General features: G+C 37.8%; 1 pseudogene; it reads left to right on the top strand.

The window, feature by feature from the left end:
* The first annotated feature begins 58311 nt into the window (after positions 1 to 58311).
* Positions 58312 to 58444, top strand: LOC129065296 (uncharacterized; annotated as a pseudogene).
* The last annotated feature ends 13645 nt before the right edge of the window (positions 58445 to 72089 follow it).

Genomic DNA, 72089 nt, shown 5'->3' with positions numbered 1-72089 from the left:
GTCGCAACACCATCAAAATCCTAGAGGAGAACATTGGCAGGAAACTCTCAGATATCCCACGCAGCAATTTTTTCACTGATATGTCTCCTAAAGCAAGGGACATAAAGGAAAGAATAAACAAGTGGGACCTCATCAAAATAAGAAGCTTCTGCACGGCTAAAGAAAACATCAGCAAAATGAAAAGGGAGCCAACCCTATGGGAAAATATATTCGCTAATGATACATCAGATAGAGGTTTGATCTCCAAGATATATAAAGAACTCACTCGACTCCACTCCAAGAAGACAAACGATCCAATCAAAATATGGGCAAAGGACCTGAGTAGACGCTTTTCCAAGGAAGAGATACAGAGGGCCCAGAGACATTTGAAAGGATGCTCAGCATCACTAGCCATCAGAGAAATGCAGATCAAAACCACCATGAGGTACCACCTCACACCGGTCAGAATGGCCATCATAAACAAATCAACAAACAACAGGTGCTGGCGAGGCTGTGGAGCAAAGGGAACCCTAGTCCACTGTTGGTGGGAATGTAGACTGGTGCAGCCACTGTGGAAAGCAGTGTGGAATTTCCTCTAAAAGCTGAAAATGGAACTGCCTTTTGATCCAGTGATTCCCCTGCTGGGAATCTACCCTAAGAACACCAAAACGCCAATACAAAAGAACCTATGCACCCCAATATTGACAGCAGCACAATTTACAATAGCCAAGTCTTGGAAGCAACCTAAATGCCCATTAGTAGATGATTGGATCCAAAAACTATGGTACATATACAGAATGGAATATTATGCAGCAGAAAGAAAAAAAGAACTACTGAAGTTCGCGACAGCATGGATGGAACTGGAGAGCATTATGCTAAGTGAAATAAGCCAGGGGGTGAAAGACAAATACCATATGATCTCACCTAGAAGCGGAACCTAACCAACAATACAAAGATGCAAGGAAAAGAAGACCAGCAACACTGTAAGGAAAAGAAACCAACAGAGACAAGAGGGAAGGAGGGAGGGGGGCGGGCTAAAGGAAGGGAAGGGGAAAGTCAAGGAACATGTAGCAAGGACTCATGGACAAAACCAAAGGGGAAGAGCTGAGGGAGGGAAGGAGGGAGGGGCAAGGGAAAGTGGCGGGTGGGAGTCAGAGACAAATGTATTTGAAAAAATAAATTAAAATAAAATTTTTTTAAAATACCCTAAATAAATAAATAAATAACTCAAAAAAGAAAAAAAAAATGACCTTAGCTTTTTTCTTCCTAAATCCAAGCCCTATATCAATAATTAACTGTATTTTTTTTATTTTCAGATCCTTTGTTTTTTTCTCTTTCCTTCTCCATCTTCCTCCCTTTCTGTACCCTCAGATCACCATTCTTTGACCATCCCACTAATGTTTAAACCTGAGAAAGAATGAAGTTGACTCCCTCAGTGGAGAATTGAGAGATTGAGAGGTGTCAGTGGTACTTGAACATCTTGTTAGATGCTCTTGCAGAAAGTTTGGTGAAAAAATTAGTTGGCTAGAATTAGTCTTGGGTTTGGTACATTTCCAACATCTGTGCTTTTCCTGGTTGTCACTAGCATAAGTATTTGAGAATCAACAACTAAAAGAATTTGAAAAAGGTATTGACTGAAGATTTTTGTCACAGACACTCCATTTCAATTGGCATCTTTCACTCTTTATAAGGTCTTATTTTAAATAGCACTTTTTCTTCTTTTATCCTATTGAATTTCAGTTATGTGCAAGGCCTATTGAGACACAAAGACAGATAGGGCACAGTTCCTACCCTTATAACTGAAAACCATGCAAGGAGATAAGATTCAGATTGGCCAAAAGCTAAATAAGAATACAGGGCTAAAGAATAGTAAAAGAAAACATTAAACAAGAAAGGACCCACACATACCCAGTTTAATTTTTAGGTTACCATGACATAACAGAGTATGCCAAAAGAAGTCTGAGGAAAAAAGAATGCCTTGGGGGATGTAGTCAGGGGAGGATGCAAGGTTGGAGAAAGGAGTTCAGATCAGAGATGCTTCTGGAAGGAGTTGGAAGGCAGAATTGCAGGGGAAGGCATTTTAGGTGGAGTATATATGAACAAATAGGGCCACCATGTGAGGTTGTGCAATGCACAACTCAAGGGATTGCCATTCACATCAGATTCTCTGTTCAGAACACAATCTGTGTGGTTATTGGTGGCAGTCATGGGGCAAAAGTCTAAGAGATATTCAGTAAAGAACCTCCTATTGGGATAAGAAGTAGACTTGCTATCATGATGTAAGTCCTCAGATCGCTGGAGCTGAATCTTTTGTTTTTAAACCTCAGAGCTTTGCACAGTTTCTGGCACATATTAGGTACTTGTTACATGTTTCCCAAATGAATGAACTATAACTCAGTCTTGTCCAAACCCTACCAGTTTGTACAAATGACAGTGAGGTCACAGGCTGGGGATACCTTATATTTCTTTGATAACTCTGGATAATATTGGGCCTTAGCCCCAGAAATGTTCCCCTTCCAAGTCATTTCAAGTTACTTCTAGGGCCTTAAGGGGTGTTTTACATGTGCTGTACACTGTCTTCTGATATTCTTACATTCAGGTCTTTTTCCATTGTCTTCAAAGGGGAAACACCACAGTCATGCCCATTCTGCAGAGCTACCATCTCCTCTGTGAATATGGTGTATCTGCCCAGGTATTTATCTCTAGTACACCCAAAGCTGTTATAGTGTAAGTCATGATGGTGTCATGGTCCCTTCTGACTCCTGGGTTAAAGCCTTGTTAATTCTATGGAGAAATGGGAAGAATGGCCTTAAGCCCTCCAGGGCCATACACACACTCACTCACACACATACACATGCGAAGCTACATTGTGCATCTCAAGTCTGACAAAGCCCTCCTTAAAACAATGTCTTCAGCTTCTGCCTGTTCCAACACTAAGCAGAAGATGGTCACCATGCAGCTCTTTCTACCCACCATCCCCATCTTTCTGCTCTTGCAAAAGAATACACATTGTAAAATATGGGGGTGGTATGTCAGAACATGAAATATTTTCATTTGGCTGGAACAAAATGTATATCCAGATGAACAAGGTCAAAAGTTGGCTCCATGGGAAACTAAATTAAGCAATGAGAATAGACAAGTATGAACCCATAAACACTAGTGAAAAACCATTTAAAAGTTTTTTGAGGAAGATCCTCAAATATGGAATTTTATCCTTAATTATGGAGAAAAACATCATTATGACTAGTTAAAGATGAAATAATAGTCTAGGTAGAATAGGACAATGGAGTTACACAGACCTAGGTTTTAGTCTCAGTGACCTTGTTAAGTAACTTAACCTCAGGGACTCTTATTTTTCTTATCTGTAAACTACTCATTTTACAGGATCCTTTTACTCATTTCTCAGGATCTTTTATAAGAATCTTCTTCATAATGCTTAGCATAAAACCTGGCACATAGTAAAAACTTAATAAAATAGCCACAATAAGTAGTACATTATAAGGTATTCACACTTCTTAGGTAATCTCTCATCAGGTATTCTCAAAGATAGCCATCTAAGAAAGAAAAACTACAGAGGAAGCAGAGTGTATTTGGGACTCCTTATCTTCTCCTTTCCCAACCAGTGGCCCAGATATTAACTAGGGAACCAGTTTGGTTAATTAATTCACATCTTGGTGGTAGCTCTTGTATTTCTTCCATAAATCCCAAAAGGAGGGAGGGTGGGGAGTGACTAGTGCTAAACCTTCAAGGATTGGTAGTAGTATGGGACAAGGGTTGTGGTCTTTTGAGTGTGAAATCCTCATCCCTAACTTTTGTAACCACATCCTTAAGGCAACACTTCATTACCCAGGGTTTATTTTGGACACAAATGACTCAATGCTTTTACTCCATTGAGTATTCTGTGCATTTTAGTAAAAGAATTCATTGTGGAAGACTTGCACTGGACACATATAGGTGTGGCCTACAGCTACCTATCTACCATCATTTTTAAGCATTCTTTTCCCAGAAGCCAGAAATCCCTGGATTTCAGGATAGGATTCTGTTACCAAGAACTTCTAAGCAATTTGAAGGTCAACTTTTACCTTATCAAATAACTTCTAATTATTCTGGAATGGGTGACAACACTATCTCCTCTCAGGATTCTGTTTGCCAATCTAGAGGCTCCTGAAGAGAGTTTACTATTACATATTTTATTTCTGCTGATATAACTTCCACTAATATAAAGAAGAATAATTTAAAGTGTGTGATTGCAAACCCTGGTCACTTTGTAATCTATGATGTATTTAAAAATCATTTATACTAGGTGGCACTAGAGCAAGAAGTTTATTGATGTTGTCTACTTCTCTGAAAGACACAAAAACCACCAAATCCTGTCTCAGTTTGAAAACGGTCTGACTCTGGAACAGAGGAATAGGACAATCCCATGTTTGAGGACTGGATTAGGATTCAGGAAACATGTGCTCCTCATTCTCTCTGCCCACATCTTGTACCCTTGGAGAAGGGAGTTTCCAGGAGCCTCTTCATAATATATAACACTGACTACTCATTTTGGACCATTAGAGTTCAGGAAGGAAAGAACTCAGTAAGAGCTTTGGGCTAACTGGCACTAACAAAGTTGTCTACCAATAATACTCAGATGTGTAGTTCTTATGAATACAAATGTTGTAGCCAATATTTCTGACATTTCAGGAGCCTGGGAAATGCCAGTGGGTTTCTAGTGTCTGAGGCAAAGCTTTCTCTGAGGAAGTCCTCCTAAAATGGCAAGTGTTTTCTTTTCCACTGCTTGAAGGTCAAACCAAATCAGTTCTTCCTCAAATAGATCTCACTTTCGATGGCCAAGTTAGAATATGTCCTTATTAATGAAATCAGTTGAGGGTGTGAGGCTGATTCAGGCTTACCCAAGTTCCCCTGTTTATTTAGTGCCAGGAATATTTAAATCAGAGCTGACCTTAAAATAGCAACTTTTAAAAAATGGCTCAGCAATGACTGACTCCAGAGTACCTCCTGTAGCCAACCCTCTTACTTTTTTGTTCCTCTGGTATTGCTTAGAAAGTCTACAGCAATATATGCCTCATGTCTGATATTTTCATTTTCACTGATGAACATTATTACACCACATAAAATTCTAGAATACATAGGGGCTCATGAGAATACTTTAAATTCCTAACCTCACTGAAAGAATATATGTCAGAATTTTATCTCCTGCATTGGAATGCTTAGAAATTGGCCTGCACTAAAGTCTTTGCTTAAGAGATATTTGAAGTACAAAATTGTTCATAAAAGTTCTTCAGATAATAAGAATGTCATATTATTTTCTTCTCATTTCATGTACTATGATCAAGCTAATTTGACAGTATACCTATGACAGTATACCCTTTACTCTCAAACCTCTCTCCTTGAGGTCCAGTTGGCTGCTATAACTCTCTTCCTGGATGGTTCTTGAAAACCCCCAAACCCAGTGGGACTAAAAGATAATTCAAACTTATTTTGCCTGCCATCTCCATCTTAGTTAATTTTTTCAAATTGGAAAACCAAGAGGCATTTATCCTCAAGTCTCCCTTTCATTCATTCTTAAGTATGCAATTGGCCACTGTACACTGCAGATTCTCCTGAAGAAATGTTTCTTGGATTAGTCCACATACTCCCTGCCTATGTTCAGGGACTCATATCCTTTTTTTTTTTTTTTTGATGGCTTCAGCAGCCTCCTCCAGAGCCCTCTTGCAACCTCCCTCTCCAAGAGAGAGTCCAGGACCCACACCTGATCATGTCACTTCTCTGTTCTGAAATTGAGGCTGTTGGAAGATTAAAATCTAGATTCCTTGGCTTGGCACTTAACAGCTCTTTTTAGCCTGGCCCAATCACCTCTGCAACCTAATTTCCTGACAAGTCACCGCCCCTCACATCCCATTCCCCTCAACTCCAGCCATGGTCAGCTTTTCACCATTCTAGAAATAAGACTGACTGTTTTTTCCACACTCACTTTGGCCTAGCTCATTCCTTATCTCTCAAATGCCTCCTCTTTCCCATCTCTGCTGAAACAAATGCTGCTCATTCTTCAATACCCAGTATAAATGTATCCTTCCAGGAGAGGCCTTCAATGATCTGTTCTCCAGCCCCATCCCAAGGTGATGACTCCACCCTCCAGGTTGCCTTAGCATTTTATTCACACCTCTATGACAACAGAACTCTCACCCATCATATGTGAACACTTTACAGGTTTCCTGTCTTATAATTCATTTTATCCCTGGCACTCAGTAGCATTTGATAATTGATTAGTGGATGGATGAATGGATTGGTAAAGTTTAAATTTAGGAGAGCAGGCAGACATTGGAGAGAAAGTAAAGTAAGAAAATGGAGGAAAAAATCAGAAATTACACCTCCACGTTCCTTCATTTCTAATCCCATATTCAATTCCTCCATTTTGCTTCAAACACAGTTACAATGGAATTGATCTTCTTAATAGTCTCATGCCTTTGTATTTAAGAAGTTGTGAAATAAAATCAATCTTCCAAATCTGCTTACTAAATTTATGAAAAATATTTCCCTATAGCTTATTAGAGAAAATTTTATTTCCCTTTAAAAATTTTATAGCAAACAACAGTGCTTTGAGCAACCTCCTCTTCTAACTAAGATGGAATAACAAGGAGAAGATTTATCCCCCTATCTTAAAAAGCTAAAGAATTGGACAAAATATATGAAGCAATGGTTTTCAAAACATTGGACAGCAGTCAAATAAAGACAGTGACCTTTGAGAGATAGGAAACAAAGGTGAGATCTATGATTACCCTTACTTACTGCCTGAAGAAGGAGTCCAGGTCACAGTGCAGGGAGGGGAAATTCAAGGAGGGGCCAGAAAACTCACTGAGTTGAAGAAATGGAGCTTAGAGACAAGGATGATCAAGGCAACTAAAGGCAGAGAGAAGAGAGATATATAGAGAAAAAATTCAGAACTGTAGAGAGTCCCTCTTGAGTATAGAGTCCCCCTTATCCATGGTTTTATATTCTATGGTTTCAGTTACCTGCAGTCAACCACAATCCAAAAATATTAAATGGAAAATTCCAGAAATATACAATTCATAAATTTTAAATTGCATGCCCTTCTGAGCAGCATGATGAAATTTGGAGCTGTCCTGCTCTATCCTGCCTGGGAAATGAATTGTACCTTTGTCTAACACATCCATGCTTCCCACTCATTAGTCACTTAGTAGTTGTCTGAGTTTTTAGTATGACTGTCGCAGTATCACAGTGCTTATGTTCAAGCAACCTTTATTTTACTTCATAATGCCCCCAAAGCACAAGCATAGTGATGTTAGCAATTTAGACATGCCAAAGAGAAGCCATAAGTTATTCCCTTTAAGTAAAACGATGAATATAGTACAATAAGATATTGAGATTGAGAGAGAAAATACCATTAGTATCAGTACAATAAGATATTTTGAGAGACCACATTCACATATTTACTGTATATTGTTATAATTGTCCTATTTTACTATTGTTTTTAATCTGTCACTAATTTATAAATTAAACTTTATCATAGGTATCAGTGTATAGGAAAACCATAGAATATATATGGTTCAGTACTATGCACAGTTTCAAGCATCTACTATAGGGACTGGAACATATTCCCCAAGAATAAAGGAGGACTATTGTATTCAGGAAAGTACTGATTAGCATGTGAATGTGAGGAAACTATGTGAATGTGGGGAAAGGACCATCCAATAGGTTTAGATAGAAAAAACAGTGTCCAGTGCCAGGAATAATGAATAGAACCTGTTCCTACCAGTCTGGGATTAGGAGATGCAGGGTTACAAGGAATATGAGGGAGAGATTACATAAAAGGTCATGAGGAAACTTCGGGAAGTGATCAATATGTTCACTATCTTGATTGTAAAGATGGTTTCACAGGTATACATATATGTGAAAACATCAAATTTATGTGCTGTACTTTATGTGCAGCATATTTTATGTGAATTATTCTTCAATAAAGCTATTAAAATACAGAAATTATACAGTAGAAGTCTGTAGTTTCTATAGATAATTCTTTTCTGTTTTGCTTTGCGTTCATGATTTGTGATTAATAGTTAAATAGATGGCCACTCATTAATTGATTAGATGCGGTAGAGGGAGGTGGAGGAGGGTATAGAGGAATAAATGGTGATAGACAAACACATGACTTGGGTTGGTGAATCCACAACACAGTGCACAGATAAAGTGTTGTAGAATTGTGCACCTTAAACCTATATAAATTTGTTAACCAGTGTCACCCCCAATAAATTCAATAAAAAGGGAAAAAGGGCCCTGGCCGGTGTGGCTCAGTGGGCTGAGTGCAAGCCTGCAAACCAAGAAGTAGCCAGTTCAGTTCCCAATCCGGGCATACGCCTGGGTTGCGGGCTGGATCCCTAGTGAGGGGCACATGAGGGGCAACTGCACATTGATGTTTCTCTCCCACTCTTTCTCCCTCTTTTCCCCTCTGTCTAAAAATAAATAAATAAAATTTTTTTAAAAAGGAAAGTTTTTAACTCAAATACAAGTAACTCACTACATTTAAAATAAACATCCAAATGCTAACCAAAAAAAAAAAAAGACCAAAAAACACAAAAAATTGCATGGTAAAGTAAAACATGGGCAGTGAGACAAGGTTCTGTACTAGAGAGATCCTTAGGATGGAAAGAACTACTCTTCAATCAGCATCTCTCAACTCATGGGAAAAGGGGAGGACTAAAATCTGATACAAGTTGGGTCATCTTTGAAAAAAATTCTGTTTTTCACAGATTTTCTCTTTTATGTGAATGGATAACTCTATTTTATAGACAAGCACATTGAGACACCTGGCAAATTCCCCAAATCAAAAGTAGGGTTGGAAAAGGGAGAAACTGATACTGCATGAGTATCCAACTTAATTTGATGGGTAAAGTACCTGACTTCATCTTAAAAGGCCTTGGAATGAGCAGGTGCTCACCAGGGTGGAGGGGGATGTATGAAAACATCTAAAGAAACAAAGGCTGAATCAGAATTGGCCCTGAGTAAAATGATACACATTTCTTGGCTGATGGTGTCATGATGCAGCACTGGAATCAAGCAGAACACAACTGAAATTACTATAATTCTCTGAATGGTTTCACCAATAATATACAGTCACTTCAGGCTGGGATAGGGAGACAGAGGCATGTGTGCAGTTAACTGTGCTGTGGTTGAGCATGCTATGTGACCTATTTCTCCTTTCATTGTTTTTGTATATGGTGTTTTCCCTCATGGGGCTAATAGCCCTTCACAACATTGAGGCTCCATTCCTTTGCGGTTTTTGAAAAAACAGTTGCAGAAAGTTGGTTTTGTGTGTGTGTGTGTGTGTGTGTGTGTGTGTGTGTGTGTGTGTGTGTTCATTTTTTTAAATTTTATTTTAATTTATTTTTTCAAATACATTTGTCTCTTCCTACCCCCCACCACTTTCCCTTCACCCTCCCCCCTTCCCTCCCTCAGCTCTACCCCTTTGGTTTTGTCCATGAGTCCTTGCTACATGTTCCTTGACTTCCCCCTTCCCTTCCTTTTGCCCGCCTCCCCCCTTCCCTCTTGTTTCATTTCTTTTCCTTTCACTGTTGCTGGTCTTCTTTTCCTTGCATCTTTGTATTGTTGGTTAGGTTTCACTTATACGAGAGATCATATGGTATTTGTCTTTCGCCCCCTGGCTTATTTCGCTTAGCATAATGCTCTCCAGTTCCATCCATGCTGTCGCGAACTTCAGTAGTTCTTTTTTGCCTTCTGCTGCTAGTATTCCATTCTGTATATGTACCATAATTTTTTTATCCAATCATCTTCTGATGGGCATTTAGCTTGCTCCCAACACTTGGATATTGTAAATTGTACTGCTGTCAACATTGGGGTGCATAGGTTCTTTTGTATTGGCGTTTTAATGTTCTTAGGGTAGAGTCCCAGCAGGGGAATCTCTGGATCAAAAGGCAGTTCCATTTTCAGCTTTTTGAGGAAATTCTACACTGCTTTCCATAGTGGCTGCACCAGTCTGCATTCCCACCAACAGTGGACTAGGGTTCCCTTTGCTCCACAGCCTTGCCAGCACCTGTTGACTGTGGATCTGTTTATGATGGCCATTCTGACCTGTGTGAGGTGGTACCTCATGGTGGTTTTGATCTGCATTTCTCTGATGGCTAGTGATGCTGAGCATCCTTTCAAATGTCTCTGGGCCCTCTGTATCTCTTCCTTGGAAAAGCGTCTACTCAGGTCCTTTGCCCATATTTTGATTGGATCGTTTGTCTTCTTGGAGTGGAGTCGAGTGAGTTCTTTATATATCTTGGAGATCAAACCTCTATCTGATGTATCATTAGCGAATATATTTTCCCATAGGGTTGGCTCCCTTTTCATTTTGCTGATGTTTTCTTTAGCCGTGCAGAAGCTTCTTATTTTGATGAGGTCCCACTTGTTTATTCTTTCCTTTATGTCCCTTGCTTTAGGAGACATATCAGTGAAAAAATTGCTGCATGGGATATCTGAGAGTTTCCTGCCAATGTTCTCCTCTAGGATTTTGATGGTGTTGCGACTTATATATAAGTCTTTTATCCATCTTGAGTTTATTTTTGTGTATGGTGTCAGCTGATGATCCAATTTCAATTTTTTTCATGTAGCCTTCCAGCTCTCCCAACACCATTTGTTAAACAGGCTATTATTGCTCCATTTTATGCTTCTACCCCCTCTGTCAAATATTAGATGCCCATTGAGACCTGGGCTAATTTCTGGGCTTTCTATTCTGTTCCACTGGTCTATGGGTCTGTTCTTGTGCCAGTACCAGATTGTTTTGAGTATAGTGGCTTTGTAGTAGAGTATGATGTCCGGTATTGTGATCCCTCCTACTTTGTTTTTCTTTCTCAAAATTGTTGAGGATATTCGGGGTCGTTTATGATTCCATATAAATTTTTGAAATGTCTGTTCTATTTCTGTGAAATACGTCATTGGTATCTTTATAGGGATTGCGTTGAATCTATAAATTGCTTTGGGTAGTATGGACATTTTGATGATATTAATTCTTCCAATCCATGAGCACAGTATATGCTTCCATTTATTTGTGTCTTCCTTCATTTCTTTTTTCAATGTTGTATAGTTTTCTGCGTACAGGTCTTTTACGTCTTTGGTTAAATTTATGCCTAGGTACTTTATTTTTCTTCTTGCTATATCGAAAGGTATTTTTTATCTGATTACTTCTTTTTCTATTTCACTGCTGGAGTACAAAAATGTCTTTGATTTCTAAATATTGACTTTGCATCATGTTGTTTTGCCAAATTCACTTATTAAGTTGAGTAGTCATTTGGTGGAGTCTACAGGGTTTTCTATGTACACTATCATGTCATCTGCAAACAAGGATAGTTTTACTTCCTCCTTTCCTGTTTGGATGCCTTTTATTTCTTTTCTTGTCAATCGCTGTGACTAGAAGTTGCAATAGTACGTTGAATACAAGTCTTAAAAGCAGACGTCCTTATCTTCTTCCCAGTCTCAGTGGGAAAGCCTTTAATTTTTGCCTATTGAGTATGATGTTGGCTGTAGGTTTTTCATATATGGCCTTTATTACATTGAGGAATGCCCCATTTATTCCCATTTTGCTGAGTGTTTTAATCATAAATGGGTGCTGTACCTTATCGAATGCTTTTTCTGCATCTATTGAGATGATCATGTGGTTTTTGTCTTTCCTATTATTTATGTGATGTATTACATTAATTGATTTCCATATATTGAACCATCCCTGCATGCCTGGGATGAATCCCACTTGATCGTGGTGGATAATCTTTTGAATGTATTGCTGGATGCAGTTTGCCAATATTTTGTTGAGGATTATAGCATCTACGTTCATCAGCGAAATTGGCCTGTAGTTTTCTTTCTTTGTAGGGTCTTTATCTGGTTTTGGGATCAGGGTGATGCTGGCCTCATAGAAAGAGTCTGGGAGTCTTCCCTCGTCCTCCATTTTTTGGAATAGTCTGAGAAGGACAGGGGTTAGCTCTTCCTTAAATGTTTTGTAAAATTCTCCTGGGAAACCGTCTGGCCCTGGGCTTTTGTGTGCCAGGTGTTTCTTGATGACTGCTTCAATTTCCCCATCTGTCATCTGTCTGTTCAAGCTTTCTGTTTCTTCCTCCTTCAGTGTTGGAAGATTATGCTTTTGTAAAAATTTGTCCATTTCATCAAGATTTTCCAATTTCTTGGCGTATAATCGTTCATAGTAGTTTCTGACGATCCTTTGTATTTCTGTGGTATCAGTTGTTATTTCGCCTCTTTCATTTCTGATATTATTAATTTGGGTCCTCTCTCTTTTATTCCTGATGAGTCTGCTTAAAGGCTTGTCAATTTTATCTTTTCAAAGAACCAGCTTCTCGACTGGTTGATCCTCTGAATTGTACTTTTCATCTCTGTGTCATTCAGTTCTGCTCTAATCTTGACTATTTCCTTCCTTCCACTTACTCTGGGATTTATTTGTTGTTGTTTCTCCAGTTCTTGAAGTTGTAGTGTTAGGTCTTTTATTTGAAATGTTTCTATCTTTTTTAGGTAAGCCTGTATTGCTATGAACTTGCCTCTCAGGACCGCCTTTGCTGTGTCCCATAGGTTTTGGACTGTTGTATGTTCATGTTCATTTGTTTCCAGAAATATTTTGATGTCTTCTCTTGTCTCATTATTGACCCATTCATTGTTTAATAGTCTACTGTTCAGTCTCCATGACTTTGCAAGTTTTTGAAGTTTCTCTTTGAGGTTGATTTCCAGTTTCAATCCCTTGTGGTCCGAGAAAAAGTTTGGTATTATTTCAATTTTCCTGTATTTGCTGAGGTTTGCTTTTTGTCCTATCATGTGGTCTATCTTTGAAAAACTGCCATGAGCATTTGAAAAGAATGTGTATTTTGCTTCTTTGGGATGTAAGGTTCTATATATGTCCGTTAAGTCTCTTTGATTCAGTGTGTCATTCAGCGCCACAATATGTTTATTAATGTTTTGTTTGGAAGATCTGTCCATTTTTGACAGTGGGGTGTTGAAATCCCCTTCTATCAGTGTGTTGCTGTCTATAGCTTTTTTGAAGTCATCCAAAAATTTCCTTATAAACTTGGGGGCTCCTATATTGGGAGCATATGAGTTTATAATGTTGATGTCTTCTTGATAGATTCTTCCTTTAAGTATGATAAAGTGCCCCTCTGGGTCTCTCTTTATGGCCTTTGTTTTGAAATCTACTTTGTCTGATACAAGTGTGGCAACCCCGGCCTTTTTCTCATGCCCATTTGCTTGGAATATTTTTTTCCATCCCTTTACTTTCAATCTGTGTAGGTCTTTTGCTCTGAGGTGGGTCTCTTGGAAGCAGCATATGTGTGGGTCATGTTTTCTTATCCATTCAGCTACCCTGTGTCTTTTGATTGAGGCATTTAGTCCATTCACATTGAGAGATATTACTGATAGAAACTTACTCATCTTTTCTGTTTTTACCTCTGTTCTTCTCTCTCTCATTCTTTTCCTTCATCTGCTTAAACCAGTCCCCTTAGCATATCTTGGAGTGCTTGTTTGGTAGAGATGTGTTGTTTTAGCATTCTTTTGTCTGGGAATATCTGTTTTTCCCCTTCTATTTTAATTCAGAGCCTAGCTGGGTAGAGCAGCCTTGGCTGTAGGTCCTTGCTTTTCATGACTTGGAATATTTGTTGCCATTCCCTTCTGGCTTGTAGTGTTTCTGTTGAGAAGTCAGCTCCTAGGCGTATCAGGGCCGCGTTATATGTTACTTTCTCCTTCTCCCTTGCTGCCTTGAGGATTCTCTCTTTGTCTTTGATCGTTGCCATTTTAATGATGATGTGTCTTGGAGTGGACCTCTTTGAGTCCCTCTTAATTGGAGTCCTCTGTGCCTCCTGGATCCATGAGAGCCTTTCTCGCCTCAAATTAGGGAAATTTTCCATCATTACTTTTTCAAGGAGGTTCTCTATCCCTTGCTCCTCTTCTTCTCCTTCTGGGATCTCTATTATATGGATATTATTACGTTTCACATTGTCCTGCATTTCCCTAAATGCCTCTTCAGTCTTTTGGAGTCTTTTTTCCATTTCTTGTTCTTTCTGGAAGCTTTTTGCTACCTTATCCTCCCCCTCACTGATTCAATCCTCGGCCTCATCCAGCCTGCTTTGGATTCCTTATACTGTGTTCTTCAATTCAGAAATGGTATTCTTCATATCCTCTTGTGTCTTCTTGATGGTTTCTATGTGCTTTTCCAGGTTGATATTGTTTGTTGTAAGATCCTGATAGTTTCTCTGCAGTTTCTCATAGTTATCTTTGAACTGGCTGAGCTCAATAAGCTTCCTTAGAACCATTGTTTTGAGTTCAATATCTGATAGTTCCCTTGCCTCTATTTCATTTAGCTCTCTTTGTGGGGAGTCCCCTTTTCCACTCATTTGGGGGGAACTTCTTTTTCTTCCCATTTTTGTGAGAGTCTGTTAAGTTTTTTACGTATTATTTTTATTTATTTTTGCTTCTGCTTCAATTGGGCTATCTAGATTTCCTGACTTTCTGGATTAAACTTCTATGGTTGTAGGTGGGTCTTTTTATTTATTTATTTATTTATTTATTTTGCCCTTTACTTTTCTTTCTGGGCCTGCCTCTGATGATGTCAGTTTTTGACCCTATAGGACCTAGGGTTGTTTGTTTGAGCCCTCCAGGAGTCTACTGTCTGTGTCTGACTCCTGCTTGGAGCAGCTCTGTGACCCCTTCGGTCAGGGCTGGGCTATTTTTGGGGATCGCTCTGCACTCTCACGCCGGGTCCTTGAACGCGCTACTGGGCGCGGCACGATCCCGCGCATTCCTGGGCTCGTGCATGCTTGCCGCAGACCAGAGGGCTTATTTGCAACCTCGCATACTCACCTGACCCCCCTGGCTGGCGAGCTCCCCGGCACTGGTCAGTGTAGGGTCTTCTATTGTGTGTTTTCACCGCTTTTGGCTATTTGGGTGCGATTCTTGCCCTCGCCAAATGGGGAGTACGGAAATGGGAGGAAGTCAGCTCCAGGACTCTGTTGTTAATCCTGTCTCCGGTCTCTCCTCCAGGGTTCTGGGTAGCTCTGTGACCCCTTCGGCCCGGGATCTGCTAATTTTGTGAGCCGCTCCACAATCGCGGGCCGGGCGGGTCAATTTACGCCTGCCCTTGCCGGCCTGTGTACTCCTTCGCAGGCCGTATCGGTGCCAATCTGTGGGAGGCCTTGCCGGCCAGTGCAAGCATTCGCCAGCCTGCGCAGGTCACACACAGGCTGGCCAACCCTCGCCGGTCACTCGGCGCAAGTGTGGTTTTGGGGTGTCTATGTGTGCTTTTCAGCTTTTGGCTCTTTGGGGGTGTGGCCTCTTCCCACACAATGGAGACTACAGCAAGTAGAAGGAGTCGGGACTCTCCGGTTCCTCCTCCCATTCTTTCCCCAATGTCTCCGTTTCTAGTCTCTCCTCGGGGGTCTCTGGGCAGTTCTGTGACCCCTTTGGCCAAGGATCCACCGCCTGTGCAGACTGCGTTTCAGTCACGGTCAGTCTGGTTCGTGCCGCCCTGCTTCTTCCTCTTTGGGGTCGTGCCTTTCCAGCCCACAAGGGAGACTACAGAACAGGGAGGGAGTTGGGACTCCCCGGTTCCTCCTCCCGTTCTTTCCCCAACGCCTCCGTCTCCAGTCTCTCCTCAAGGCTCTCCCAGCCAGTCTGCACTTAGCCCCCCAGCTCACACGCGCACAAGCTGTGTGCAGAGGGAAAAAGGCAGGTTAACTGATTCCCTTATGCCTGAGCGAGATGGTAGCTGCAGAGTGGGAGGTGCATTATCACGGGGCTCCACTGGCCGCCGTGTTAATTCTCTTCACAAAGTTTTCCTCACCAGTCTTTTCCCAGGCACCAGCCCACCCTGCTGTCACCTCTACCCAGAGATCAAGGAGGGTGGCTGCCACTGCAATTTTTCCGTTGGCCCTTTAAATGTCTCTTTGCATCTCCAGCCACCTGTCTCTGGCAGAGAACGCCCCTAAGCTTTTTGGGGTTGCGTTTAGTCTGTATTTTCTTGGCTTTAGCTGCTGTAGTTTAGGGGTCCCTGTTTATGATTCAGACCCCGTTCTTCTCCGGGGAAACTAACTGGCCGTTTCAATGTCCCTCTGGTGCCAGTGCCCGTGGGCACCCAGCCCACCCTCTCAAGCCTCCACCGCACTTCTCACCCATTGGGATATGTGAGAGTAGAATCCACTGTCCATGGCTCCAAGGCTCCTCTCCCACTATTGTTCCACTGTTTTCCAGGTGATTACTCCACTATTTAGTCACAATTCCAGTTTGCTCTTGGGAGGAGGTCAGCGTGACTCCCATTCACTCCTCCACCATCTTCCTAATCTGCAGAAAGTTTTGATTCCAATTCTTCTTGCTCTCTCCAGGACCCACTAAGCATCTGGCCTCCTTTAGGCTGCCTTTAGAAGTCCAGTCACAGGCATAGATAACAGATAAAGGATAGTATTTGCATGTGAGAAACACTGTGGCTAGAAAAAATAATAGTTTTTAGGAATTCTGTAGGACACCTCAGCATCTGCTTTCTTTTCTTGAATGATAATCAAAATGATTATCAGAAATAATTACCTCTGAGGGAAGATGACACAAAAAAGGTTGATCAAAATTTGAATCAAAATATATTGAAGTCTAGCATGTGCAAAGCTGTGCTTGGTCTTTTTGGAGATACACAAACAAGTAAAATCCAAGCCTTACTTTCAAGAAGTCAGTAGCCTGTTAAAGAGGAAATGAGTAGTAAAGAAAACACAGTAAAAATCAAGACCTAAGACAGTGTCAGCAGATTTAAGGTAGGGAAGGATTTTGGTTTCTCCCCATGTATTGCAGGCAACAGGACAACTATTTTAAAATGAACTCTAGGTACTGCATCACAGATAGCCAAAAATCACAAAATACCTTCAAGAACAGATGGATTACTGTGTTGCTGGGATCCTGCTTGTGTGGTGTTTTGGCAGATTATTAAAAGTTGCAACTTATTGTGCCTATGACTCTTTACAATGTGACTTTGCAGCTTTTCCCAAAAAAGAATGTTTCTGAGGAGACTTCAAGATGGCAGAGGAGTGATTGGAAGTCACGTTGACCTCCTCCCAGGTCCAATCTGGAATCACAAATAAATTGTGAAAAAATCACCTGCAAAACAACTGAACAATTGTGAGAGAGGAGCGTTAAAACCTCAGACAGACAGAGGAATTGGCTTTAGAACAACCTAACTATTAAGGAGTGTGGGAGAGCCTCAAGAAGGTCAACTATGCACCCACGGACAAGAGCGCCAGAAGGATATTGAAATGGCCAGTTTGATTCCCCCAGAGAAGAGCCAGGCCTAAACCATTAGCGAGGATCTCCAGCCTATAGCACCAGAGCTCAAAAAGCACAAAAATAACAGCCAGCTATGAAAGGAGGCAGGGTACTCTCTGTCAGAGACAGGTGGCTGGAGATACAAAGAGCCATTTAAAGGGCCGATGCAGATATTTGTAGTGGCAGCCACTTACCCTGGGATCTGGCAGAAATGCGGGTAGAGTGGGCTGGAGTCGCCTGAGGAGAGACTGGGAAGGAAGGCTCTGGAGAGAGAACAGAGAAACTGGACAGTGGAGACCCAGTGCTGACTCACCCCCCGCCATTCCGCAGCTGCCATCTTGCTCAGGCAGGACACTCCCATGAGCAGCAGAAGCATGAAAGAGCACAATAGCCCTGCCCCCAGGACACTCTGCCATGGCCAGGCATTGTACAGGCCTGAGTGCTGAGTACAGATCAGCAGACACAAATAGTAGATCTGTGGCTAAAGGGGTCGCAGAGGGGACTAGAGACTCTGGAGGAGACACTGGAGACTGAGGCAATGGGGAGAGAAATGATGGAGTAGCTGGGGGGATCCTAGTGCTGACTCCTCCCCCACAGATCAGCTGCCATCTTGCTCAGGCAGACTACTCCCCTGAGTGGCAGCACCATTAAAGGACACAATAACCCCCCTCACAGTAGAGACTCTGCCCGGCCCTGATTTCTAAGGGCAGAGTAACTAGCTTAACAACTAGAGGAGACAGCCACCAACAGTACATTTCTGGAAGTCACTTAAAGACTGCCTAAGGTCAGACAGAGTCAACACCTCATATCATTAGAGGCAGTTCCAGAAACAAAGAAGAAGAAAAAAACCGGTGTCCAACCTTAGAAGTTCACACCACAAAGCCAGGAAGTCAAGACAAATCAATTTAAGAAGCAGAAGCAATTTAAGAAGAAAAAACAAGACTCTCACAAATCATGAGAAGACAAAGAAACACCCCCCCCCCAATCAAAGAGAAAGGAGGACTCCTCGAAAGAATGAAATGAAATAGAGATAAGTGAATTATCAGATATTGAGTTCAAAATGATGGTTCTAAGAAAGCTTAGTTAGCTCAGTGAGCTCATAAAGAATGACCAAAAACTACAGGGAAACTATGAGGAGCTTATTTCAAATTACATCAGCATGAAAACAGACATAGAAGCTATCAATCAAAGGTAAGAGAAAATGAAGAATACAATTTCTAAATTGAAGAACACAGTAGAAGGAATCAAAAGCAGGCTAGATGAAGCAGAGGATGGAATCAGAAAGCTGGAGAAAAAGGTAGAAAAAAGCTCCCAAAAGAGCAAGAAAATGAAGAGTCAGAAAGACTGAAATGGCGTTCAGGGAGCTGCAGGACAACCTGAAACAAAATATATTCATATAATAGGGATACCAGAAGGAGAAGAGGGAAAAGGGAGAGAGAACCTGTTTGAAAAAGTAATGATTGAAAATTTCCCAAATTGGAGGAGAGAAAAAGTCACACAAGTCCAGGAAGCACAGAGGGTCCCATTCAAAAGGAACCCAATGAGGTCCACTCCAAGACACATCATAATGAAACTGGCAAATATCAAAGACAAAGAGAGAATCCTAAAGACAGCAAGAAAGAAATAGGAAATAACAGAATGGAGTCCCTATATGGCTAGCAGCTGACTTCTCAAAAGAAACACTACAAATTAGAAGGGAATGGCAAGAAATATTCCAAGTCATGAAAAACAGGGGCCTGCAGCCAAGACTGCTCTACCCAGCAAGACTCTCAATGAAAATGGTAGGCAAAGTAAGGAGTGTCCCAGACAAATGAATGCTAAAAGAATTCACCTCTACAAAATCAGAACTACAAGATATGCTAAATGGACTGCTTTAAGAATTTATAGAAAAAGAGTAAGAAAGAGAGAATCACAGGTACAAAGGGAAAAAAATGAATAAGTACCTATCAATAATAGATTTAAATGTAAATGGATTAAATGCCCCAATCACAAGACATGGGATAGCTGAATGTATAAGAAAACATGACCCATATATATGCTGTCTAGAGAGTTCCACCTCAGAACAAAGGACCTACACAGACTGAAAGTAAAGGGATGGAAAAACATATTCCAAACAAATAGGGGAAAAAAGCATGAGAAGAAACACTTATATCAGAAAAAATCGATTTCAAAACAAAGTCCAAAAAAGAGACCCAGAAGGAGACTTCATAATACCCAAAGGCAGGACCGATCAAGAAGACATAAACATTGTAAACGTATATGCATCCAACATAGGAGCACCCAAATATATAAGGGAAATCTTGGAGGACTTCAAAAAAGATATAGACAGCAACACACTGATAGTAGGGGATTTTAACACCCCACTCTCAAAAATAGATAAATCTTCCAAACAAAACCTCAACAAGAACATTTTGGAACTGAAAGACACATTAGATCAAATGGACTTAACTGACACATATAGAACCTTTCGTCCCAAAGACGCAAAGTACACAATCTTTTCCAATGCACATGGAACACTTTCAAAGATAGACTACATAGTAGGACACAAAACAAGCCTCAATAAATTCAGGAAAATTTAAATGACAATAACCATTTTCTCATACCACAAGGGCTTGAAACTAGGAACCAAACTCAAGGAAAAAACTCAAAAACATTCAAACTCATGGAGACTAAATAGCATGCTATTAAACAATGAATTGGTCAATAATGAGATAAGAGAAGAAATCAAGAAGTTTCTGGAAACAAATGAAAATGAACACACAACAGTCTAAAACCAATGGGACACGGTGAAAGCACTTCTGACAGGGATGTTCAAAGCAATACATACCTACCTAAAAAAGATAGAAACATTTCAAATAACTGACCTAACCCTGCAGCTTCAAGAACTGCAGAGACAACAACAAATAAAGCCCAGAGTAAGTAGAAGAAAGGAAATAATCAAATTCAGAGCAGAATTAAATGACTTAGAGACTAAAAGAACAATTCAAAGGATCAACCAATCCAGGAGCTGATTCTTTGAAAAGATAAACAAAACTGACAAGGCTTTAAGCAGACTCATCAAGAGAAAAAGGGAGAGGATCCAAATAAATGATATCAGAAATGAAATAGGAGAAATAACAACTTATACCATAGAAATACATAAGATTGTAAGAAATTACTACAAACAACTATATGCCAAGAAATTTGTAAACCTCAGTGAAAAGAAGAATTTTCTAGAAAAATATAATCTTCCAAAAACTGAATCAAGAAGGCGAAAGTCCAAAGAGACCAATAACAACTGGTGAAATTGAAGCACTAGTCAGAAAACTCCCAGCACACAAAAGTCCTGGTCTGGACAGTTTCACAGGAGAATTTTACAAAACATTTAAGGAAGAGCTAACCCCTGTCCTTCTCAGACTATTCCAAAAAATCCAAGAGGAGGGAAGACTCTGAAACTCTTTTTATGAGGCCAGCATCATCCTAATCCCAAAACCAGATAAAGACACAACAAAGAATGAAAACTACAGGCCAGTATCGCTGTTCAACATAGACGCTATAATCCTCAACAAAATGTTGGAAAACCTCATCCAGCAATACATTAAAGAGATCATCTACCATGATCAAGTGGGATTCATGCTGGGGATGCAAGTATGGTTTAATATTCATAAATCAATAAATGTAATTTATCACGTAAACCAAGGTAAAGACAAAAACCACATGATCATGTCAATACATGTGGAAAAAGCATTTAATAAGGTACAGCACCAATTTATGACACAAACACTCAGTAAAATAGAAATAAAGGGGGAATTCCTCAACATAATAAATGCCATAAATGGAAAACCTACAACTGACCTCATACTCAATAGGCAAAAACTAAAAGCTTTCCCACTAAGATTGGGAAGAAGACAAGGATGTCTGCTTTCAACAGGTCTATTCAACATTGGAAGTCCTAGCCACAGTGATCAAGCCAACAAATGAAATAAAAGGCATCCAAATTGGAAAGGAGGAAGTAAAACTATCATTATTTGCAGATGACATGATGGTGTGCATAGAAACTCCATAGACTCCACCAAAAAACTACTCATCCTAATAAGTATATTTGGCAAAACAGCAGGATACAAAGTCAGTATTCAGAAATCAAAGGCATTTTTATACACCAGCAATGAAATAGCAGAAGCAGAAATCAGGAAGAAAATCCCATTTGCTATAGGAATAAGAAAAATAAAGTAGCTAGGAATAAACTTAATCAAGGAGGTAAAAACTTGTAGGCAGAAAACCATACCACACTGAAGAAAGAAATTAAGGAAGACACAAATCAGTGGAAGCACATACCTTGTTCATGGATTAGAAGAATTAACATCATCAAAATGTCCATACTACCCTAAGCAATTCATACATTCAACGCAATCCTTTTTAAAATACCAATGACGTATTTCACAGACATAGAACAAACATTTAAAAAATTTATATGGAACCATAAATGACCACAAATGGCCGCAGCAATTTTGAGAAAGGAAAACAAATCATGAGTGATCACAATATCTGACATCAAACTATATTACAAGTCCACTGTAATCAAAACGGTCTGGTACTAGCATAAAAACAGACACATAGATCAGTGGAACAGAATAGAAAGCCCAGAAATATACCCATATGTCTATGGTCAATTAATATTTGACAGAGGGGGCAGAAACATACATTGGAGTAAAAATAGTCTCTTCAACAAATCGTCTTGGGAGAGCTGGACAGCTACATGCAAAAAACCGAAATTTGACCACCAACTGACATCATACACAAAAATAAACTCAAGATGGATAAAAAACTTAAATATAAGTGGTGACACCATAAATGTCCTAGAGGAGGGCATAGGCAGGAAACTCTCAGATATCCCATGCAGCAACATTTTCACCAATACATCCCCTATAGAAAGGAACATAAAGGAAAGAATAAACAAGTGGGACCTCATCAAAATAAGAAGCTTCTGTAAAATGAAAAAGGAACCAACCATATGGGATAATACATTTGCAAGTGATATGTCAGATTGAGGTTTGATCTCTAAAATATATAAAGAACTCATACAACTCCACTCCAAGAAGACAAATGATCCAATTATAAAATGGGCAAAGGACCTGAAGAGACACTTTTCCAAGGAAGAGATATAGAGGGCCCAAAGACATATGAAAGGATGCTCAGCATCACTACGCATCAGAGAAATGCAAATTAAGTCTACAATGAGATACCACTTCACACCAGTCAGAATGGCCATCATAAAAAGATCAAGAAACAACAGGTGCTGATGAGGCTGTGGAGAAAAGAGAACCCTAGTACACTGTTGGTGGGAATGCAGATTGATGCAGCCATTGTGGAAACCAGTTTGGAATTTCCTCACAAAGCTAAAAATGGAACCGCCTTTTGACCCAGCAATTTCACTGCTGGGATTATAGCCTGTGAATCCCAAAACACCAATTCAAAAGAACCTATGCACCCCAATGTTCATAGCAGCACAATTTACAGTAGCCTAATGCTGGAAGCAACCTAAATTCCCATCAGTAAATGAGTGGATCAAAAAACTATGGTACATTTACACAATGGAATACTATGCAGCAGAAAGAAAGAAAGCTACTACGCTTCTCGACAACATGGATGGAACTGGAGAGCAATATGTTAAGCGAAATAAGCCAGGGGGCAAAAGACAAATACCACATGATCTCACCTGTAATTGGAACCTAGTCAACAAAACAAACAAGCAAGGAAAATATAACCAGTAACACTGAAAGAAAAAAGAAACCAACAGAATCAAGAGGGAAGGAGGAAGGGGAGACAGGGAAAGGGAATGAAAGGGTCAATTCAAGGAACATGTAGAAAGAACCCATGGATAAAGACAAACTCGGGGAAGGATTGAGGTTAGGGAGGAGGCAGGGGAAAGTGGTGCCGGAGAAATGGAGATAAGTGTATTTAAACGATATAAAAATTAAATTAAAAATTAAATAAAATCAATCTGCATTTTTTAAAAAAAGGAAGAAAGAAAGAAAGATGGAACTCCTACCTTTTGCGACAACATGGATGTAACGGGGGAATATTATGGTAAGTGAAATAAGCCAGTTGGTGAAAGACAAATACCATATGATCTCACCTATAAGTGGAATCTATTCAACAAAATAAACTAACGAACAACATAAACCACAGGCATGGAAACATGGAGCAGACTGAGAGTGACCAGAGGGGATGGGAAAAGAGGGCAATGGTGGAAAAAAGGAAAAGGAACTAGACAAAGAACATGTATGAATGACCCATGGACATGGACAACAAAGTGGGAATTGACTGTGGGAGTGGGGGATGGGGATGGGATGTATAGAAGGGGCAAAGGGGGAAAATATGACAACTGTAATAGAAGAAACATGACTTAAATTTTTTTATTAGAAAATAAAAATAAAAAGACACATTAAAAAAATTAGAGTGGAAAAAATCACAGAAACTAAAATAACAATACAAAAGATCAACCAAATTAAGAGCTGGTTCTTTGAAGAGATAAACAAGATTGAAAAACCTTTACCCCTACTCATCAATAAAAAAGGAGGGCCCAAATAAATAATATCTCAAATGAAAGAGGAGAGCTAACAAATGACACAAAAGAAATACAAAATATTGTAAGAAAATAGTATGAACAAACTATACACCAACAAATTGAGTGATCTGGAAGAAAAGGATAAATTCGTAGAAACACACAAACTTCCAAAGTAAATTAGGAAGAATCAGAAAATTTGAATATACCAATTACAACTAAAAAAAAAATCGATGGAGTAATTGAAAACTCCAAGCAAAGTCCTGGACCAGATGGTTTCACAGCAAATTTTACCAGACATTCAAAAATTAAGTAACATTTATCCTTGTCAAACTATTCCAAGAAATTTAAAAGGAGGGAAGACCCCCAAGCTCATTTTATGGGGCCAGCATTATCCTAATTCCAAAACCAGATAACAACAGTGCAAAGAAAGAAAATTAAAGGCCAACATCTCTGATGAATATAGATGCTAAAATCCACAATAAAATTTTAACAAACCAGATACAGCAATACATTAAAATGATTATCCACCATGATCAAGTGGGATTTATCCCAGTGATGCAAGGCTGATACAATATTCGCAAATCAAAAAATGTGATACATCACATAAACAAAATGAAGGATAAAAATCACATGATCATATCAATAGATGTAGAAAATATTTGATAAAATCCAGCACCCATTTATGATAAAAACTCTCAGCAAAGTGGAAATAGAGGGATCATACCTCAGCATACTAAAGGCCATATATGTCAAACCCACAGCCAAGATCATAATCAACAGGCAAAAACTAAATATGTTTCCCTTAAGAGCAGGGAAAAGAGAGAGATGTCCACTTTTATCACTTTTATTCAACATCATACTGGAAGTACTAGCCACAACAGAAAAGAATAAATAAAAGGAATTAACATTGGAAAGCAGGAAGTAAATCTGTCATTAATTGCAGATGACATAATAATACATATAGAAAACCCTAAAGACTCCACCAAAAATTTACTAGATCTAATAAATGAATTTGGCAAAGTAGCAGGATGCACAATTAATATTCAGAAATCAGTGGCATTTTCTTTTCTTTTTTTTTTTGTAAAATAGCCTTTGTATTCAGTTTCTGAATTTCTTTTTTCTATTTTTTTTAATTGATCAAATACATTGGTCTCCATTTTCCTGCAATCACTTTCGCCTGCCCTACCACCACGACTTTCCACTGTCAATCCTTTCCCACCTTGCCTTTGTCCATGTGTTCTTTATACAAGTTCCTTGATTTGGCCCGTCCTCTTCTTTACCCCAAAACCCTGCTCCATTCTTCCTTCTCATTACTGTTGCTTTCTTTTTCCTTTCAATGTTGCTGGTTATATTTTTCTTATTTCTTTGTTTTGCTGATTAGATTCCACTTATAGGTGAGATCATATGGCATTTGTCTTGCATCCTCTGGCTTATTTCACTTAGCATAATGCTCTCCATTTCCATCCATGCTGTTGAGAAGGGGAGTAGCTCTTTCTTTCTGCTACATAGTATACCACTGAGTAAATGTACCATAGTTTTTTGATCCACTCATTTACTGATGGGCACTTAGGCTGCTTCCAGCACTTGGCTATTGTAAATTGTGCTGCTATGAACATTGGCGTGCATAGGTTCTTTCGAATTGGTGTTTTGGGATTCTTATAGGACACAGTGAAGGCAGTCCTGAAAGGGAAGTTCACACCAATACCCTACCTAAAAAAGATAGAAACATTTCAAATAAACAACCTAACATTACAACTTCAAGAACTGGAGAAACAACAACAAACAAAGCCCAGTGCAAGTAGATGGAAGGAAATAATCTAGATCAGAGCAGAACTGAATGACATAGAGACTAAAAGAACAATTCAAATAATCAACAAGTCCAGGAGCTGGTTCTTTGAAAAGATAAACAAAATCAACAAGCATTTAAGCAAACTCATCAAGAAAAACAGGGAAAAGACCCAAATAAATGATATCAGAAATGAAAAAGCAGAAATAACAACTGATACCAGAGAAAGACAAAGGATTGTAAAAAATTACTATGAAAAATTACATGCCAAGAAATTTGAAAACCTCAATGAAATGGACAAATTTCAAGAAAGATATAACCTTCCAACACTGAAAGAAGCAGCAGCAGAAAGCCTGAACAGACCAATACCAGCCTGTGAAATTGAAGCAGTAATCAAAAAACTCCTGGCACACAAAAGCCCTTGACCAGATGGTTTCTCAGTGGCATTTTCATACAGCAGTAATTAACTATTAGAAATAGAAATTTAAAACACAATCCCATTAACTATTGCAACGTAAAATAAATTTAACCTAGGAGGAAAAAGACCCATGCTCAGAAAATTATAAGATACTGAAGATAGAAGTTGAGAAAGATACAAATAAGTGAAAGCATATGCCATGTTCATGGATAGAAAAAATTAATCACATTAAAATGTCCACACTGCCCAAAGCAATCTAAAGACTCAACACAATTCCTATTTCAATACCAACGGTGTATCTCACAGATGAAGAACAAATATTTCAAAAATTTAAATGGAACCACAAAAGACCCTGAATAGCCTCAGAAATCTTGAGAAAGAACAAAGTTGAAGGTCTCACACTACCTGATATCAAACTATACTTCAAGGTCATAGTAATAAAAAAAAAACAGCATGGTTTTGGAACAAGAAAAGGCATACAGATCAATCGAAGAGAATAGAGAACACAGAAATAAATCCACACCTTTATGGTCAGTTAATATTTGACAAAATAGGCAAGAACATAAAATGAGGCAAAGACAGTCTCTTCAATAAATGGTGTTTGGAAAATTGGACAGATAACACGCACAAAGTGAAACTAGACCACCAATATATACCATACACAAGAATAAACTCAAAATAGATTAAAGATTTAAATGTTAGATGCGGAGAATCAAGATTGCAGAGAAGTCAATGGAAGTCACACTGACCTCTTCTTGTGACCAACCTGGAATTACAACTGAATTGTGGAGAGATCATCTGGAACAAACACCTGAACAATAGCAAGAGAGGAGCCTTATAACCTCAGACAGACAGAAGAATGAGCTTTAGCACAAATTAACTGGTAAGAAGTGTGGTAGAGACTCAAGAAGGCGGGCAGGGCACTCACGGGTGGCAGCACCAGAGGGATATTGAAAAAGTCAGTTGGATCCTCCTGAGATGAGCGGGGTCTAAATCATAAGTGGGGATCCCTAGCCTACAGCACCACAGCCCAAAAAGTACAGAGAGAACAGCCAGCTGAGAAAAGCGGCAGGGTTGCTCTCTGCCAGAGATGGGCAGCTGGAGACATAAAGACTCATTTGAAGGGCCAACGCAAAAATTTTTATTTGAAGCCACTTATCCTGGTATCAAGCAAAGGCGGGGCAGAGTGGGCTAGAGACACCTTAGGAGAGACTCGGGAGGGAGGCTGTAGGGAGAAAACTGACAGTAGCCAGCGGAATCCGGATGCTGACTCATCCCTCATGCAGTAGCAGCCATCTTGCTCAGACACAGACCACGCCCCCTGAACGGCACAAGCTTCAAAGGACCAAATACCCCGCCCCTAGGTGGGATTCCACCCCACCCTGTTCTGTCTAAGCTGCATGCTGGGTGCAGAGGGGCAGCCACAGACATTAGATCCCTGGCTAAAGGGGGCGCAGAGACATCAGGCGACACTTGAGGAGAGACTGGGGATGGAGGCTTTGGGGAGAGAATGGAGTAGCCGGTGGGATCCCAGTGAGAATTCCTTCCCCATAGGGCAGCAGTGTGAAAGGACCCAATAACCCTACCCCCAGGAGGGACTCGGCCCCACCCTGAGTCGTCTAAGGCAGCTTGCTGAGTGCAGCATCAATAGATTAACAGCTGAAGGAGACAGCCACAAACAGTAGATTACTGGAAGTCTCGAATAGACTGTCTATGGGCAGACAGGGTGAACATCTGACATCATCAGAGGCAGATCCAGAAAGTAAAAGCAGCGGTCTCCTACTACAGAAGTTCACACCACAAGTCAGGAAATCAAGACAGATCAATTTAAGAAGCAGAAGCAAAGAAAAGAGTCTCACAAATAATGGGAAGACAAAGAAATGCGCCCCACTCGAAGGGAAAGGAGCAACCCCCAGAAAGAGAACTATATGAAATACAGGCAAGTAAACTATCAGACAGTCAGTTCCAAACAGCAGTTCTAAGGAAGTTCAATGAGCTCAGTGAGCTCAGAGGGAATTACCAAAAACTACAGGGAAACTATGCAGAACTTACTGCAAAATATATCACCATGAAAAAGGACATAGAAACTATCACTAAGAGACAAGAGAAAATGAAGAATATAATTTTTGAACTGAAGAACACAGCAGAAGGAATCAAAAGCAGGCTAGATGAAGCTGAGGACCGAGTCAGTGAGCTGGAGGACAAGGTAGCAAAAAGCTCCCAGAAAGAGCAAGAAAATGAAAAAGACTCAGAAAGAATGAAGAGGCATTTAGGGGAATGCAGGACAGCCCTAAACATAATAATATCCGTATAATAAGGATACCAGAAGAAGAGGATGAGGAAGGCATGGAGAACCTCTTCGAAAAAGTCATGATGGAAAACTTCCTTAATTGGAAGAGCGAAAAAGTCACACAAGTCCGACAGGAAGCACAGAGGGTCCCATTCAAGAGGAACCCAATGAGGCCCACTCCAAGACACATCATCATTAAAATGGCAAATATCAAAGACAAACAGAGAATCCTAAAGCAAGCGAGAAAGAGGTAGTAACATATAAGGGAGCCCCAATATGGGTAGCAGCTGACTTCTCAACAGAAACCCTGAAAGTAAGAAGGGAGTGGCAAGAAATATTCCAAGTATTGAAAAGCAAAGGCCTGCAACCAAGACTGCTCCACCCAGTAAGGCTCTCAATTAAAATGGAAGGTGAAATAAGGAGTTTCCCAGACAAGAGAAGGCTAAAAGACTACACCTCCACTGAACCAGCACTGCAAAATATGCAAAGGTTCTGCTTTAAAATGAAGAAAAAGTTTATATAAATACCCAGTTCCTTTCAGAGTTGCCAATACTTGATATCACAAATATTTTTAATACTCATTAATCTGATTGTGACAATGATGTGTTATTTTAATTGTTCCTTTACTATTTGTTGAAACTAAACTTGTTTTAGTATATTTCTTGCCTATTTCTATTATTTTTTTAAAAAAGCTTTAAATGACTTTTTGGTATTCTTATCCATTTATTGATTAAAGGTTTGTAGAACTTTTTTTTCCCAAAAAAGAAGTTTATTAACCATGTTTTAGATGTGTTGCAAATACTTTTTTATTCTATTCCTTGTCCCTTAACCCTTTTTATATGTATATTACTATATAGTTAAATGTTTAATTTAGTCATATTGTTAATATTTACTTTATAACTTCTGGGTTTGAATATTTTACTTCAGGTCATGAAAAATATTAGTTCTATTTTCTTCTAAAACTCCTGAGATTCTACATATTGATTTTTAACTCCCCTGAATATTTCTTGTATAATGCATGAAATAAGGCTGTATATTTGTTTTATAACAAGTAATAGTGGTCCATGCACCTTATTTGTTGAATAAGCCTTATTTTACCCATTGATTTGAAATATCAACTTAATCGTATATTATATTGTTAGATATATACGTTTGTCTCTAGAATGCTCATTATATTTCATTGATCTACTTGATTATTTCTGTGCTGGTGTCATGTTGCTTTAATTGCTGAGACTTTATAATGGTTTTAAATTTTTAAAAATATTTTATAATTAACTTTGACATCTAAAAAAATAAATAAAATCAATCTGCATTTAAGAAAGAGAGAGATGGGACTCCTACCTTTTGTGACAATATGGACGGAACTGGAGAATATTAAGCTAAGTGAAATAAGCCAGTTGGTGAAAGACAAATACCATATGATCTCACCTATAAGTGGACTCTACTCAACAAAATAAACTAACGAACAAAATAAACCACAGGCATGAAAACATGGAGCAGACTGAAAGTGACCAGAGGGGATGGGGAAAGAGGACAATGATGGAAAGAAGGAGAAGGGACTAGACAAAGAACATGTATGAATGACCCAAGGACATGCACAACAGAGTGAGAATTGACTGTGGGAGTGGGAGGTAGGTGAGGGATGGGTAGAGTGGGGTACAGGGGTAAAAATGGAGACAACTGTAATAGAAAAAAAACATGATTTAAAAATAAAAATTTTTAAAAAAATGTTAGATACAAAATCATAAAAATCCTGGAAGAAAACATAAGGAGTAAAATTTGAGACATTTCTCATAGCAATACTTTTGCTGATATATCTCCTTGGGCAGGCGAAACAAAGGAAAATAATAAACAAATGGGACTACATTAAACTAAAATGCTTTTGCACAGCAAAAGAAACCATCAATAAAATGAAAAAGGATCCCTCTGAATAAGAGAACATATTTGCCAATTATATATGTGATAAGGGGTTAATTTTCAAAACATATAAACAAATTATACAACTGAACACCAAGACGACAAACAACCCAACTAAAAACTTAGCAAAGGATCTGAATTGACACTTCTCCAAAGAGGACATACAGATGGCCCATAGCAATGTGAAAAAATGCTCAATGTCACTAATCATTAGAGAAATGAAATTAAAACCACAACGAGATATCATCTAACATCTGTCAGAATGGCCATCATCAGAAAATCGACAAACAATGAGTTTTCGTGAGGACATGAAGAAAAGGGAACCCTCAAACACTGTTGGTGGAAATGTAGATTGGTGCATCCACTGTGAAAAACGGTATGGTGTTTCTCACAAAATTAAAAACAGAACTGCCTTTTGACCCAGAGATTCCACTTTTGAAAATATATCTGAAGAAACCCAAAACACTAATTTGAAAAAATATATGCACCCCTATATTCATTGCAGTGTTATTTACAATTGCCAAGATCTGGAAACAGCCCAAGTGTCTATCAGTAGATGAGTGGATAAAAAAGCCATGGTACCTTTATACAATGGAATACTATGTGGCCATAAAAAGGAAATTTACCTTTTGTGACATCATGGATGTACTTGGAGAATATTATGTTAAATGAAATAAACGAGTCAGAGAAAGACAAATATCATATGATCTCACTTATATGTGGAATCTAGTGAACGAAATAAACTGACAAAGTAGAAACAGAGGCATGTTTAAAAGGAGCAGACTGATAGCTGTCAGAGGGGAGGAGAGCTGGGGGGCTGGATTAAAGAAGGTGAAAGGGTTAAACAAGAAAACATTAACACAATGACACAGACAACAGTGTGGTGATAGCCAGGGGAAAGGAAAGGGGGTGGGTAGGTGGAAGTGGGAAAAGGGGAGCAAATGAGATTGAAGAGACTTTTCTTGAGGTGATGGGCACATAATGCAGTGTGCAGATGATGTTTGTTGAGTTGTACACTTGAAATCAGTATGGTTTTGTGAACCAATGTCACCCCAATAAATTCAATAAAAATTAGTCTCTTCTTACATATGCAATACTTTTCTTTTCTTTGCATTTATTATGTGTTTTCAAAATTAGAGATGTAAAGCCATACCAGTCTGATACATTCATGTTTATAATTACTACTCTTTAAAGTTATTTTGCCGAAAGCGATATATATCTTGGCTTACTAGCTCAAGTAGTAGTCTCAGTACTCTCATCTGTAAAATGAGGGTGACGATCTCTGTCTGTGAACTGCTGGCAACCCTGGATCTAATGTATTTGAAAAATAATATTTTTTAAAAACTTATATAATATGATTTAGAGTTAACTTTCCAATTTTTTAGTTTCTTTCAAGCTATAAGGTTCTTTTGAAAATGCGACCCTAAAATGAAGAGAAACCAACAAAACTGGGTTCTTGTAATATTGGAAGTAGCCCAAAGACTTTAAACATATCTTCAGTATGCACAATGAAAAGCAGAGGGCAAGTTGATTGTCAAATTCCTGTAGAGGGATTTTTTTTTTTTTTAGCTATAAATATTCCAGCAAATGGCATCAAAATTTGGATTAAAACACATTTCATATATGCATTTTCATTCAAGTGTTTTTCCTAACTTTGGAAATACATACCATCAATGAAGATATATATGTTACATATTAAATTTTATTTGATTCTGTTTAGTATTGAAACTAATTAAAATGTAATTACTGATGAACCATTGGCTGTGTGTAGGATGTTTCTATTAGTGATCATACATAAAACTGAATGGTAACTTTGACCAGAGGTCATGTAAGCCACATAACAGACAAAAGATACAAAAATATCCTCTTACACCACAAAGCAACAGAAAATGGAGTTTGTTCAGTGTTTTTTAAAATGCCATCTTGAAATGTGAGTGTTTCTTTTAAAAAGTCTAAAAAATATAGATTTGAGAGTATTTATTTTCTTACATTTCAGATTAGAGTCCCAAAACATATAATACTAGTTGCTAAAAAAGAATTATATTAATAACATATTCTGTGGGAAAAAATAATACAGTAATGAATGTTGCTTACTCCATAATATGAGAGTTCTGACTTAGACCAAACACCTTACACCTGAGAAGTTCAAATGAGAAAAACCCAATTTACCAAATAACTAAATACCTCAAGAACTCATAACACTGCTGATTATTTAACTTTGACTTTGCTTCCAAACATGCAGGACACTTAAACTTGCTAAAGGAAATTCAGGGCAAAGAATAAATCTGGGGCATGTGAGTTCAGCCTTTCTTGGTTTATGGCCAAAATCTTTGGTGGTTGCTTTCATATTGGCAATAGCTCACTAAGTTCTGCTGTGCTAAAAATTTCTGGGTTTATCATCTCTGTACCCAACAAAAGTCGTTGTTTAAACAGCAATTTGGAGTGACATTTTTTTTAAATGGAGAATATTAAACATTCCTTTTGGTCACATATTATATTTTTATGTTTAAATATGAAAATGGATTGTTTATACCTTGATGACACACTCTCACTCTGTTTCTAATTATTGGTCTTTTTGAAATCACTATTATGTTTGCCTTTTAGATACTAAAAAAGTGTTTTTTGTAAACAGACTTACGCCAAACACTGTGGCCCTTGTAGCACTCACCGTAAGGCTGTATGAAGGACTTGAGCATCTTATAATACTCTTTCAAACTTCTATACCTAAACCAGTCCATGCTAAACAGAGTTTTATCATGCTCAATTATAAACAAAAACAAAAACAAAATGTGTTACAGGGAGAAAGACCACACATAAAGTGACAGAACAAACTTTTTAAAATTGCAAGTTTTTGTATCACATGGATCAGTAATTGCTTAGAAGTAAAAAATTGCAATGTCAAAAGCAACATTAGTGGCGGCAAGAGTAAAAATGTCTTCCATAAAAAGATCCATTTGGTCATCAACATTGTTGTATTCCATCAACTTTAAAGTCAAACATTTGGGAGATTGTTTTAAAATTTAATGTTCGATAATCTTTTTACTAAATATGGGATCAGAGCCATTCCAGCAGAACGAGTATTCTATTTAAGCCTGTGGACAAAGTACAAGGTAACAGGATTACCAAGACACTGGAAAGATGGATGCATAAAATATCCAGGGACACCTGCACACTCATTTTGTTTTTTCCTTTAAATGAGCATGGGGTCTTGCTGATGCTGAGTTTAGCTCAAGAATCTCTTGCCCATCCATCCTCAAGCTTACCTCTAATGCTCTAGGATATCTCTAAATACTCCCCTCTAAGTGCAGATATTATTTGTGCAAAATATTATTCAATGGTACTGTGGTGTAGTTAAAAGTAATAAGTTTCTCAGATCAAGAAAGAAAACAAACAAAACTCCTCAATTTTGCATGCTTAGTGTCACCTGAAGTCTCCAGGGGATGCTAGGGTGGAGGCTGGCAAGATAGCTATACAAGATATGCTAAACCTGCCCTTTTCCTGTTTGGTCGCCTTACTTCCAAGATGACTCTATGTTCTTCCCTAAATAAATTAGGTGTTTAATCATATATTTAGTGTGTATGTGTGTTTGTGCATGCAGACTCACACACATACGGTCTCTTCCATATATGTGTGCACTGAAATCTGCAAGTATCATTCAGAACCTTATCTGTGTATCATGAAGGAAATTTAACATTTGAACAGATGGCTAAATTGAGGGGAGAGAGGAATGGTGGGAGTAATTGGAGGTAATAAATGTATCAGAAAAGTACAAGGAAATTATAATGAATTTAAGTTAAAAGGAGGGCACTGTTCTGGATAATAATGACCAACTGAACACAAACATTCCATCTGCTGCAGAGCCACAAGAATAAAGAAAAGAGAGGGAAGATAATAAAACTAAGGAAACTAGAAAAAGATGGATAAATGGAAACTGTCTTAGGATGCTGAACTCAACTGAATTCTAAATAAGCAATGTGAAAGCCAAGAAACAACTCATTTTGAACCTGAGAATTTTCTAAGACCTCAGGCTATGGTGGAATCTATAGAAATGGCAAATAAGGTAAGGAAAAAAGAGGAGGGTTCATTGAAATTCTGTAAGAAGTTGCTTCCAAAGTGTCTCCTCAACTCCAAACAGCCAAGAGATAGATGACTCCTACCACATCCTATCACAAGACTTAAATTCTATTCATTGTAGTAAATGAGGAGAGCAAGTGTCTGCACCAGAGGACACTATATACATCAGACAGTAGAAATACTGTAAACAACATAAGGAGAATAATGAAAATTTTACATACTAAGTGTTGACATGGCAAGGTTTCTTTATCCAAATGCTGGCAAAGATGATAAGGGCCCTCTCTTAGGAATCTGACCAATATAAGGGGAAATATATTTTATCCTTGTGGATTTTCTAATGAAATAAAGGTAGCAGATAATGCTATAGTGCTTCCCACAGTTGAGAAACCCACCCATGTACACAAAACTTTATAATGTATTCAAACACTCAAGGGCCACCAGATAAGAGAAATATGAAACAAAGTGAATAAAACAACTAAACAGGGAAAAGCAGGAAACAAGCTTCTCAGAAGGAAGAAAAAAAACTTTAATGATTATTTATATCCTCAGAGAGATAAGATATTATATTCATAAAATAAGAAAAGATGGTATGAGAAAAGAACATTCAGAATATAGAGTTGAAGAGCTGTTGGAAATAAGCTAAAAATTTAATTAAATATTAGAAAGATAAAATTGAGAAAATCTCTCAGAAAAATAGAATAAAAAGTATGAGGTTAAAAATAGGATAAAAAGGTAAGTAAAGAACCCAATTCTGAAGGTAAAACTTAAACAACCTGAGTTAATTTTGTAGGAGGAAATGAAGTACTTTAAATCATTTATGGAAGTAGTCTTACAAATTCTAAAGTTTTACAAATTGTTTCTCTAACAAAAATTTTTAGCTCTGGCTGAGTGGCTCCGTTGGTTGTAATGTTCTTCCATACACCGAAAGGCTGCAGGTTCTATCCCCAGTTGGGGTATGTACAAAAGGCAACCGATGTATATTTCTCTCTCATATTGATGTCTCTCTCTCTCTTCCCCCCCTACCCTTCTTCCTCTCTCTCTAAAATCAATAAACATATTTTCAGGTGAGGATTAAAACAAAAAAGGTCTTTAAAAAAAAGCTTTTGTTTACTTAGTGGTAGCTTAGCAACAGATGTCCCTCTCTCCCATTCCTGTGTTCCACAAACACAGGGCAGAAAAAAATAGAAGGGAAGACACCATCAACAAAATAAAATAATTCCAGAACATTTCCCAAAATTGAAAGATTTGAATTTCCAGTTTGAAAAAGCTCATCATTATGGCATTTTCTTTTTCCACAACAATGCTGGAAGCTAGAAAACAGTGGAACAATGCCATCCAAACATGAAGGAAAAATAATTTCCAACCTAGAATTCTACATCCAGTGAAACTATGAATTAAGTATAAAGGAAAAATAAAATACCTATGATCTCAAAAATTTACCGCCCATGCCCTCTTTCTTGGGAAACTACTGGAGTATATGCTTACCATATAGTCCAAAAAGGCAGCAAATCACAGAAGAGAGAGATACAAGAAAAGGCAACAGGAAAACTAAGTTGTTGCCTTTTCTTGTATCTTGCCAAATCAAGAAGAAGGCAAAAGAGAGCCTAGCTGGTGTGTCTTAGTAGACTGAGCGAGGCCTGCAACAGAAAGATTGCCATTCCGGTTCAATTCCTGGTCAGGGCATGTGCCCAGGTTGGGGGCCAGGTCCCCAACTGGGTGTGCGTGAGAGGCAATCAATCAGATTGCACATAGATGTTTCTCTCCTTCTCTTTAAAAATAAATTAATAAAATCTTTAAAAAAAAGAAGACAAAAAAGAATATATAAGATGGTGGTAAAGAGACAGTCTAGAATGAATTGAGTGTTTGGCAAGTCTAGGGAGCAAGCTCTTTATATTTAAGCAGATGAGAACCTTGAGAGAGATTTCTCTGGCAAAAGAAAGAAGAGGAGAAAAAAGAAAGAAGAAAGAAGGAGGAGGAGGAGGAGAAGAAACTGACAGAATATCTAATATATTCAAATTTATTAAGAAGGATGGAGAAGAATCAAAGTGCAAAGTATTTGTAGGTACATAGAAAACTGAACAAACAAAAGAAACAAGAAAATTATTTATTCCAGGCAAAGCAAAAGTTATGCAACAAAGAAAAAGTAGCCATAGTATACCTCATGGCTTAGCTATAGCTAGTTATTATTACACAGCCATAATAATGAAACAGTGAATATTGTTCCAATTGATATTTCTATATGGCTAATTTGCAAAAATAGAGGGTGGAAATTGTACTTGTATATGGGATGGTGGGGGAACTACTTTTAGCACTGAAAATCAAGAAGTAGCCATGTAAAGATTTTATTTAAAAATATAGATGCAAACAGCAAAAGAGAGAAGGAAAGGAGTTGAAGGTGGTTGTCTCTGGAAAGCAGGAAATGCAGTGTGGGGAGAGTCAAGGTAAAAAGGTGAGGGACAACTGTTTCCTTTTTCCATAAGTCTTATAGACCTATTAGCCTTTTAAACTATGTATATTTTCACACAACATTTACAAAATTAAATTATAAATAAAAAACTACTAAAACTTTTTTAAAAGAACAATCTGTCAAACTTAAGAATTCATATTTTAGATACTTCAATTTCACCCTACAAAATTAACAGATTATTGATTAGTATAGATGCAAATTAGGAGAGAAAAATACTATAGTTTATGGGAAAAAAGTATATGGGAATTTAGCATGCTAGAATAAATAAAACAAGATTATGTTTCTTTATATGTCCACAAGATCAACTTTCTAAATGAGAGGTTAAAGATTAATAAGGTCCCAAGAATCAAAATGGCAGAGGAGTGAGTGGAAGTCACACTGACCTCCTCCCAGGACAAACCTTGAATTACAACTAAATTGTGGAGAAACCACCTGAATCAAACAACTGAACAATAGCAACAGAGGAGCCTAAAAACCTCAGGGACAGAAGAATCAACTTTAGGGCAATCTAACTGCTAAAAAGTGCAGTAGAGAATCAAGAAGGCAGGCAGGACACACATGGGTGGCAGCACCAGAAGGATATTGAAAGGGCCGGATGGATCCCCCAAGAACCAAAAGCAGGGATCTCCAGGCTACAGCACCATAGCCCAAAAAGTACGCAGATTACAGCCAACAGCGAAAAGTGGCTGGGTTGCTCTCTGCCAGAGACAGCGGCTGGAGACATGAAGAACTGTTTAAAGGGCCAATGCATAAATTTTTATTTGCAACCACTTACCCTGGTCTCCGGCAAAGGCGGGTGCAGAGTGAGCTGGAGACACCTAAGGAGAGACTGGGGAAGGAACCTTGGGGGAGAGAACTGAGAGAGTAGCCGGCAGGATCCCCGTGCTGACTCCTCCTCCATATGGCAGCAGCCCTCTGGCTCAGGCAGAGACCACGCCCCTGAGCTGCAGCAGAGTGAGAAGACCGAACAACCCCGACCCCGGGAGGAACTCTGCTCTGCTCTGAGCTGTCTAAGGTGACCTGCTGAGTGCAGAGTAACTTGATTAAGAGCTGGAGGAGACAGCTACAGACAGTAGATTCCTGGAAGTCTCCAACAGACTGCCTACGGTCAGAAAGGGTCAACATCTGACATCATCAGAAGCAGATCCAGAAAGTAAAAACAGTGGTCTCCTACCACAGAAGTTCACACCACAAAGCCAGGAAATTAACCCAGAACAATTTAAGAGGCAGAAGCAAAAAAGGAGAGTCTCAAAAATAATGGGAAGACAAAGAAATAACCCACATGAAGGGAAAGGAGGAATCCCCAGAAAGAGGATGAAATGAAATAGAGGCAAGCAAACTATCAAAGAGTCAGTTCCAAACAACAGTTTTAAGGAAGCTCAAAGAGCTCAGTGAGCTCAGACAGAATTACAAAAAACTACAGAGAAACTACAAGGAACTTACAGCAACGTGTATCAGCATGAAAAAGGACATAGAAACTATCAGTACGATACGCAAAGAAATGAAGAATACAATTTCTGAATTGAGGAACATAGTAGAAGGAATCAAAAGCAGGCTAGATGAAGCCGAGGATCGAACCAGCGAGCTGGAGCACAAGGTAGCGAAAAGCTCCCAGAAAGAGCAAGAAAATGAAAAAAAGACTCAAAAAGAATGAAGAGGCATTGAGGGAAATGCAGGACAATCTGAAACATAATAATATACATATAATAGGGATATCAGAAGAAGAGCAGCAAGGGACAGAGAACCTGTTTGAAAAAATAATGATAGAAAACTTCCCTCATTTGAGAAGAGAAAAGTCGCACAAGTCCAGGAAGCACAGAGGGTCCCATTCAAGAGGAATCCAATGAAGCCCACTCTAAGACACACCATAATTAAAATGGCAAATATCAGACACAAACAGAGAATCCTAAAGGTAGCAAGGGAGATCGAGGTAGTAACATACAAGGAAGCCCCGATATGGCTAGCTGGTGACTTCTCAACAGAAACACTGCAAGCCAGAAAGGAGGGGCAAGAAATATTCCAAGTCATGAAAAGCAAAGGCCTGCAACCAAGACTGCTCTACCCAGCAGGGCTAATTAAAATGGAAGGCAAAATAAGGAGTTTCTGAGACAAAGGAAGGCTAAAAGATTACATTTCCACCCAACCAGCACTGCAAAATATGCTAAAGGGACTGCTTTAAGATGAAGAAAAAGAGTCTATGAATACCCAGTTCCTTTCAAAGTTGCCAATACTTGATATTACCAATATTTTTAATACTTAGTAATTTGATTGTATAAATGATGGGTTCTCTTAATTGTTCCTTTATTATTTGTTGAAACTAAACCTGTTTTTGTATATTACTTGCCTATTTCTATTATTTTTAAAAAGCTTTAAGAGACTTTTTGGTGTTCTTTATCCATTTATCGATTAAAGGTTTGTGGAATTTAAAAAAAAAAAACCAACCTGTTAACCCTTTTTTATATGTGTGGCAATTACTTTCCCATTCTATTACCTGTCCTTTAACTTTTTTATATGTATATTACTATATAGTCTTAAATATTTAGTATAGTCATATTATCAATATTTTACATTATAGCTTCTGGGTTTGAATATTTTACTTCAGGTCATGAAAAGTATTAGTTTGTCTTATCTCCTAAATCTTCTTAGATTCTCCATATTGGTTTCTAACTAACCTGAATATTTCTTGTATAATGTGGCTCTATATTTGTTTTATTTTAAGTGATAGTGGTCCATGCACCTTACTTGTTGAATAAGCCTTATTTTCCCCATTGATTTGAAATATCAATTTAATCGTATATTACATTGTTAGACAGATATATACATTTGTTTCTAGAATGCTCATTTTATTTCATTGATCTACTTGATTATTTCTGTGCTAGTGTCATGTTGTTTTAATGGTTTCAATTTTTTTAATATTTTATAGTTGACTTTGACATTTAAAAAATAAATAAAATCAATCTGCATTTAAGAAAGGAAGAAGAAGAAGGAGAGAGAGAGACAGAGAGATGGAACTCCTACCTTCTGCAAGAACATGGGTGGAACTGGGGAATATTATGCTAAGTGAAATAAGCCAGTTGATGAAAGGTAACTACCATATGATCTCACCTGTAAGTGGACTCTATTCAACAAAATAAACTAACAAACAAAATAAACCAGAGGTATGGAAACATGGAGCAGACTGAAAGTGACCAGAGGGGATGGGGAAAGAGGACAATGGTGGAAAGATGGGGAAGGTACTAGACAAAGAACATGTACAAATGACCCATGGACATGGACAACAGAGTGGGAATTAACTATGGGAGTGGGGGTTGGGGGTGGGCTATGTGGAGGAGGGCCAAGGGGGAAAAATTGAGACAACTGTAATAGAACATGATTGAAATTTTTAAAAAATAAAATAAATTAAATTAAATATAAGGGAAAAGATTAATAAGGCCCAACAGAAGTAAACTATTTAAAACAAATTATCCTTAATTTCAAAATTTCTGTGACATTAACAACATAATATACAGCAAACTGGCTTTCTATAATACAAGATATGAAAAAATAACTACAAAATCTCTGTCTCTGACAAATGAGATAAGAGGATCACTTAAATGTTAAATCTAATCATTTTTTAAAACTATACAATTAAGTTTAATGATCATGCACATTACTAAGGAACTTCAAAATCCTGATATATTCTAAATTAAAAATAATCATTTAAATATAGTGATAAGTACATTTTTTGAATTTTGAAACTTTGAAAATCCACACCATATGTGGATTAAATATACTATTATTCAATTAACCAAAATAATGCTTTCTTAACCATTATGGATGAATTACAATTTACAATCTCTATTTACAGATATTGGTTACCAATTCATAACCTTTTTAACAGTACATCGCTGGTAATTTGCCAATAGCCAGTCACAAACACAATGAATTATTACAAGAGTCAAGAATATTTTAAGTAGACTGTCTAATTCCAGTTATTATTTATGTTCTAGGTTACATAAATACATTCGTGTCAAAATCTAAAGTTGCATGTAAACTATTATTTATCACATTTGCATGTGGAAGGCAGGGAAGCTAAATGCTATCAAGTAAAACAGAAGATTACCAAGAGACAAAAAAATACTGCAGCTGCCAAAAAGTCTTGTGTCCTTGCTATCTAATTCAACCTCAGTTTCTACAATTTGCATGTAACAAAGAGGTTACACTGTTAAAAATATATGTCCTAGGGCATATTTTCAAATACATAGTCAAGTGAACTTGAGATTGTCATCATAAATGTGGATCTTCTATAACACTGTGTCCATAGTGTTTATTTTTAAACTCTTTTACTGAATTTATTGAGGTGACATTGGTTAATAAAATTATATAGGTTTCAGGTGTACAATTCTATAATACATCATCTGTATATTGTATTGTGTGTTCCCCACCCTGAGTCATCTCCTTCCATCACCATTTACTTACGCATACCCTCTTCTATATCCCCTCACCCATTTTCCCTCTGGTAACCACAATGCTGTTGTCTGTGTCTATGAGTTTTCACCTAGCCCTCCTCCCCATCCTCACCACAACTTGTTGTTTGTGAATTTATTGATGATAGCCATTCTGACAGGTGTAAGATGATATCTCACTGTGGTTTTAATTTGTATTTCACTTATGATTAGGGATATTGAGCATCTTTTCATATTTCTATTGGCTATCTGTATGTCCTCCTTGGAGAAATTCTATTCAGGTCCTTTAATACGGCATCCTTTGCCCATTTTTTAAATTAGATTATTTCTTTTTCTAGTGTGTAGTTGTGTAACTTTTTTTTCTGATGTTTTGCTTCTTTGTTTTTATTTTACTTAATTTTTAATTGTTCAAATAAATTTCCAACTTCCCACCACCACTTTCCCCTGCCCCTCCCCCACCTCCCTCCCTCACTCCTTTCCCACTTTGTCTTTGTCGATTAGTCCTTTATACATGTTCCTTGACTTGACACTTCCTTTGTTTTTCTCTGCTCCCCCCTCCTTCCCTCTTCATTCTGTTGGTATCTTTTTTCTTTCAGTGTTGCTGGTTATATTTTTCTTGCTTGTTTGTTTTGTTGGTTAGCTTCCACTAATAGGTGAGATCCTATAGTATTTGTCTTTCGCCCCCAGGCTTATTTCACTTAGCATAATGCTCTCCAGTTCCATCCATGCTGTCGAGAAGGGTACTAGCTCTTTATTAATTTATTTATTTTTTCAAATACATTTGTCGGTGCCTAACACCCACCACTTTCCCTTGCCCCCTCCCTCCCTCCCTCTCTCCCTCCCTCCTTCTATCAACTCTTCCCCTTTGGTTTTGTCCATGAGTCCTTGCTATATGTTCCTTGACTTTCCTCTTCCCTTCCTTTTCCCCACCCCCCCTTACCTCTTGTCTCTGTTGATTTCTTTTCCTTTCAGTGTTGCTGGTCATATTTTCCTTGCATCTTCGTATTGTTCGTTAGCTTCCACTTATAGATGAGATCATATGGTATTTGTCTTTCGCCCCCTGGCTTATTTCGCTTAGCATAATGCTCTCGAGTTCCATCCATGCTGTCGCAAAGTTTAGTAGTTCTTTTTTTCTTTCTGCTGCATAGTATTCCATTGTGTATATGTACCATGACTTTTTGATCCAATCATCTACTGATGGGCATTTAGGTTGCTCCCAACACTTGGCTATTGTAAATGGTGCTGCTATGAACATTGGGGTGCATAGGTTCTTTTGTATTGGCGTTTTGGTGTTCTTAGGGTATACTCCCAGCAGGGGAATTGCTGAGTCAAAAGGCAGTTTCATTTTTAGTTTTTTGAGGAAATTGGATATGAACCCCTTATCATATGGATCATTGGCAAATACGTTCTCCAATTTATTTTCATTTATCAAGACCACACTTATTGGAAAAGGTGAAAAAGAGGCAAAGTTCTGAGGTACAAAAATTTACAGCAATAGACAATATTTCAAACCTAGATGAGCAAGAAGTATTTTTTAAATATTTTATTTATTTATTTCTAGAGAGAGGGGAAGGGAGGAAGAAAGAGAGGAAGAGAAACATTAATGTGTGGTTGCCTCTTGTGCACTCCCAAATGGGAACCTGGCCTGCAACCCAGGCATGTGCCCTGACTGGGAATCGAACTGGCAACTCTTTGTTTTGCAGGCCATCACTCAATCCACTGAGCCACACCAGCCAGGGCTGCAAAAGCATTTTTTAAAAGGAAATTTCCCACCATTTCTGTAGTCCCCATTTGGCGAGGGCAAGCACCGCACCCAAAGAGCCAAAAACGGGGAAAACACACAATAGAAGACCCTAAACTGACCAGTGCCGCGAAGCTCCCGTGCCAGGGAGGCCAGATGAGTATGGGAGGTCGCGAATAAGCCCCCTGGTCTGGGGCAAGCACATGCGAGCCCAGGCAGGTGGGGGACCCTGCCGCGCTGGGAACGCGCTCAAGGAGCCCGCGTGAGAGCACAGAGAGATCCCAAAAAATAGCCCAGCCCTGACCGAAGGGGTCACAGAGCTGCTCCAAGCAGGAGTCAGGCACAGGCATTAGACCCCTGAAAGACTCAAACAAACAACCCAAGGCCCTATAGGGTCAACAACTGACATCATCAGAGGCAAGCCCAGAAAGAAAAGTAAAGGACAAAAATACTTAACAGACTCTCACAAAAATGGGAAGAAAAAGAAGTTCCCCTCAAATGAGTGGAAAAGGGGACTCCCCACAGAGAGAACTAAATGAAATAGAGGCAAGGGAACTATCAGATATGGAATTCAAAACCATGGTTCTAAGGGAGCTCCATGAGCTCAGCCAGCTCAAAGAGAACTATGAGAAACTGCAGAGAAACTATCAGGATCTTACAGCAAACTATATCAGCCTGGAAAAGGATATAGAAACTATCAAGAAGACACAAGAGGATATGAAGAATACCATTTCTGAATTGAACACAGTAGAAGGAATCGAAAGCAGGCTGGATGAAGCCGAGGATCGAATCAGTGAGATGGAGGACAAGGTAGAAAAAAGCTCCCAGAAAGAACAAGAAATGGAAAAGCGGCTCAAAAAGACTGAAGAGGCATTTAGGGAAATGCAGGACAACCTGAAACGCAATAATATCCGTATAATAGGGATACCAGAAGGAGAAGAAGAGGAGCAAGGGATAGAGAACCTCCTCGAAAAAGTAATGATGGAAAATTTCCCTAATTTGAGGAGAGAAAGGCTCTCATGGATCCAGGAGTCACAGAGGACCCCACTCAAGAGGGACCCAAGGAGGTCCACTCCAAGACACATCATCATTAAAATGGCAAATGTCAAAGACAAGGAGAGAATCCTCAAGGCGGAAAGGGAGAAGGAGAAAGTAACATACAAGGGGGCCCCCATACACCTAGGAGCTGACTTCTCAACAGAAATACTACAAGCCAGAAGGGAATGGCAACAAATATTCCAAGCCATGAAAAGCAAGGGCCTACAGCCCAGGCTCCTCTACCCAGCTAGGCGCTCCATTAAAATAGAAGGAGAAATACGGAGTTTCCCAGACAAAAGAAAGCTAAAAGAATACATCTCTACCAAACCAGAACTCCAAGATATGCTAAGGAGACTGGTTTAAGCAGATGAAGGAAAAGAATTAGACAGAGAGGAACACAAGTACAAAGAGAAAAGATGAGTACGTTTCTATCAGTAATATCTCTCAATGTGAATGGAATAAATGCCCCAATCAAAAGACACAGGGTACCTGAATGGATAAGAAAACATGACCCACACATATGCTGCCTACAAGACACCCACCTCAGAGCAAAAGACCTACACAGATTGAAAGTAAAGGGATGGAAAATAATATTCCAAGCAAATGGACATGAGAAAAAGGCTGGCGTTGCCATACTTGTATCAGACAAAGTAGATTTCAAAGCAAAGACCATAAAGAGAGACCCAGAGGGGCACTTTATCATACTTAAAGGAAGAATCTATCAAGAAGACATCAACATTGTCAACTTATATGCTCCCAATATAGGAGCCCCCAAGTTTATAAGGAAATTGTTGGATGACTTCAAAAAAGATATAGACAGCAACACACTGATAGTAGGGGATTTCAACACCCCACTGTCAAAAATGGACAGATCTTCCAAACAAAACATTAATAAACATATCGTGGCGCTGAATGACACACTGAATCAAAGGGACTTAACTGACACATATAGAACCTTACATCCCAAAGAAGAAAAATACACATTCTTTTCAAATGCTCATGGCAGTTTTTCAAAGATAGACCACATGATAGGACACAAAGCAAGCCTCAGCAAATTCAGGAAAATTTAAATAATACCAAACTTTTTCTCAGACCACAAAGCCTTGAAACTCGAAATCAACCTCAAAGAGAAACTTCAAAAACTTGCCAACTCATGGAGACTGAACAGTACACTATTAAACAATGAATGGGTCAATAATGAGATAAGAGAAGAAATCAAAAAATTTCTGGAAACAAATGAAAATGAACAGACAACTGTCCAAAACCTATGGGACACAGCAAAGGCAGTCCTGAGAGGGAAGTTCATAGCAATACAGGCTTACCTTAAAAAGATAGAAACATTTCAAATAAAAGACCTAACACTGCAACTTCAAGAACTGGAGAAACAACAACAAATAAATCCCAGAGCAAGTAGAAGGAAGGAAATAGTCAAGATTAGAGCAGAACTGAATGACATAGAGACAAAAAGAACAATTCAGAGGATCAACCAATCCAGAAGCTGGTTCTTTGAAAAGATAAATAAAACCAAGAAACTCCCAGCACACAAAAGCCCAGGGCCAGACGGTTTCCCAGGAGAATTTTACAAAACATTTAAGGAAGAGCTAACCCCTGTCCTCCTCAGACTATTCCAAAAAATCCAAGAGGAGGGAAGACTCCCAGACTCCTTCTATGAGGCCCGCATCATCCTGATCCCAAAACCAGATAAAGACCCTACAAGGAAAGAAAACTACAGGCCAATTTCGCTGATGAACATACATGCGAAAATCCTCAACAAAATATTGGCAAACCGCATCCAGCAATACATTCCAAAGATTATCCACCACGATCAAGTGGGATTCATCCCAGGGTTGCAGGGATGGTTCAATATACGCAAATCAGTAAACGTGATACATCACATAAATAAAAGGAAAGACAAAAACCACATGTTCATCTTGATAGATGCAGAAAAAGCATTTGACAAGGTACAGCACCCATTTATGATCAAAACACTCAGCAAAATGGGAATAATTGGGGCAATCCTCAACGTAATAAAGGCCATATATGAAAAACCTACAGCCAATATCATACTCAACGGGCAAAAACTGAAAGCTTTCCCACTAAGATCGGGAACACGACAAGGATGTCCGCTCTCACCGCTTCTTTTCAACATCGTATTGGAAGTCCTAGCCACAGGGGTCAGACAAGAGAAAGAGATAAAAGGCATCCAAATAGGAAAGGAGGAAGTAAAACTATCATTGTTTGCAGATGATATGATAGTGTACATAGAGAACCCTGGAGACTCTACCAAAAAACTCCTCAACATTATAAGTGAATTTGGCAAAACAGCAGGATACAAAGTCAACATTCAGAAATCAAAGGCATTTTTGTACACCAGCAATGCAATAGAAGAAGAAGAAATCAGGAAAAATATACCATTCGATATAGCACGAAAAAAGGTAAAGTACCTAGGGATAAATTTAACCTAAGACACAAAAGACCTGTATGCAGAAAACTATGCAACATTGAAAAAAGAAATTAAGGAAGACACAAATAAATGGAAGCATATACCGTGCTCATGGATTGGAAGAATTAATATCCTCAAAATGTCCATACTACCCAAAGCAATTTATAGATTCAACGCAATCCCTATTAAGATACCAATGACGTATTTCACAGAAATAGAACAGACATTTCAAAAATTTATATGGAACCATAAACGACCCCGAATAGCCGCAGCAATTTTGAGAAAGAAACACAAAGTAGGAGGGATCACAATACCGGACTTCAAACTCTACTACAAAGCCACCATACTCAAAACAATCTGGTACTGGCACAAGAACAGACCCATAGACCAGTGGAACAGAATAGAAAGCCCAGAAATCAGCCCAGGTCTCTATGGACATCTAATATATGACAAAGGGGGAAGAAGCATAAAATGGAGCAATAACAGCCTCTTCAACAAATGGTGTTGGGAGAGCTTGACGGCTACATGCAAAAAATTGAAATTGGATCATCAGCTGACACCACACACAAAATAAACTCAAGATGGATAAAAGACTGAAATATAAGTCGCAACACCATCAAAGTCCTCGAGGAGAACATTGGTAGGAAACTCTCAGATATCCCACGCAGCAATTTTTTCACTGATATGTCTCCTAAAGCAAGGGACATAAAGGAAAGAATAAACAAGTGGGACCTCATCAAAATAAGAAGCTTCTGCACGGTGAAAGGAAACATCAGCAAAATGAAAAGGGAGCCAACCCTATGGGAAAATATATTCGCTAATGATACATCAGATGGAGGTTTGATCTCCAAGATATATAAAGAACTCACTTGACTCTACTCCAAGAAGACAAACGATCCAATCAAAAAATGGGCAAAGGACCTGGGCAGATGCTTTTCTAAGGAGGAGATACAGAGGGCCCAGAGGCATTTGAAAGGATGATCAGCATCACTAGCCATCAGAGAAATGCAGATCAAAACCACCATGAGGTACCACCTCACACCGGTCAGAATGGCCATCATAAACAGATCCACAAACAACAGGTGCTGGCGAGGCTGTGGAGAAAAGGGAACCCTAGTACACTGTTGGTGGGAATGCAGACTGGTGCAGCCACTATGGAAAGCAGTGTGGAATTTCCTCAGAAAGCTGAAAATGGAACTGCCTTTTGATCCAGCGATTCCCCTGCTGGGACTATACCCTGAGAACACCAAAACGCCAATACAAAAGAACCTATGCACCCCAATGTTCATAGCAGCACAATTTACAATAGCCAAGTCTTGGAAGCAACCTAAATGCCCATTAGTAGATGATTGGATCAAAAAATTATGGTACATATACACAATGGAGTACTACGCAGCAGAAAGATAAAAAGAAGTACTAAACTTTGCGACAGCATGGATGGAACTGGAGAACATCATGCTAAGCGAAATAAGCCAGGGGGCGAAAGACAAATACCATATGATCTCACCTATAAGCGGAACCTAACCAACAATGCAAAGATGCAAGGAAAAGAAGACCAGCAACACTGAAAGGAAAAGAAATCAACAGAGACAAGAGGGAAGGTGGGGGCAGGGAAAGGGAAGGGAAGGGGAAAGTCAAGGAACATATAGCAAGGACTCATGGTCAAAACCAAAGGGGAAGAGCTGAGGGAGGGAAGGTGGGAGGGGGCAAGGGAAAGAGGTGGGGGGAGGCAGAGACAAATGTATTTAAAAAGTAAATAAATTTAAAAAAATAAAAAAAAGAATATTTAAAATCATTATATCTTCCTGTGGATTTAACTTGTTATATTTAGAAAGTGACTCTCTACACCTTTTGCTTTAAATCTATAGTATTTAACATTAATGCAACGATACCAGCTATCTTTTGATTCATACTTCTGCAATATGTGTTTCTATCCTTATACTTTCAGCTTCTGTACAGTTAGATCCAGGATCACATAGAATATATATTGTACAACTTTAGGGGACACCATCTTCATAAACTAATATGAATATCTCTCCTCCAGGAATTATGCTATACACCTCAAAAAAAAAAGAAGAAGAAAAAAGGAAATTTCCCTAGCATACTCATTTCATCAACCAGCAATTTTTTAGTTATTGGGAGAGTGTGTACCACATTACCATGTGATTGGGAATGCAGTAAAAAAATAAGGTCATAGTTCATAACCACAAAGAGTAGGAGTTCCTTCTTTCTTTCTGCTGCATGGAATTCCATAGTGGAAATGCACCACAGTTTTTCGATCCACTCATTTACTAATGGGCATTTAGACTGTTTCCAGCACTTAGGTATTGTAAATAACACTGCTATGAACATTGGACCAAATCAACAAAAGAAGCCCTGGCTGGTGTACTCAGGGGATTGAGTACCGGCCTGCGAACCAAAGGGTCGCTGACTCAATTCCCAGTCAGGACACATGCCTGGGTTGTGGGCCAAGTCTCCAGCAGGGGGCACACAAGAGGCAACCGCACACTGATGTTTCTCCCTCTCTCCTTCTCCCTCCCTTTCTCTTTAAAAATAAATAAATAAACAAGTGAGCAAAATAGAACCAGAGATATGGAAATAAAGAACAAACTGACAGTGACCAGAGGGGAGGGGGCAGGAGATAATGGGGGAAAGAAGGGGAAGAGTCAAGTAAAGAAACATGTATAAAGGACCCATGGGCAAAGACAATGGGGTAGGGGAGGATTGAATGTGGGAGGTGGGGGAGGAGAGAGGAAGAGAGAGTAATGGGGGAAAAATGAGGACAACTGTAATTGAACAATAAAAAACTGTGGTACATTTACACAATGAAATACCACACAGCAGAAAGAAAGGAGTTCCTACACTTTGCAACAGCATGGATGAAACTAGAGAACGTTATGTTAAATGAAAAAGGACTGCCAATACCAAGAGTTAGCAGGGATGTCAAGCTAATGCAACTCATAAAATTATAGGAAGGAATGTAAATGATATAATAACCTTGTAAACGTTTCATAATTTATTATAAATTTGAAAGTACAACTACTTGTGACTTGCAGGCATTTTTCCATGAGAAAAAATATATGTCTATAGAAAGATAGAATAGTCATAAAAACTTTATTAACAATAGTCAAAAGCTGATAAGAACCCAAATGTCTATCCACAGATGAATAGGTAAACAAATTGTTTCATCCATATAACAGAATGTAGAAAAGTACTTGATAAATTTTCCTATCTACTCATGACTGAAACTCAACAATCTTGGAAGAGAGGTAAACTGCTTTAAATGGTGTCCACTCTAAAGAGAAACTAGAGTAAACATCATACTTTTTAATGAAATATTGAAAGCTTTACCTTCGAAAATGAGAATAAGAAAAAGATGGCCTCTATCTGTCTATTCCACACTGTATGACATGTCTTAGCCAGTACAATTAGTAAATGAAAAAATAAGAAGTATAAACATTTAAAACTTATTCACAGATATATTTGTATACATAGAAAAGTCCAAAAGAATATACAGTTAATCTTAGAATTAACAAATAAGTTTAGTGAAGTTGTTGGATAGAAAGTAAAAAAACAAAAAAAAGCAAACATTGTATTTTTATATACCAACAACAATCCATTACAAAGTGAAATTTTAAGAAGATGCCATTTTAATAGCAACACAAAAGATGAGATACCTGGAATGAATCTAATTTACTATATGCAAGAGCTCTATATGAAAAACTATGAAACACTTGAAGATAATAAAGACAAGCCAATGGAGAGATCCCATTACTCATGTGCCAGGAGACTCAAGCATAAATGTCAATTCTCTAAAAATTGATTACCTAAAATTCCAATTAAAGTCCTCAAGTTTTTCAAAATTAACACAATTTTAAAACACAAATGAAAATGCCTAAAATATCCAAGAAATATCAAAGAACAATTCTACTGGATGTCAAAACATATATAGCTATAGTTATAAAGACAATATGGTATTGGCACAAGAATACTCAAAGAGTCCAATAACATAAAATAGATATCTGAGCACAGGCATATATGGACATTTGATTTACTACAAAAGTGTCACTGCAGAGCAGTGGGGAAAGTCTTTTCAACAAATCATGTTAGGTAAATTAAAAGTCCTTTATTAAAAAATGAAATTTGATGTTTTGCACACCCAATTCACAAAATTCTGTTCAAATGTGAATGGCTAAAAAATAACACTTTTGGAGTAGGGAAAGGTTTTAACAGGATACACATTTAAAAAAAACAATTAGAAGATAAGATTGATAGATTGGGTTACATTAAAATTATTTTGATCATTGAAACCATTGAATAAATGAAAAGGAAACCATAGTAAAAGATGTTATTTGTAATAAAATAATATAAGGCTTACATCTAAGATATACAAATATTTCCTAGAACTCAACAAGTAACCGAACCCAATATAAAAATGAGCACAAGATCTGAAGAGTCACTTCACCAAAGTGGATATCTAAATGGCCAATAAACATATAAAAAAGTACTCACCTTCATTAGTCATTAAACTAAATGCACCTTAAGATGCCATAACTAGCAGAGTGGTTAAATTTAAGACTCACAATACAGTGTATTCCCATACACAGTTGGTGAAAGTTCAAAGTATAATACTCACTACCTAACACTGGCATTTTCTAATAAAGCTGACTTATCCATACCATATCCTATGACATCACACTTCCACTCCTAGGTACACTCCAACAGAACATATGTGAAAGAACATTCATAGCAAGATTACTCACAAAAGCACGCAAGTGGAAATATCCAAATGTTTACTATCATAGATTAAAATGCAGCAATAAAATAAACAAATAACACCTACCTACAACATTAATAAATCTCACATTTTGAGAGAAATTAGTCAAACACAAAAGACTATGTACCATATAACTCCATTTATGGAAACTTCATTAACCAGCAACACTAAGCTATGATTTTAAAATTCAGGATAAGAATTACATTTGGGGAAAGGGAGGGATAGTGATTGAGATGAATACATAGGGGTAGGGTTTCTGGGCTACAGGTAACATTTCATTTTTTCTGCTTTGTTCTTTCATATTGTGTCTTTATCATTTATTTATTTAAGTATAGTTCATATACAATATTCTATTGGTTATATTAGTTTCAGGAATACTATACAGTGATTCAACATTTTTATATCTTACAATTCATCATTCCACTAATTCTCATAATCATCTGTCACTGTGTAAACTTATCACAATATTATTGACTATATTCTCATTTCCCTTTTCTCCCATCCTATACCCCATCCCTTCTAGTAACCAGCCTTTTGGTCTGTTTCTGAGTCTATTTGTGCTGTTTGTTTTGTTTTTTAGATTGCACATGTGAGTAAAGCCATACAATATTTGTCTTTCTCTGCCTAACTTATTTCACTTAGCATAATACTTTCTAGATCCTTCCATGTTGCTGCAAATGGCAAGACTTTATTTTTTATTGCTGCATATTATTCCATTGCATACAACACATATTCTTTTTTTATTGTTGTTCAAGTACAATTGTCTCCATTTTTCCCCCACCGTCACCCCTGCCCCACCCATCCCTGACTCAACCTCAAACCTACTCCTTTTGGCTTTGTCCATAGGTCTGTTAAACATGTTCTTTGATGACCCTTCACCTATTTTCCCTTATTATCTCTCTCCCCCTTCTCCTCAGGATACTATCAGTTTGTTCTTTATTTCAAGGTTGCTGGTTATATTTTACTTGCTTGTTTGTTTTGGTGATGAGGTTCCACTTATAGGTGAGATCATATGGTATTTGTCTTTCACCACCTGGCTTATTTTGACTACCATAATGCTCTCCAGTTCCATCCATGTTACCGCAAAGGGTAGGAGTTCTTTCTTTCTTCTGCGTAGTATTTCATTGTGTAAATGTATCACAGCTTTTTTATCCACTCATTTTATGATGGGAACTTAGGTTGTTTCCAACACTTGACTATTGTAAATTGTGCTGCTATGAACATTGCGGTGCATAGGTTCTTTCGAATTGGTGTTTCAGGATTCTTAGGGTATAATCTCAGCAGTGGAATTTCCAGGTCAAAAGGCAGTTCCATTTTTAGTTTTCTCAGGAAATTCCATACTATTTTCCACAGTGGCTGCACCAGTCTGCATTCCCACCAACAGTGCACTAGGTTCCCTTTTCTCCACAACTTCACCAGTACTTGCCGCTTGTTGATTTGGTTATGATGGCCATTCGGACCGGTGTGAAGTGATATCTCATTGTGGTTTTAATTTGCATCTTTCTGATGGCTAATGATGTTCAGCATCCTTTCATATGCCTCTGGGCTCTGTGTGTGTCCTCCTTCAAGTGTCCGTTCAGGTCCTTTGCCTCTTTATAATTGGATTGTCTGCCTTCCTGAATTGGAGTTGTGTGTGTTCTTTATATTTTGGAGATCAAACCCTTGTCTGAGGTATCATTGGCAAATGTATTTTCCCATACGGTCGGTTGTCTTTCCATTGTGCTGATTTTTTTCTTTAGCTGTGCATAAGCTTATTTTCAAGAAGTCCCATTTGTTTATTTTTTCCTTTGTATCTCTTGCTCCAGGGGACATACTGGTGAAAATATTGCTGCATGGAATACCTGAGAATTTCCTGCCTATTTTCCCCTTTAGGACTTTCATGGTGTCATGACTTATATTTAAGTCTTTTATCGACCTTGGATTTATTTTGAGGTATGGTGTAAGTTGGTGGTTGAGATTTTTGTTTGTTTGTTTTATGGGTTTTTTGTTTTTTTGCATGTAGCTGTCCAGCTCTCCCAACACCATTTGTGAAAGAGGCTATTTTCACTCCATTTTATGCTTTGGCCCCCTTTGTCAAATATTAATTGGCCATAGAGACCTGGGTTTCTTTCTGGATCCTCTATTTTGTTCCATTGATTTATGTGTCTGTTCTCATGCCAGTACCAGACTGTTTTGATTACAGTGGCCTTAAAATATAGTTTGATAACAGGTATTGTGATCCCTCTTACTTTGTCCCTTTCTCAAACTTGCTGCAGCTATTTGGGGTCATTTATGGTTCCATATAAGTTTGTGAAGTATTTGTTCTATATGAAATGTCATTGGTATTTTAAAGGGATTGCGTTAAATCTATAAATTGCTTTTAGTATGGACATTTTGATGATGTTAATTCTTCTAATCCATGAATATGGTATATGTTTCTATTTATATCAACCCTAATTTCTTCAGTGTTGTGTAGTTTTATACAAAGAGGTCTTCTACCTCTCAACTGGTTAAGTTTATTCCTAGGTACTTTATTTTTCTTGTTGCTATAGCAAATGGGATTTTTTTCCCGGATTTCTCATTCTGTTATTTCTTTGTTGGTGTACAAAAATGCCTTCAATTTCTGCATATCCACTTTGTATCCTGCTGTTTTGCCAAGTTCATGTAGGTTTTTTGTGTACACTATCATGTCATCTGCAAACAATGACAATGTAACTTCCTTCTTTCCAATTTGGGTACCTTTTATTTTTTTAAATATTTTATTTAGAGAGAGGGGAAAGGAGGGAGATAGAGCAACATCAGTGTGTGGTTGCTTCTCGTGCACCCTCTATTGGGGACCTGGCCCATAACCCAGGTGTGTGTGCTAAGTGGGAATTGAACCAGTGACCTTTAGGTTCGGAGGCCAGCACTCAATCCACTGAGCCACACCAGCCAGGGCTGGATGCCTTTTCTTTTTCTTGTCTGACCACTATGGTCAGGACTTCCAATACTATATATGTCACATTCTTTACCTATTGATCTATTGATGGATACGTAGGTTGCTTACATATCTTAGCTATTGTAACTAATGCTGCAATGAACATAGGGGTACACATATCTTTTCAAATTAGTGTTCTCATTTTTTTTTGATAAACCAGAAATCAGAGGAATTGCTGGGATGTATTGGCATATCTATTTGTAGATTTTTGAGAAAACTCCATACCATTTTCTACAGGGGCTGCATCACTTTCCAGTTTCTCCAATGCATAAAGGTTTCCTTTTCTCTGCATCCTTGACAACACGTTATTTGTTGACTTTGTGATAATAGCCACTCTGACTGGTGTGATGTGATCTTTCATTGTGCTTTTGATTTGTATTTCCATGATAATTAGTGATGTTGAGCATATTTTCATGTTTGTCGGCCATATGTATGTCTTCTTTGGAGAAATATTTTTTCATGTTCTTTGCCTATTTTTTTTGATGAGATTGTTTATCTTTTGTTATTTAATTAGTTTTTTAAAAGATTTTATTCATTTTTAGAGCAAGGTGAAGAGAGGGAGAAAGAGAGGGAAAGAAATAATGTAGTTGCCTCTCATATGCCCCCAAATGGGGACCTGGCCCGCTATGCAAGCATGTGCCTTGACTGAGAATCGAACTCGTGACCCTTTGGTTTGCAGGCCGCCACTCAATCCACTGATCCACACAAGCCAGGGCTATCTTGTTATTGAGTTGTATGAGTTTCTCATATATTTCGGATATAAAACACTGAATATATCCTACAAAGAAAGAAAATCGCAGGCCAATATCCCTGATGAACATAGATGACAAAATTCTCAACAAAATACTAGCAAACCCAATACAGTAATACAATAAAAAAGATTATACACCATGAACAAGTGAGATTTATACCAGGAATGCAAGAGTCTTCGATACTCACAAAACAATTGTGATTCATCACACCAATAAAACCAAGTATAAAAAATATTATCTCAATGGATGCAGGAAAAAAACACTTAACAAAATTCAACATCCATTTTACGATAAAAACTTTCAACAAAGTTAGTGAAGAAGGATCCTACCTCAACTTGATAAAAGGCTATATATTACAAATCGAAAGCTAACATCATATTCAATGGTGACAAGATGAAAACTCTTCCTCAAAGGTCAGGACCAAGACAATGATGTCCACTTTCACCACTACTATTCAACATAGTACTGGATGTCCCAGCCACAGCAATCAGAAAAGAAAAGAAATAAAACTGTCACTATTTGCAGATGACATAATACTATATATAGAAAACCGTAAGAATGCACTAAAAAACTAACAGAATAAACAATCCAGTAAAGTAGTAGGATACAAAATTAGTATACAGAAATATGTTGTATTCCTACACACTAATAATGAACAATCAGAAAGAAATGAAGAAAACAATCCTATTCACAACTGCATCAAAAACAATAAAACATTTAGGAATAAACTTAACCAAGGAAAGGGAAAGACCTCTACCCTGAAAATAGTAAGACACTGAAGACTGAAAAGGACACAAATGAAAGAGTATACCATACTCATGGATAGGAAGAATATTGTTAAAATGACCACACTACTCAAAGTAATTTATAGATTCAATGCAATTCCTATCAAAACACCAAAGTCATTCTTCTCAGAACTAGAACAAATAATCCTAAAAATTAATATGGAACCACAAAACACCCCAAATAGCCAAAGCAATCTTAAGAACAAAGTTGGCGGTATCGTGCTCCCTGATCCCAAGCTATACTACAAAGTGATAATAATATTAACAGTATGGTACTGTCACCAAAAAAGACACATAGATCAATTGAACAGAATAGAGCCCAGAAATAAACTGTCACTTACATGGTCAAGTAATGTATGACAAAGGAGATAAAAATATGTATCATAGTAATGAAAGTCTCTTCTACAACTGATGTTGAGAAAACCGGTCATATACATGCAAAATAAAGTAGATCACCCTCTTACACCATATACAGAAATAAACTCCTAATGGGTTAAAGACCTAAATGTAAAGCTTGAAACCATAAAAGTCCTAGAAGAAAACAGGAAGTAAACAATGATATCACTCTGAGCAATATCTTTTTGGGCAAGTCCCTTAGAGCAAAGAAAAAAAGATAAAGACACAAATAGCACTACAGCAACTAAAAGCATTTGCATATCCAAGGGAACCTTCAACTAAACAAAAAAAGTTGCCTACTGAATGGGAGAATGTATTTCCAAATGACAGATATTCTAATAAGGGGTTGATATCCAACATCCCATTTCTTGACTTGGGTTGTTACGCAAATCTATTTTCTGAGTTCATTAATTTCCCATATGCATGCTATATTTAAGAATATTAAAAGATAAAAATGGAAAAAGATGAACAGAAAAATTACAGAAAACTCTCAAAGCTCAAATGCATGTAAAAAGATGTTCATAATCACTAATAACCAGAAGTATGCATTAAAACAGTAAGACATCACTTATACCTTTTAGGCTGGCAAAAAGTTACATTGTATCAATTGGTGGAGATGCGCATAGGTCTCACTCACTGATGTTGGGAGCAGTCTGATCAGGCCATTCTAACAGGTTATGGGGAGGTGGGTGTGGGTGTGTGTGTCTAACAGGTTATGGTGGGTGGGTGGGTGGGTGGGTGTGTGTGTGTGTGTGAGAGAGAGATCAGGCCATTCTAACAAGTTATGGGGGGGTGGGTGTGGGTGTGTGTGTCTAACAGGTTGTGTGTGTATGTGTGTGTGTGTGTGTGTGTGTGTGTGTGTGTGTGAGAGAGAGAGAGAGAGAGAGAGAGATCAGGCCATTCTAACAGGTTATGGGGGGGTGGGTGTGGGTGTCTAACAGGTTATGGGTGTGTGGGTGTGTGGGTGTGTGTGTGTGTGTGTGTGTGTCCTACAACCCAACAACTCCACTCCTCATATATTTGAAGTAATTTCCTACACAGATACAGGAGGAGATATATATTAGCATGTTTTACTAGAATATTATTTATTCTGGCAAGGAATTGATTCTCATTTGGGGTTCATTACTGGAAATAGCATAGATGAAATGCGGTTGAGCTCCATTAAGTACTATCATAATTACAAGCAGAAATTACACATCAACATGGATTTACCTTAAGTACATATTGCTTAAATTAAAAAATGAAACAGGCCCCAGCTGGTGTGGCTCAGTGGATTGAGCACCGGCCTGCGAACCAAAGGGTTGCTGGTTCAATTCCCAGTATAAGGCACATGCCTGGGTTGCAAGTCCAGGTCCCCAGTAAGGGGCACACAAGATGCAACCACATATTGATGCTTCCCTCGTTCTCCCTCCCTTCTCCTCTCTAAAAATGAAAAACCTTTAAAAAATAAAAAACAAAATAGAATTGTTACAATACCAATTATGTGAATTAAAAATACCTGAGTGTCACAATATGCATTTCAAGAACATATAAAATTAAATAGTATATATTAAACAGGTAATTTTAGGTGGGGAATGAGGAAAAATAAGAGTTAAGTGTGGAGATAGAAGAAAAAAATTTTAATAGAGAAAAATGTAAAAGCCAACTCAAGACACCAACTTAAACAAATGGTCAAAGTTAACCTCACTAGTAGTGGGACAAACCAATATAAAGTGCCTCCTGACATGATGAATTAAGAAGTACATATCACTTGTGTACTGTTTTTGCCAACCTATGTGTAACCCAAATTTAAGTAGAACCATTAGAGAAATCCAAATTGAAGAACATTCTACAAAATAACTGGCTTGTACTCTTCAAAATTGTCAAATTCAAGAAAGACAAAGGGAGACTGAGGAACTGTTCTGGGTTAAAAGAGACTACATACGTGGGATTTTAGATTGGAACGAACCAGAAGACAATAGTGAGACAAGTAGTGAGATCTGAATAAAGTGTCGAGATTATAGTATCATATCAATGCTAATTTCCTAATTTTTATAGCTTTGTTTCATAATACCTAGGGAATTGACAGTGTGAGTACTCCATATTATTTTTGAGCTGTAATTCACATACAATAAAATTCACCAATTTACAAATGTATTTAAAAAGTAAATAAATTAATTAAAAAAAATTCACCAATTTAAACTGTACAATTCAATCGCTTCTTGGCCTTTTGTCTAAGATCAAGTGTAGTATCTATCCTTATCAGTTTAAATTGTACAATTCATCAGTCTTTAGTATATTCACAAAGTTGTGAAATCATCACCAGAATATTGATTCCAGAATATTTTCATCACCTCAAAGAGAAACCCTATATCCAGCAGCAGTCACTCCCCACTCCTCCCTTCCCATAGCCCCTGGCAACCATTCATCTACTGTGTCTCTAAACTTGCCTGTTCTGGACATTTCATAAAATTGAATTATACAATATGGCCTGTTTTGTCTGGCTTCTTTCACTTCGTGTTAATATTTTCAAGATTCACCAAGTTGTAGCATATATCAGTAGTACTTCATGCTTTTTCATGGCTGAATAATATCCCATTGTATGGATAGACCACCTTTTCTTTACTCCTTCATCAGTTGATGGGCATTTGGGTTGTTTCCACTTTGGGCTATTATGAATACGAATGGTGCTGCTGTGAACATGTGTATATATATGGTTAAGTACTTGTTTACAATTCTTTTGGGTATATACCTCAAGTGAAAGTGCTCAGTCATATTTAATTTTTTGAGTAACAGACAAAGTTTCCAGAACAGCTGCATCATTTTAAACCTCTATCAGCAGTGTCTTAATATTATTATGGTAACTTTTTCAAAGCCTGAAATTGTTTCAAAAAGCTGCATCAGACTTGAAAGGGAAATGAAAACCTTACCATGTGACTAGGAATGGAAACTTGACCTTGTAAATTGGGAGTTCTTCAATCAGGACCTATTGTTTACACTGTCTAGTCTAATGACAAAGGGACTCAAAGAATATCACAAATATGGAAGTAGAGATGGGATAAAGTGTCTCTTTGATAATTATGATGGATTACACATAATCATGTTGCACAAAGACCTTTATCATTATTCAAAGGTTGTTAAATATCTCAAGTGGAATGACCTCTTCCCAGAGCACAAAGGCCAGTGGTTTAGGTACAGAATATATGATGGAACTGATTAGTGACCAGGAAGCCAAAAGACACACACACACACACACACACACACACACACGCACGCACAATCTTCTAAAAGCTCCAAGACATTAGCCTTATTTTTATTGAATTCAGCATGGGGTAACAAAAATGCATTACACATCACTATAATTGACTATTACATCTGGACATTTTTATTTTTATTGAAACTATTGGTGTGACATTGGTTAATAAGATCATACAGGTTTCAAGTATACAATTCTATTATACATGATCGGTACACTGCACTGAGTGCCCAACATCCAAATTCAAATCTCCTCTGTCACCATATATTCTATCCCTTATACCCTTCACTATCTTCTACCCCTTTTCCCTCTGGTAATCACCGTACTGTTGCCTGTGTCTATGAATTTTTGTTTGCCTTTCTTACACATATAGGCATTTATCTTTGCATTTCTTATATCCATTTTCTGCTTCAAATCTGTTATTTCATAGTAATAAAATATATGATTTCTTACTAAAAATCTCTAATTCATATAACCAGGGGTGTATAACTTCTTCCTAAGAAGTTATATTACTTTATTATTGGGAATTTAATAGTTTAAATTGCTAGTTTTTTAATGTTTAAGGAATTAAATATATTTTCCAGGAACAGAAGAATAAAATATAATGTAAAAATGGTTTCCCGGAAGCTATTTCCATTCTTTTCTTCCTTTCTCCTGCAAACTGGTGTTTTATCTTTACAAGTTATCTGTCATTCCATAAGAAAGCTGCCCTGATTCCAGCCTCATAAGAGATGTTCAGCAGTTTTTAAAAAATACAGCTTATCTAAATTCCAGAGTTTGCTTCAGGGAACAAATGAGGAGTGAGATGTTGGGGCAGAGTGAGAGAGTGAGAGATATAGATTGTGGTGAGACTAAGAGTCATTCACGAACATTACAGGGCTGTGGTGAAGGGATAAGAAAACTAAACCAAAACTATGATACATTTACACAATGGAATACTATGCAGCAGAAACAAAGGAGCTCCTACCCTGTGTGACAGCATGGATGGAACTGAAGAGTATCATGGTAAGTGAAGTAAGCCAGGCAGTGAAAGACAAATACCATATGATCTCACCTATAACTGGAACCTAATTAACAAAAAAACAAGTGAGCAAAAATAAAACAGACTTGGAAATAAAGAACAAACTGACAGTTACCAGAGGGGAGAGGAAGGGGGATCTAGGGGGAAAGAAGGGGAAGGTTCATCAAGGAACATGTATAAAGGACCCATGGACAAAACCAAAGGGGGATAGGATTGAGGGTGAATGGTGGGGGTGGGTGGGTAGGGGAAGTAGTGGCAGGAAAAGGAAGACAACTGAACTTGAACAATAAAAAAATAAATAAACCAGGTTATTACAGGTGGACAAGAAGTCAAAATGAAGAGGAAGGTGAGGTAGCAGGGCAGTGTGATTATGTGTTATGCCTTCTGATAGTTATTATGAATAGAAACCAAGTAATGATTAATAATAACGTGTAAGTGATCAATCTTTAAGAGTTGAGGCAGAGAAGAAATGATGACATTACACTTTCTCTCCGGTTCTTTCCATTTCTAGGCTGGTGTGTGAGATCATCTTGGGTAAAATAAGAGTATCATTCTTTACTAAAGTGATCAGTTTTCATGGTGTCCTTTCTGTGCGCTCTGTCCAATGACAAAGCCTCCTGGTTTCTACCTCCTGGAAAAGTTATTCCAAAACAGTACAGATAAAGCAGCACTGGTAAGACTGGCATGGAGAACATGTTTCCAGGTAGCCTGAAACCCAGCAGACAATGTAGCTGTTGCTCAACAAACACAGAAATCTACATTGTATGCCAGGTTCATGCCCCAGACCTGGATGTTGTGTCTGCAAGTCCTCCCCATATAAGATTTTAACAGAGCTTCTTGCTCTTTCTGGTATTTTTCCTCTCTACCAGAGGGAACCTCAGGCCAGAATGCACTTCTAGGAATTACCTCTTGCAAGTGAAATTTCCTTATACTGTCATACCATCCAATGGTTGTTATTTAATCATCACATTATTATGAGAATACCATATAAAGGTCCAGAGATGAAAAAGAAAAGATGGAGGGCTGGATGAAAGAATAGATGAATAAGATAGACAGGTAAGTAGGTAGGTAGATAGTTTTGTGACCAAATGATTGATTTAGAGAGAAAATGAAATGGTTCTGTGACCAAATAATACCTTCTACAGGGGGAAGGGAGGGAAAGAAAGAGAAAAATCAATCTATGGATGAAATATCCAGATTTCTCCCCCTTGTGGTATTGAAATCAAATATAACATATCATTGATAAAACCTTGATGGTCCCCGCTTTCTGGCTAATAATGGAAGACTTACTACCCCATAACTCAACTCTGTGTGTGTAAATCAAGGAAAAGTTTTCCAGTAACCTTGACTCAGGACAGTGCAACAGAAGCTAGAAGATGCCATCAGAGACCCAGTAGCCAGATGTAGCTACTGATTATAAAAGACAGGATCTACACTGGCTACTGAGCCATTGAGGGCACCTTACACATTCCAGCAGCTACATCATCAACAGCCTTCTAGACAGGAGCTCTGTGGAAGGAAAGAAAAGACATCAATTTTAGATACTTAGGTGAAAATGGTATCAAGAGAGTCAATTGCATAATTTACTTATTAGCATTCTAACAATAATCTCATACATACAGTTTAAAACAACCTCTAGATTTATTTACTTACTCAACATGTATTGATCGAGTATTGATCTCTCAGGTGCTAGAGCTTCAGCAGCAAATAAAAAATGACTATTCCTGCCCTTCTAGCATTCATTACTATTATTGAGAAAATCTGCAATTGATTCCTTGACATGTTTTGCAGTAAAATATCTTACATATGAAAAACAAAAAAGTAAGCAAAATACCCAATCCACCATTCTATTTGTGGCCTTGGAGCATCTGTGTTTGCTTTATGCCGGTTTAACTTGGGTAATGTAGCAATGATGCACATAAGTAAAATAAATTTCAGTAAAAAAACATTGTCTCCTGCTATAAATTGAGGATGATACAGTTATTTCTATCAAATGTCTAATATAAGAAAAAAGAACTGATTTTTATCTTTTTTAAATATCTTTTGATATTTAAAAAGTATTCAAAGCAGCAAATCACCAGTGTGTCAGTTCTAAGCTTTCCTCTCATAATACGAGTATAAAAAAGTTTAAAGATAGCTGTCTGCTTCTTCATTTATTCATTCATTCACTCAACCAACTCCAAAATGCCTCCTGGGTGCCTTCTCCATACTTCATGCCAGTCAGTAAGGATGTGACACTAAATGAAGTCCCTTTACTCATGGAACTACAAGTCTAACACAAAGGTGCGGGTAGGGAAAGACAGAAAAAATTCAATAAGTATGTATGGCCATTTAACTAAGTAGTGCAACAGTGAAAAGCAATGCTATTTTCCATAAGGCAATCAGGGAAAGCCTCACTGCAGGAGTGACATTAGAGTAGATCCCTTGAAGGTGAAGAACTATGCATATGCAGCCATTAATATGAACTGTTCAGAATAGACAAATTCTTAGAGAGAAAAAGTAGATTAGTGGTTGCCTGGGGCTGGGAGGATGGGGATGAGAGAATGGAGAGTGACTGCTAATGGGTAGAGTTTCTTTTGAAGGTGATGAAAATGTTCTAAAATTGAGGGTGGAACTCTGTGAACATACTAAAACCCAATGAATTGTACAATTTAAAAACTGTTTTTAAAAAAGAACTATGCATAAACCTGGGGTGAAAAAGAACATGGCTAAGACAAGGCAAGGGTCAGAAGAAAGGCCTGAAGCATGAAAAAGTCTGGTGTCATGAAGAAGGCATTCTTATGTTAGCTTATGATCACAGTGGCCCATTATTGTTTGACTTTTAGAATTATTCTAGACAATAAATGACTATGCAACTTTTCTCCAAGTACGTGTTTTAAAATCCTACCATCGTATCAATTTAAAATGCCTTAGCTATTACTTAGAAAAGATTTAGGAAAATTACCTTCAGTTGGAAGAAACACTGTACCTAGGACTTTAAGTTAGTACAATTTGACTGGATATGTAGCTGGACCACAGAATGAGTGACATTTATTGCCCCAAAAAGTGGCTTTTTGAAAAGAAAATCTGTTAACAATGTGAAAAGATGTCTAGCTTTCTAAGAGTCTAAATGTATAAATTTCGAGGGAATGCTTTAAACTTTTTAATCACAGTTGTCTAATTTTAAGAAGGAATCCACTTGCCAAGTTGTAATAACACTGTTTTACCAGGCAGTTAGCTCTTAGGGGAGGAGAATGGGGAAATTTACAAGGTGAAGTAGATTTTTGTTTGATTGCTAATTTTTTCCTTTTTAAATAAACTAAAACCAACTCCATCTATGAGGTATAAAGTAGCATTGCCTAAAACCCAGGGCATACACACCCATATAGGCATATAAATGCATTGGTATTAAAATAAAAACTGTTTATACAAATTTAACTGAATCTTACCCTCAGAAATCAAGCATTTATAGAACACAAATTTACATTTCATAAACCACTAAAGCTAAATGTTCATAACTCTTCAAATTAGACTAACAACTAAAATGAAGCAAGGGTGTAGTTTTGTTAGTTTTAATGCCAACATCCAAAGGTTTATCTTTTACAAACTTTGGTCTATATTTACATTAGAAGAATGACATTGTTAATGTTCAAAGCTTGCCCTATACACCCACAAATCTTCCTAAATCTGAAGAACTATAAAGTTACAATGGTTTTTTTCCCCAACTTTTAACTAATACATAGAAGAAAAAGAATAATAAAATTTTATTAAAGGTTACTTATAGATTAGTGTCAATTACTAGTCAATACGTATTTTTAATGTTTATTAAAATATGTTTATTAAATGTGTATAGTATGTAAGGCATATACTATAGCACCGAATATTAATCAATGATACATTTTCAAAAATTATGAATAAAAGTCAAAGAAATACAGCCTAAGTAAAAATGTCACATTATATAATTCTATTCTCTAACAAGAAGGCAACGAAGCCACAGGGACGGGTGATAAAACTATAACCATGTAAGTACTCACTGATCAAGTCCTACTCAAAGTGCAAACAAACAAAAGAAAAATAATAAACTAAAAATCTCTGTCCATTTGACTTAAGACCATTTACCTGAGGTATGCATAATGGGAAAGAGTTTAAAGGGAGGAAAACACTGATTAAAAGTTAAGCCTGCCACCTGCTGTTGGAAAACCTACTTGAAGTTAGGATAAAGAACATTTCTTGAAATGATAACTAAGAATTTGAAAAAATTATTATCCAGAATTAGAACGGGGGCGACCTACAAACCAACAAACAAAGAAGTAAAGAAATGCATTGATGCTTAAAGCCAAGGTGACAGATATAAAATGTCGTTCTCAAACTTTTACTAAAAATGAAAGGCATGCTGCTTCATGGGGCATTCAACTAAAGGAAGAGTAGACTTGCCCTGTTTTTTTTTTAAGAAATTATCTGAACAATTCTATTTTGCCCTCTAAAAGTATTCCAAACTTTAGAAATTATAGTTTTTGAAAAGAAATTTTAACCCCAAACACTGTCTGTGGAAGTAAATGAAGATAGATGATCAATCTGATAGCACTTGCTAGAATGTTAACTATACCAAGTCAAATTGTCAAGTTTGACTCCAGGTGTCCCCTGCAACCCCCACCCATGATATTTCATATTTTAGTGTATGTACCAGGAGCCTTACGTAATTAAATACAAATATAGTCAGCTTCTAAAACATATTTATGGATTTGACAGAACACATACCACTGCTATTCCAAGAAAATCAGTGTTTACTTTAGAAATGAACAAAAGCTGCCTCTGATAGGGTAATCTCATGTTAAGTGTTCTTTAACACACACACCCACCCACCCACACACACACCCCCACACACCCCCACACACCCACCCACCCACCCTGAGATGTGTTGGATATGTACATTACCTGCATTTTGGTGATGGTGTCCTGGGTGTTTGCATATGGCCAAATTCATCTTACTGTGCACACTCAATGTGTACAGTTCTTTGTATATCAACTTTACCTAAATAAACTTGTTATTTAACTCTATAGCCCAGGAAATAATGCACAAGCTGCCAAGGGGTGAAATTATGCCAGAGGAAAAACCAATCTTTTAGATACAGTTGTCTAATTAAAGTATGTTTTTGTGAACTTTAATTCCTTTTGTGTATGTCAGAGTATTTGAGCTAGGGTCTCTCCATAACCAGCACGTGATTGCAGCCCTTTCAGCTCTTGTATACCTGAGATCCTGTGACTGCACTGACCAAAAACATTTACATCAGCTGATGGTCACTTGATTCTCACATCACTTTGTTTAGTAAATTGTTCTATAACTCAACTTGAAGACTGAGGTTAACATTTCTGAGATGTTCCTGCTAAAGACATTTTTTAAAAAGACATTCTCTGCCAAATAATTCTAGTCTGAACAGGCCTAGGAAGGGGTGGGGTCAGCACAAGATCCTAAAACAAGTTTCTAAAGGCAAAACCACTTACAGCCATAAAGACAGACTCAGACTAGTTTTTGAAAAATAATATTTAGCGATTACATGCATGTCTTTAATCCTTCTCAATGAAAACCAACTTCTGTTAAAAAACAGGCATTGGATGAAACATGAATCATTTTACTCATTACAAACACTCAGAGAAAAAGGATAGTTTTCACCTAAGTAACAGCCTTTTTACAGATGGACAAATTCCAGAAATCAATTGCACTAAATTCACTTGCAAATACCTCTCTCTCTCTCTGAAAGGAACCCTTAACACATTCTGTTCAAATAATGTCTGCAGTATGCAATGAAAGGTGAAAAAAAAAAAAAAGACTATCAAAATAAGGTGACTTTCTGAGACTTCAAGTAATAGAAAAACCAGTTGGTTTCCCCAAGAATTCTGGACTTAAACTTATTTAAACCTCAATTAACCCATTACTATTCTTTACTATTACTGGAGTGTTTCTAAATCGTCTCGTTTCTAGCCCTTGTGCTATTTTCTAAAGGCATCAACATCACATACACATTAATACTGCAGGTTTCATTTACAATCATATATCCACCAAGACTGTGCTTTTGTCACTGTACAGAACTGTCGTCATTCAATGTTCTCATGGTACAAAATTCTTCATTTGCTCTTCCTTGACTCTTCCTATCAGTTTCACTCAGCTCAGATGGACTGGAGGGGGAGCAAATAAATATTTGGCCTCTGCACAGTACTTGCCCAGCCATCTCCCTCTGTTGAGCCCAGCTCAGAGACTCTTCTAGAATTCTAAGGGACCTTCCTGGAGTCCTCCAGAAAGTTAGCTACATGCTACTCAGGGTCAGCTCCCTGGTCACTCAGTCTGCGTGTCTCAGCTGGAAACACAGGCCAAGTTGCCCTTAATTATTTGTTTAGAGAAGTGTCTTCCTGAATGTGAGCTCATTGAGTGTAGGGATTGAGTCCTAATCTTTTGAGATTCCCCAGGTACTAGCACAGTGTACTGGATCATACTAATCTTTTAGTAAATATTTGTCAAACAAAGAAAACTGAGCAAAGTGTCTGGCACCTGTTCTGATAAAAAAAAAAAACAACAAACAAAAACACTTCAAAAAACCACAAAAAACAGGTGAACAATATCTCCACTTCAGGAAAATTCTTCTATTTCTTTATCCTGTAAACATTACATGATTCCTGTCTTAGTTTTATGGTATCTTTCTATAAGAATCATGGGTGCTTATAAAATCAAGCTATTTATAAAGGAATATATTTTCCTAACAAAGTATGAGCTAGTGAAAGCACTGTTTAGAGTGAATGTTTCTATATAATCCCTGCAGCACAAATATAGCCTTGTTGCACAGAAGAGTCCTTGAGACTCAGAAAGGGTCTCTTAACTGCCTTCAATTCTATACAAATAAATGAGATCTACTCTGGTGAAATGGAAAAAAAATGACCAATTGAAACAGTTAGTTGCATGGGGAGGGATAAGAAAATAGATAAAAGAACAAAAAGAACATATGTTGTAATTTTTTTGCTTGTGATGGCTATAAAATGAATTATATTGTAATCAAGTTAAGACTCTTTCAAAAATCAGATGTCTACCAGAAGCTAACACTGGGATTCAATTACTATGAGATCTATGGTGGTATGTTGATTTTTTAATTATGTGGTTTGTGCAAGCATCTCATACTACAAAGGAAGAGAAGGTAAGACTGCTAAAGGACAGGTATGACTTGGGGCGGTGAAAATACAATACAATATAGAGATGATGCATTATAGAATTGTACACCTGAAATCTATAATTTTATTAATCAATGTAACCCAAAAAAATCCAAGGAAAAAGAAAAAATGAAAAGACAGATGTGGAGATTCGGAGGGGCTAACAGAAAAGATTTGAAATGATGGGGGGGCCAAATGTATATATCATCTTTTTTGATGTTACATGATGACTTACAGGCTACAACCACCACAAAACATTCATTCAGTAAAGGGGAAGTAGATGAAAATGTGGATTCTATTTATATAACAAAGAGAAAATGGGAAAGTTAATTGAGATTTATAAGGAAAGACTGATCTAATGTGTTAAATGAAGGGAAAAAGGGGAGAATGGATATGTTTAAACTTCTAGAGAGTGAAAGAAAGACAGAAGCATAAAGTCCTAGCCTACATATAAAATATTTTTGTTTCCAGAGTGGTTGCCACCGAGTACATGTCTAACCAGTTCTTCAACTAGTCCTAAGAATATCAAGTGTTTTGGTGGTAATACTCAGTACAAAGCAAGGGTCATTAAAAGACTTGAAAACAGCATTTCCCCCCCTGTCTGCTCTCATTGATACTAGAATATGTCTATGCCCATGGTAGAGGGTTTTGACAATGTTTGGAGAAACACTGTCAATCTAATTAAAAATGAGATTAAAAAATATTAAAAGATCAAGCTCTCAACTTACAATTGGAGATGGATTTTTGAGATGGTCACAGAAGCAGTCTGGGATGTAAAAAGAAAGAGTGATACTGAAGAGGAAGGGCAATATAAAGTGACAAAGAACAAGGAGGAGAGGTATAGGTCAAGAGGTCCAAGGAAAAAAGGAGTGTAAGAGAAGACCAACACCCAGCCATGACACTGAGCCGCTCATGAGGCAACAGCTTCATGGGCATCTGCTATAACTAAGTAGAAGGGAAGTTTATCAGATGGAGAAAACCAGAAAGTTAGGAGAGGAAGGATGAAGGAAGAGTAAGTCTTGGGAGTTAAAAAATAAAGTTAGAAAAGGTGAGCATCTGGAGTCCGAGAGAAAGGGAAGATATTCATAGGCCTGAGCAAAGTCAAAAAATTGAGGAAGGAAATATTTCTTCCTGTGCAGGGTGGAGGGGAGCTGCAGTGGCAATCTTTATCACTAGGTTGGAAAGGGGAAATAACAGAAACAAAACTGCTGTTTATATTGATGGTAAGTAACACAGGGGAAATCTGGTTCCTCTTTCTATGAGCGGAGAAAGAGGTCAGTAAAGGTACTTGGCACTAAAGGATAGTATAACCTTGAAAGGACTGGCTCAAAGAGCGGGGGAAGGGGGGACAAGGATAATCTGAGGAAATGTAAATGGCAGTGTGCTGTAGAAGTAATTTTCAGTAAAAAAAAATTTAGCAAAGCCCTCTCATTTTGAGAAAATGCCAAGGCATAATGAACTCAGAAATGAAGGGGAAACTTCAACTTCTAATGAGAACACACTAGATGTAAGTTGGCAATACTAGATCAGCAGTGAACCTCAGAGCCTGATAAGCAATTGAAACCACAATTGGGATATCCAGACTCTGGGCTGGCTATACAATCCTAGATAGATGTGACAAGCCAGGAATGAACTCAGTTCACTTAAGTCCAGAACCACTTGGTCCCCTTCCCGACTCAATGTCCCTAACCCCATGTTTGTTCTGTTGCCTTTCATTCCTAGAGGGTAGGTAATGGCATCAAACTACTTAAGTTTCTCACTGATGACTGCTATTCATTCTGACATTATCTCTGTAAGTCCTACCCTAATTATTAAACTTTCTGTGGTCTGGGAACAAACTATAAATAAAAAAAACACACCATACAATAATTCTTTTCACGCTCAGAAGTCAAACTCATCCTACTACTGAGATCACAAATAGTTAACATAAACCCCATGCTGACAGGAAATAGCTGTTGTGTACATCATTGCTTTTCTTTTGCATCTGCCCTTGTGGAAGCCAGGAGGTGACATGAAATTAGGGATGGAATAAATAGAAGAATTTAAAAGAGCAGAGCCTAGAGGATTTAGTGAAAAAACAAAATAAAACAAAAAAATATATAGATTCCCTCAGTTGAGTTTCATCCTTAGACAAAACCTTACACTCTTTATGCTCTTATATTATTATATATCCTGACTTTCCAAGGTTAAAAATAAACCTGAATAAATTTTAAGAGCATGAATAAAAAGTTTAGAAACTGGAACTCTCTGGACTCAGTCAAGAAAACAAGTCAAATTTTAGATGTGCCAGCAGGGACAGACAGAAAACTCTTAGGAAAATTGTCATTTTACCAATATATCAATTAATAGGTTACAAAACAGTATTTCCCAAAGTGTGTTCTTTGGAGTATTAACCATGAGATGATTCCCCAAAAAATATTTTTGAGTGTCTTAAATTTGTGAAATGTTGTAGATGCATCACATACTCATTGTGAACTTTTAATACAAATATTAATATAAAAGGTAATCTGAAGTACTGTAGAAACCTATTTAACGTTGTTCAGCACAGATTTTTCTGAACTTATTGAAACAAAAAAATTCTTTTATGTCTCTTGAAAACTTGTTTTGTTAATTCCCATTCTAGAGTGTAGTAAAGGCTCTACTTGTTCCCACAGTTTATCACATAAGCTGAGGAGAAGTTTGGGTGGCAACAGGCCTTTAGAGAATTCTCCTTAGGCAGTTGCACCCAAACCAGGAATGTAAAAAGAAAGAGGGATACTTAAAAGAGTAGACCACTGAAAGTGACAAAGAGCAAGGAGAGATAGATGTCAGTGTACACAGCTAAGGAGGAAAGGGGCGCCAGGCATGCGCCAACCTTCTTAGGTAAGTAAAACATAATGGCACCTAACTTTATCTCAGTTTCATCTCCTTTCAAAGCCACCAGTTTCAGTGACTTAGGACCCAAATGACTGCTCAGTGTCTCCTAAAGAAAAATTTTAAATAATACAGTACAGATTTCATTTATTATGAAACTGGACAATCTGATGGACAAGTAATGGAATTAAGCTCTCATGTTTCCATGTTGGTTTCACAAAGCCATTCACTCAATCCCATGCCATCAGTAATCAGGCCCAATAAGGGAAACCACATGGTAAATAGCAAAACTCACTGTGTATACGGTTCTGTCCAGCTACAACAGCTCTTTCCCATATGAATGAATCTTTGACCCTTACAACCTTGTGAAGCCTGAGGTTGTTATTCATTAACAGATGGGTGAACAGGATAAGAGGAGATCACTGTCAGAAACGACTTGTACACAAACAGAAGGGACCCCAGTAATTGCTTGAAAAATTGATGAACAAATAATCCTGGCCAATACTCAATGACATGACTTGAGGGAAGCAGCAAGTGTAGAATAGGGAGAATGGTGATCAATGCCTAAGATCGGGGCAATGTGACCCAGCCAAAGAGCTTGACTTCTCCGGGTTTCAAGCTGTTCCCAAGCAAATGATGATAATACTGATCTTACCAAGTGTGGTAACATTAAAATGAGCACAAAAAATGAGGTTTATGCAAGTACCTTATCAATTTTCATGCATTTTGCAAATAGAAGATATATTTGTCTAATAATGGTATACTCTGAAGGTGGTATTTTCACATCTTATCTTTGCAAATTGAACCCCACTTCATATGCTTTAACCTCATGAGTTCTACAGTAGTTGCGTTTAAGTGTAAATGCCTATAAACCAGGCAGACAGCTGGCCTCATAGTGCTGGACAAGATATTTCCTGAACCACTTGTTTCAATGCCTTGTAAACAAGAGTAACTAAAGCTATCACATTTATATTTGCAGTTTAACTTTGTTTTCTCATCTGTACTAGAAAGTTACATTTTAATACCCAAACCGTTAATCGGGTTTTCATCTATATTATAAGTTGTTGAGTTCTTGTTTCTTGTTTTTTGTTTTTTTTTTGTCAAAAATGGCATTTAAAAACCTATCTACTTTAACAATGACTGCTCATTTTTAAAGTATTTTCAAATTGAGAAATAAATAACATACAATGAATTGCACATATTTAAAAGGTGCAGTTTGGTAAGTTCTGAAAGGTGTATGCACCCATGAAACCATCACCACAATCAAGACACAAGATAGTGAAATTATCCACCAGACCCAAAGACTTCTCTTGCTCTTTTGTAACCCCCCCACTTAACACCCCTAACACCATCACCCCCAAGCAACCACTGATCTGCTTTCTATTACAGATTTCTTTGCATTTTAAAAGAATTTTATATAAATGGAATCATTCAGTATGTAATTTTTTTGGTATGGCTTCTTTCACTTAAGTGTGGGGTCATCCATGTTGTTGACAATATCAGTAACTCACTCCTCATTATTGAGTAGTAGTCATCATATGAATACACAATTTGTTGATCCACTTACCTGCTGATGAACATTACTAGGGTTGTTTCTAGTTTTTAGCTATTACTGATAAAACTGATGTAAACATTTATGCACAAGTCTTTGTGGAGGAGATATGCTTTCTTTTCCCTAGGATGGAATAT

Source organism: Pteronotus mesoamericanus, unplaced genomic scaffold (genome assembly GCF_021234165.1).
Source record: "Pteronotus mesoamericanus isolate MK-2021 breed Mesoamerican mustached bat unplaced genomic scaffold, CSHL_Meso_final contig_173, whole genome shotgun sequence".
NCBI classification, from domain to species: Eukaryota; Metazoa; Chordata; class Mammalia; order Chiroptera; family Mormoopidae; genus Pteronotus; species Pteronotus mesoamericanus.
The sequence above is the reverse complement of the archived record's forward strand: the minus strand, read 5'-3'. Positions and strand labels throughout refer to the sequence as shown.